General features: G+C 44.3%; 4 protein-coding genes and 1 pseudogene across 7 annotated transcripts; 2 read left to right on the top strand and 3 right to left on the bottom strand.

The window, feature by feature from the left end:
- Positions 1-21,708: 21,708 nt before the first annotated feature.
- Positions 21,709-25,247, top strand: LOC125511531 (putative F-box/FBD/LRR-repeat protein At4g03220). Of its 3 annotated transcripts, XM_048676922.2 has the most exons (5): positions 21,709-22,776; positions 22,851-23,045; positions 23,260-23,551; positions 24,485-24,550; positions 24,655-25,247. In XM_048676922.2, the coding sequence occupies exons 1-4, from the start codon at positions 21,724-21,726 to the stop codon at positions 24,520-24,522; spliced, it is 1,578 nt and encodes a 525-aa protein (XP_048532879.2). In that variant the 5' UTR covers positions 21,709-21,723; the 3' UTR covers positions 24,523-24,550; positions 24,655-25,247. The 3 variants fall into 3 exon arrangements, with proteins under 3 accessions (XP_048532879.2, XP_048532880.2, XP_048532878.2); XM_048676923.2 differs by having other exon boundaries at positions 21,709-22,689; positions 24,485-25,247; XM_048676921.2 differs by having other exon boundaries at positions 24,485-25,247.
- A 131-nt stretch (positions 25,248-25,378) lies between these two features.
- On the bottom strand, positions 25,379-26,597 carry LOC147973935 (uncharacterized). Its single transcript, XM_087522301.1, has one exon. The coding sequence runs from the start codon at positions 26,419-26,421 to the stop codon at positions 25,873-25,875; it is 549 nt and encodes a 182-aa protein (XP_087378427.1). The 5' UTR covers positions 26,422-26,597; the 3' UTR covers positions 25,379-25,872.
- A 1,140-nt stretch (positions 26,598-27,737) lies between these two features.
- LOC147973934 (uncharacterized) lies at positions 27,738-30,049 on the top strand. Its single transcript, XM_087522300.1, has 4 exons — positions 27,738-28,645; positions 28,791-28,985; positions 29,159-29,451; positions 29,740-30,049. The coding sequence occupies exons 1-4, from the start codon at positions 27,761-27,763 to the stop codon at positions 29,759-29,761; spliced, it is 1,395 nt and encodes a 464-aa protein (XP_087378426.1). The 5' UTR covers positions 27,738-27,760; the 3' UTR covers positions 29,762-30,049.
- A 118-nt stretch (positions 30,050-30,167) lies between these two features.
- On the bottom strand, positions 30,168-36,210 carry LOC125511529 (putative disease resistance protein RGA4; annotated as a pseudogene). The gene is made up of 4 exons (XR_015603072.1): positions 35,258-36,210; positions 35,027-35,159; positions 34,674-34,905; positions 30,168-33,725 (listed from the first exon to the last, which is right to left on the bottom strand). The product of XR_015603072.1 is annotated as a putative disease resistance protein RGA4 (transcript).
- A 454-nt stretch (positions 36,211-36,664) lies between these two features.
- Positions 36,665-40,027, bottom strand: LOC125511530 (Pentatricopeptide repeat (PPR) superfamily protein). Its single transcript, XM_048676919.2, has 2 exons — positions 39,612-40,027; positions 36,665-39,495 (listed from the first exon to the last, which is right to left on the bottom strand). Exon 2 carries the CDS (start codon positions 39,482-39,484, stop codon positions 37,163-37,165), a length of 2,322 nt encoding a protein of 773 aa, XP_048532876.2. The 5' UTR covers positions 39,485-39,495; positions 39,612-40,027; the 3' UTR covers positions 36,665-37,162.
- Positions 40,028-71,557: the final 31,530 nt, after the last annotated feature.

Raw genomic sequence — 71,557 nt, 5'->3', positions numbered from 1 at the left:
AATGCTCAAGTTCTTGAGAGCACGCGCAAGCAAAATCATCCCTTGCGTTGTCTTCAACAAGGTAGTCCATATCATCCATTCTAGTCCGGGTATGCCATCCCTTTGTACTCCGCCAAACGATTGTTGTGAATTGCCTTAGGATGGTATAAAGAGTTTCAATGATCTCTGAATCAAAAGTAATTCTTTTTGCCACTTAAGGGAATAGCTCTACGAGCCACCTCCTCTAAGGTGCCCCGTACGACATGAAGGGCAGCTTAACTCCTCGCTACTTGAAACGCATCCACCATCTTCTTAAGCATGGAAATGTTGCCTACCAAATTGAACCTTTGTTATCAGTTTCTCTCCATCCGTCCTGATGTGTGCATTGTGTCCCGGCTTAAGAGAGGTTCTATCGTCTCATTCCATGAGTTGATTGTGTATCGCTTGATCTTTGTGAAGATCGAATTCTGTCGAGTTTCCTCTCTTCCGTCATCATAGTTGCAAGAAGATTTCAAAGCAAAGACGTCAAGATCAATTGGAGAAATGAATCAACATCCTCGAGAAGGGCATCTGGATCGTGAAGATCATGTTAGATCTGTGTCCCCTCTGTCTTCTTACCTCATGTCTTGAATCTCGGGATGAGATTCTTGTTTAGTGGGGGTGAATTGTCACAGCCCTAGATTATTTGTGTGCAATAGTTGCATTTGCATCCATGCATCATGGCAATCTTTCCTTAAACCTGAAATGGGGATTAACAAACCCTAGCACTCCTTTGAAAACTAGGATCAACCAAAAGAATATTTTTCAATGAACCCAAAAATGCCTTAATTAATGTTTGATAATTTTGGCAAGGGTTTTGATCCAAGCCAAAAACAGTGAACATTTTTAGGGAATTATTTGGGCTTTCATTTAATCCACTAATGTATTTCAGTTGGCGCAAATAAATCCTATAAATATTGTTATTGCTCCAAAAATTCTGAAACTTCTTGTGGAGCTCTGGGTTAAACCATTTTGCATCCACAATTATTTCCAGAAGCTGCAAAAATAATTTGGTTAGCAAACCAAATTCAAAACATCTGCAGAAATTAGAAAACAGAAATAAGAGAGAAGGAGAGAAGTACCTGGGCCTTACCTGCTACTGTAGCTCGCCCAGTCGAGCCGGCCCAGTCCACCTCCTCAGCGCCAGTCGTCTTCAACCTCGTGCCAGAAGGCACGAGGGCGCGTGCTCGCTGCGCGCTGGCCACATGCCGCGCCACCTCCTGCTTCCCGCCGCTCCCCGACGCGCCTGTGAGCGCCACACACTCCCCCCGGGCCCCCTCCCTCTCTCTCGCGTCCATCCCCTCCTCTCCCTCGCTCTCTTCCGCGACGGCCGACGCGGCCATGGAAGCGCCCCTGTGAACCACCGCGCTCCCCGACCCCCTCTCGCCTTCCCGTGTTGCGTGGAAGCTCCGCCACCGTCACCCATGCCTCCTGGACGACCCGCAGGACGCCGGACGCACCGCACCACGACCAGGGCGTCGTCTTCAACCTCTTGGCCACCGAGATCGCCGACGACCGCACGCCGTCACCAACCCTTCCCCGAGCCTGCTGAGACGCGTACTGCAACCGCCGTGAGCTCCTTCCCCGAACCCCCCTCTTCTCCGTCTCATTTGCATGCCGTAGCACCATTCCCCATCGTCACCGAAGCTCGCCGCCATTGCGCTTCGTCGCCACCATGGCTAGAGCGAACGTAGCTCGAAGCAGAGCACACCGCTGTGCTCAGCGCGGCTCCAGGAGCCCGTAGCACCCACCAACTCCTCCTGTCGTGCTCCGCAGCCCCATTCCGATCCACGCCGTAGCTCCGGCCGCCGCCGAGGTTGACGCCGTGCCCAACTCCGGTCACCTAGCACCCACCCCTGCCACAGTTGGCTGCGCACGAGCCCCAGCTCCTCGTAGGTGGGCTCGCCCATCGATTTGGTCGTCGGAGCAGCCATCTCGATCATCGCCGCCGCGTCTGTGTGCTCGCCGGTGTTGAACTCCGGTGAGATGACATGGCCCGTCATTAGCCACTAATGACCCTGCTGATTAACCCCCCTGAGTCACTGACACCTGGGCCCCATGTTTTAGCTAACCGTAGTTTATTTCTCTATTTATCTTAAACTAACCACAGTGGCCCCACACGTCAGCGTTGACTTGCTGACGTGGCCGTTGACCAGGCCCACCTGTCAGCCACACAACACAGCCCTGGGTCACTGACCAGTGGACCCACTAGTCAGGTTTGACCTGGACTGCCTCTATTGACTTGCTGACGTCACAGTGACGCAATGCTGACATAGTTAATAATTTTCTGGATTTAATATAATTAGAAAATTCCAGGAAATGCCCAAAACTTCTAAAAATCATAGAAAATTATCTATAACTCCAAATAAGATAAATTATATATGAAAAATTATCAGAAAAATCCAAAGAATCTGTTTATGGCATTTTCATGCATGTTTGAACAAGTTAACCTCACTGAATAGGACAATTCATGATTATGGAATAAATGGTAATTAGTTTTGGAGTTGGAATTTGCTATAGGTTTGAATTCCACTTCAATGAATATGACTAACTGTTGCGCTAGGTCAATTCAGTACTTTAATATGACATATCATTCATATGAATGTGCATTGCATTGATTGTGGTTCCTTTTGTGTTTGTCGGTGGTTGTTTCCCTCTTAGTAGACGATGTTTCTGACGACGTGATCGATGACACCGATGAAGAGATATACTATCTTCAGAAGTGCCAGGCAAGCAAAACCCCCTTGTTCATTCCGATACAATCCCACTCTCTCACCCCTGCTATCTTTTACTGCATTAGGACAACAACGATTCAACTGTTACATGCTGCGGTAGCTGAACCCCTTTCCTCTGCATGACCTGTCATTGCCACAGTAAATAGATGAAACCCACTAGCATGAGTAGGAGTTGTTTGAGCCCTGATGTGCCTACTCATTCATGCTTGTTTGTCATGCCTGCTATTGCATAGAGTTGTGTCGGGTCTGATTCATCGGGAATGAATTGGAATGGTGTGTGAACATGTCCTACTGTGTGTGAGCTAAGTGTGTGAACACGATTTGGTAAAGGTAGCGGTGAGAGGCCATGTAGGAGTACATGGTGGGTTGTCTCATTGAAACTGTCCTCGGGAACTGAGTTCTGTGTCTGTGATCCATGAACAGCTACTACCACTCATTGGGATCCTTAATTGACCCCCTCGGCTTCTTAATCACCCTAGTACTCTGTCCAGGAGTTGCAACTAGTTTCTGGTGTTTGTAGGTTATGTGTTCGCGGACGTGCATAGCGCTGACCCTAGGGGTGGGATATGATGCAGTAGATACACCGTGGCACGGTGTACCGGGCGCCCGTTTGGTGTCCCGGGAACCCTATTCACATCGTTCGGGGCCGTATGTGGAAACCTCGGCCAGACTCCCTACGGATGGTACCTGGATAGGCGATAAACCTAGACTAGAGACTTTAGTGTTTAGGTAGGCGGTGGCCGACACCCTCGTTGGGCTTCCGCTTGAAGGTTGCCGAGTACATGTCGTGTAAACGACGGTAAGTGGTGGGAGCGTGTGTGAAGAACTACACCCCTGCAGGGTTATCATTATCTATTCGAATAGCCGGATTCCTTGGATATGGAAACTTGGACCCCTTGCATAGTTCATAGACAAGTGAAAGTGGATACTCTAAAACTCACAAGATAAGTGTGAGTGCTATGGATGGCCTTCTCGTAGGGAGACGGGAGCGGATCCATAGTGGTGTGTTGAATGGTGAATATGTGGACTCGTGTGCGCCACCTCAAAAGAGTTGCTTGCTGTCGTAGTTCAGGTTAGCCACTGAGTCAAAGCTGGCTTGCTTCAGTTAAACTCCACTACCCCTTTGTTGATACCGATGCATATCTAGTTAGTTCTGATGTAAGTCTTGCTGAGTACAATTGTACTCACGTTTGCTTAATTTATGTTTTGCAGAGAGACGTCAGTCTCGCTAGTAGTTCCGTGTGGGCTTCGATGTTTAGCTTGATACCTCAGCTACGATCTTGTGCCCTCGGCAGGATCTGGTAGATAGTCAGTCTTCATAGCCTTTTTCTTTGTAGATGTCTGTACTCAGACATGTTAAGCTTCCGCATGTGCTTTGATTTGTAAGCCATGATTGTTGGGTCATGAGACCCATGTTTGTAATTTCTCGCTCCTCGGAGCCTAATGAATAATACTTGAGTCGTAGAGTTATGTTGTGATGCCATGTTGTATTTACAAATATCGAGCATATTGTGTGTATGATTGAAATGCTTGGTATGTGTGGGATTCGACAATCTAGTTGTTTATCCTTGGCAGCCTCTCTTATGGGGAAATGTAGTCTAGTGCTTCCATGAGCCATAGTAGTCCGCTACAGCCCGGTTCACCGGAGTCCTGCTAGCCCAGCACTACTGCTCAGGACACTTGACTGGCCGGCATGTGTTTCACTTTGTTCCTGTGTCTGTCCCTTCGGGGAAATGTCACACGGTGACATCTGGAGTCCTGCCTAGCCTGCTACAGCCCGGGTTCCTGGAGTCCTGTTAGCCCAGTGCTACAGCCCGGATTCACACGCTGCTGACCGACATGCTCGATGTGATTCATGTATGCCTGTCCCCATAGGTTAGTGCCACTTTGGGTTCACGACTAGCCATGTCGGCCCGGGTTCTCTGTCATATGGATGCTAGCGGCACTATCATATACGTGAGCCGAAAGGCGCAAACGGTCCCGGGCCATGGTAAGGTGACACCCGTGGGAATACCGTGCGTGAGGCCGCAAAGTGATATGAGGTGTTACCGGCTAGATTGATGTGATTTGGAATCGGGGTCCTGACAGTAGAAGCCCTCCGTGATTGATGCCCCCTCTGGCGGAGCTCCGGAAAAGGCCCCAAGATGGGATCTCACTGGTACAGAAGGTTGCGGTGGTGGAATTAGGGTTTTGGCTCTGTATCTGGTAGCTTGGGGGTACGTAGGTATATATAGGAGGAAGAAGTACGTCGGTGGAGCAACGTGGGCCCCACGAGGGTGGAGGGCGCGCCTGGGGGGTAGGCGCGCCCCCCTACCTCGTGCCTTCCTGGTTGCTTTCTTGACGTAGGGTCCAAGTCCTGTGGATCACGTTCGTTCCAAAAATCACGTTCCTGAATGTTTCATTCCGTTTGGACTCCGTTTGATATTCTTGTTCTGCGAAACTCTAAAATTGGCAAAAAAATAGAAATTCTGGGGTGGGCCTCCGGTTAATAGGTTAGTCCCAAAAATAATATAAAAGTGTATAATAAAGCCCAATAATGTCCAAAACAGAATATAATGCGCATGGAACAATAAAAAATTATAGATACGTTGGAGACGTATCAAGCATCCCCAAGCTTAATTCCTGCTCGTCCTCGAGTAGGTAATGATAAAAACAGAATTTTTGATGTGGAATGCTACTTGGCATAATTTCGATGCAATTCTCTTAATTGTGGTATGAATATTCAGATCCGAAAGATTCAAGACAAAAGTTTAATATTGACATAAAAATAATAATACTTCAAGCATACTAACTAAGCAATTATGTCTTCTCGAAATAACATGGCCAAAGAAAGTTATCGCTACATAATCATATAGTCTGGCTATGCTCTATCTTAACCGCACAAAGTATTTAAATCATGCACAACCCCGATGACAAGCCAAGCAATTGTTTCATACTTTTGGTGTTCTTAAACTTTTTCAATCTTCACGCAATACATGAGCGTGAGCCATGGACATAGCACTATATGTGGAATAGAAGGGTGGTTGTGGAGAAGACAAAAAGGGAGAAGATAGCCTCACATCAACTAGGCATATCAACGGGCTATGGAGATGCCCATTAATAGATATCAATGTGAGTGAGTAGGGATTGCCATGCAACGGATGCACTAGAGCTATAAGTATATGAAAGCTCAACAAAAGGAACTAAGTGGGTGTGCATCCAACTTGCTTGCTCACGAAGACCTAGGGCATTTTGAGGAAGCCCATCATTGGAATATACAAGCCAAGTTCTATAATGAAAAATTCCCACTATTATATGAAAGTGATATCATAGGAGACCTCTATCATGAAGATCATGGTGCTACTTCGAAGCACGAGTGTGGTAAAAGGATAGTAGCATTGTCCCTTCTCTCTTCTTCTCTCATTTTTTTATTTGGGCCTTTTCTCCTTTTTTTGGCCTCTGTTTTATTTGGGCCTTCTCACTTGTGGGGGAATCATAGTCTCCATCATCCTTTCCTCACTTGGGACAATGCTCTAAAAATGATGATCATCACACTTTTATTTACTTACAACTCAACAATTACAACTCAATACTTAGAACAAAATATGACTCTATGTGAATGCCTCCGGCGGTGTACCGGTATATGCAATGAATCAAGAGTGACATGTATGAAAGAATTATGAACGGTGGCTTTGCCACAAATACAATGTCAACTACATGATCATGCAAAGCAATATGACAATGATGGAGCATGTCATAGTAAACGGAACGGTGGAAAGTTGCATGGCAATATATCTCGGAATGGCTATGGAAATGCCATGATAGGTAGGTACGGTGGCTGTTTTGAGGAAGGTATATGGTGGGTGTATGATACCGGCGAAAAGTGTGCAGTATTAGAGAGGCTAGCAATGGTGGAAGGGTGAGAGTGCGTATAATCCATGGACTCAACATTAGTCATAAAGAACTCACATACTTATTGCGAACATCCATTAGTTATTGAAACAAAGTATTACGCGCATGCTCCTAGGGGGATAGATTGGTAGGAAAATACCATCGCTCGTCCCCGACCGCCACTCATAAGGAAGACAATCAATAACAAATCATGCTCCGACTTCATCACATAACGGTTCACCATAAGTGCATGCTATGGGAATCACAAACTTCAACTCAAGTATTTCTCAAATTCACAACTACTCAACTAGCATGACTCTAATATCACCATCTCCATATCTCAAAACAATTATCAAGTATCAAACTTCTCATAGTATTCAACACACTCATAAGAAAGTTTTTCTTTTTTTACTAGTCTCGAATGCCTATCATAATTAAAGCAAATTACCACGCTGTTTTGTAGGACTCTCAAAATAATAAAAGTGAAGCATGAGAGAATAATAGTTTCTACTCCCTCCGTTCAGAAATACTTGTCGGGGGAATGAATGTATCTAGATGTATTTTAGTTTTAGATGCATCCACTTTTATCTATTTCTCCGACGAGTAATTCCGGACGGAGGGAGTATAAAACAAATTCACCACCGTGCTCTAAAAGATATAAGTGAAGCACTAGAGCAAAAACTATATAACTCAAAAGATATAAGTGAAGCACATAGAGTATTCTAATAATTTTCTAATCATGTGAGTCTCTCTCAAAAGGTGTGTAAAGCAAAGATTATTGTGGCAAACTAAAAAAATAAAGACTCAAATAATACAAGATGCTCCAAGCAAAACACATATCATGTGGTGAATAAAAATATAGCTCCAAGTAAAGTTACCGATGGAAGTAGACGAAATAGGGGATGCCTTTCGGGGCAACCCCAAGCTTTGGATTTTAGGTGTCCTTAGATTATCTTGGGGTTCCATGGGAATCCCCAAGATTAGGCTCTTGTCACTCCTTGTTCCATAATCCATCAAATCTTTTATCCAAAACTTGAAAACTTCACAACACAAAACTCAAAATAGAAAATCTCGTGAGCTCCGTTAGCGAAAGAAAACAAAACACCACTTCAAGGTACTGTAATGAACTCATTCTTTATTTATATTGGTGTTAAACCTACTGTATTACAACTTCTCTATGGTTTATATACTATTTTACTAGCCATAGATTCATCAAAATAAGCAAACAACACACGAAAAACAGAATCTGTGAAAAACATAACAGTCTGTAGTAATCTGTAACTAACGCAAGTTCTGGAACCACAAAAATTCTAAAATAAATTGCTGGATGTAAGGAATTTATATATTAATCATCTGCAAAAATAATTAACTAAATAGCACTTTCCAAATAAAAATAACAGCAATTCTCGTGAGCGCTAAAGTTTCTGTTTTTTACAGCAAGATCAAAAAGACTTTCCCCAAGTCTTCCCAACGGTTCTACTTGGCACAAACACTAATTAAACTCAAAAAACACAACCAAAACAGAGGCTAGATAAATTATTTATTACTAAACAGGAGCAAAAAGCAAGTAATAAAAATAAAATTGGGTTGCCTCCCAACATGCGCTATCGTTTAACGCCCCTAGCTAGGCATAAAAGCGAAGATAGATCTAGGTATTGCCATCTTTGGTAGGCAATCCATAAGTGGCTCTCATAATAGATTCATATGGTAATTTAATTTTATTTCTAGGTAAGTGTTCCATGCCTTTCCTTAACGGAAATTGGAATCTAATATTCACTTCCTTCATATCAATAATTGCACCAATCATTCTAAGGAAAGGTCTACCAAGAATAATAGGACATGAAGGATTGCAATCTATGCCAAGAACAATAAAATCTAGGGGCACATAATTCCTATCTGCAACAATAAGAACACCATTAATTCTTCCCATATGTTCCTTAATGGTGGAATCCGCAAGGTGCAAGTTTAAAGAACAATCATCAAAATCACGGAAACCTAGCAAATCACACAAAGTCTTTGGAATCGTGGAAACACTAGCACCCAAATCACAAAAAGCATAGCAGCCATGATCTTTAATTTTAATTTTAATAGTAGGTTCCCAGTCATCATAAATTTTTTCTAGGGATAGAAACTTCCAACTCAAGTTTTTCTTCATAAGATTGCATCAAAGCATCAACGATATGTTTAGTAAAAGCTTTATTTTGACTATAAGCATGTGCAGAATTTAGCACGAATTGCAACAAGGAAATACAATCTATCAAAGAGCAATTATCATAATTAAATTCCTTGAAATCCAAAATAGTGGGTTCATTGATATTTAAAGTTTTGACCTCTCCAATCCCACTTTTAACAATTTTAGCATCAAGATCTAAAGACTCCGAATTTTTTGAACGCCTTCTAGGTAAAGATGGATCATATTCAGTCCCATCAAGATTCATATTGAAAAACAAAGATTTAATAGGGGACACATCAATAAATTTTAGATCTTCATCTTTATTTTCCAAAAAAAATCCGGCTTAGCGGCCATCTTATTAACTCAGGTGGCCTGCTTATCCGAAACTTCAGCTATTGACTTCTCAAGATGAGCAATCTGAGATTTCAAACCATCAAATTCTTTAGAAATATCATCGAGCTATTTATTCATATAACCCATAAAGCCTTTTTGTTCCTTAAGATCGTTTCTAAAGAAAATACTATGCTCAAATTGTAAGACCATAAAACTCCTGACGTTGCTTTCGATCTCTTCTCACCTTTTAAGGTGAATATCACCAAGTCTAGGTAGAGCCATCATGACAGGCAAGCAATCCAACACACAAGCAAACAAGAAACGGGCAAAAAGAGGCAAATAGGGAAAGAGAAGGAGGACGGAGAGAGAGAGGGCAAATAAAATGACAAGGGTGAAGTGGGGGAGAGGAAAACGAGAGGCAAATGGCAAATAATGTAATGCGGGACATAAGGGTTTGTGATGGGTACTTGGTATGTTGACTTTTGCGCAGACTCCCCGGCAACGGCGCCAGAAATCGAGCACTGCGTTGGTTTTCCCTTGAAGAGGAAAGGGTGATGCAGCAAAGTAGCGTAAGTATTTCCCTCAGTTTTTGAGAACCAAGGTATCAATCCAGTAGGAGGCCATGCACGAGTCCTTCACACCTACACAAACAAATAAAATCCTCGCAACCAACGCAATAAAGGGGTTTTCAATCCCTTCACGGTCACTTACGAAAGTGAGATCTGATAGATATGATAAGATAATATTTTTCGTATTTTTATGATAAAGATGCAAAGTAAATAAAGCAAAAATAAAAATGGTGCAAGAAATAGCTTGTTGACGGAAGATTAATATGATAGAAAATAGACCCGGGGGCCATAGGTTTCACTAGTGGCTTCTCTCGAGAGCATAAGTATTACGGTGGGCAATTGAGCATAGTTATGAGAATATCTAGGTATGATCATGTATATAGGCATCATGTCCGAGACAAGTAGACCGACTCCTGCCTGCATCTACTACTATTACTCCACACATCGACCGCTATCCAGCATGCATCTAGAGTATTAAGTTCAAAAGAACAGAGTAACGCTTTAAGCAAGATGACATGATGTAGAGGGATAAACTCATGCAATATGATATAAACCCCATCTTGTTATCCTCGATGGCAACAATACAATACGTGCATTGCTGCCCCTATTGTCACTGGGAAAGGACACCGCAAGATTGAACCCAAAGCTAAGCACTTCTCCCATTGCAAGAAAGATCAATCTAGTAGGCCAAACCAAACTGATAATTCGAAGAGACTTGCAAAGATAACCAATCATACATAAAAGAATTCAGAGAAGATTCAAATATTGTTCATAGATAAACTTGATCATAAACCCACAATTCATCGGTCTCAACAAACACACCGCAAAAAAAGATTACATCGAATAGATCTCCACAAGAGAGGGGGAGAACATTGTATTGAGATCCAAAAAGAGAGAAGAAGCCATCTAGCTAATAACTATGGACCCGAAGGTCTGAGGTAAACTACTCACACATCATCGGAGAGGCTATGGTGTTGATGTAGAAGCCCTCCGTGATCGATGCCCCCTCCGGCAAAGCTCCGGAAAAGGCCCCAAGATGGGATCTCACGGGTACATAAGGTTGCGGTGGTGGAATTAGGGTTTTGGCTCTGTATCTGGTAGTTTGGGGGTACATAGGTATATATAGGAGGAAGAAGTATGTCGGTGGAGAAACGTGGGTCCCACGAGGGTGGAGGGCGCGCCTGGGGGGTAGGCGCACCCCCCTACCTCGTGCCTTCCTGGTTGCTTTCTTGACTAGGGTCCAAGTCCTCTGGATCACGTTTGTTCCAAAAATCACGTTCCCGAAGGTTTCATTCCGTTTGGACTCAATTTGATATTCTTTTTCTGCAAAACTCTGAAATGGGCAAAAAAACAGCAATTCTGGGCTAGGCCTCCGGTTAATAGGTTAGTCCCAAAAATAATATAAAAGTGTTTAATAAAGCCCAATAATGTCCAAAACGGAATATAATATAGCATGGAACAATCAAAAATTATAGATACGTTGGAGACGTATCATATACCTGAAAATTTTAAACCATTCATCGGAATGTAGCATATAATATACCGTTGGAAAGCAACTCGTGTAGTTGTTGAACTGCTCAATGTTTTCACTTTGAACTTCTATCATGTATTTTTGTTCGTAATTCCTCACCCGTATACCATTAGAAACCTGTTGAAAAGACTTAACTTTTTTATACTGTTAAACTTTTCTTTTCGAACAACATACAACAATTTATTTAAACCGTTTATTTTGGAATAAGAATGTTATATACCCCTGGAAAGTAGTTGAATATGAGGAACTTTTTTCATGCAGAACATTTTTATTCCAAATTTGTAATGGATTGAGAGATTTTTTTTAAAACACCAAAAACAACTTTGTGTGTGTGCTTTGAACATTAAAATACACTGTGAACCTCTCTCAACAGAAGTCTTGAAGTTTCCCATGCCAAGCACTTGAACTTCTAGCAAAAACTTTTTATACTTTACCATTTTATTCTTTTTTTTCTCATATGAAAACACAGAACATGCAGTATGTGGACTTCTGGTTGTTACTTGAACTGATCTCTAATTTTTTTTTGCCCCTAACTCCTGAAGCACTCATCGAATTTGAGAAAATGGTACCAATAGAAAATTATTGGAAAACGGTTTTTGACAAAATCATGATGGGTTAGAAGCATCTTTTTGAACATGCTAAAACTTGATTTGAACGATATACACAAAACATTCAAATTTTATTGTGTGACTAACATGTACGATATACCATTGGAAAGCTTATGTTTTGTAAACAATTTTTCATGTAGACAATTTTTTCAAATTGGTTGCCATTTATGAGTAGATTTTAAAATGTCAAGAATGTTATCAATTTTTTTAACATGTAAATCTAAGTTTTTTATAAACTTTGTATTTCTCCGTTATTTTAATTTGAACTTCTTAGTTCAATTTTTATAGAAGAAAAAAATATATTTTTCTAAGAAAGCATCGAACAACATTATTTGAATTGAATTAAATTCTTTCTTTTAGAAACGAGAAGAATCTGAGTTTTTTGTATACATGAGCTGCTCTGTTATTTAAATTTGAACTTCTTGGTTTTACTATTTAGTAAGGAGGAAAATTTGAGATTTCTCAAAACACCAAAATAGACGTTGGTTTTTTTGAACTTGTAAATTCTAGTGTTTAATATACTTTGAATTTCTGTGTTAATTTAATTTGAACTTCACATTTTTATTTTTAATTAAAATAATTGTTTTTATTTTTAAACAAACATCGAGTTTCACTATATTTTTAAATTTGTACTTCATGGTTTATTCTTTCATATTAAGGTATATCTGAGTATTTTAATAACGGTCAAATCCTAGTTTCAAATTAAACACTGAACCACTTCCTTATTTTCAGTTGAACTTCTAGTTTTTTTAGAAACGGGTAAAATCTATTTTAAACTTTTTTTAGTTGTTCCTTTTTATTTTGAACTTCTTCGTTTTATTCTTTAATAACAAGAATATCTTACCTTTTTATAATCTTCGGACTTCTCTGTTAGTTTAATTTGAACTTCTTTGCTTCATTCTTGGGGGAAAATATGTTTTTAAAATAAGCATCAAACAATTTTTTTAAATTGAACTTCATACTTTTATAAAAAGCTCCGCCCTCTAGCCCCCCAGCCTCTCGCCGCCATTAGCTGCCCCGCCTGGTCTTGGGCTCTTGGTGACCTGGCCAGCCGCCGCACTAGGTTAGGGTTGGCGCGCCCCTCGCATGGAGAGGACAGAGGAGTGGTCACCAAAAGCTATCAAATACAATTGTAAATATGTGGTGTTCCAAAAATTATGAAAATTTATATGTGGCTCATTAATATTGCTAGTAATTTATGCAAAAAGTTTCAACACAAACCAAATTCATTTGATAGCTAGAATAAATAGAAAACAATAACTAAAACCAAAAAGAAAAAAAGAAAAATGGTTACATGAACCTATCAGCCAGCAGTAAACCTTAGTCCCAGTCGGCTTACTGTTGGCTGACTGGATCCCCAATCGGCCATCTGGTAACCGACAGGCACCTATCGGCTTTGTCCTAGCCTACTGGACCCAGTCGGCTATCAGATGGCCGGCTGTGTATTATTTTTGAAAAATAATAATTTTGGTGTAATATTTCTGAAAATTAATAAAAAATGTATTATTTTAAAAAAAATTAGCCATTTGCTGGCTGCCTTGGTTGTTGGCCATCAGGCCACTAGCTACATAGGCCCATCATCTATACATATGTATAAAAAAATTGCTCAAAATTAAGGTATGGCAGGCGCCATACCCTACACATTGGAGAGCTCCGCCAGTGTTCTCACCCAAAACCTAAAAACTTCACTCACACAAAACTTAACAGAACTCGTGAGATAGTTTAGTATAATAAAATAAATCATTCACTTGGGTATTGTAAAGACAGGACATAATTGCTCTCACATAATGCCTACACTATCAAAAATAGAACAGTCTGTAAACGATGAATTATTATCCATACTTATGTAACTCACAACTAGTACAACTTGAAAAATTTGTAACCCAAAGTTGTGAATTTTTTTAAGAATTGATCATGTTCTAGCATGGATTCAATTCCTGGACGCAAAAGTTTATGTTTCTGCACAAAATCAAATCAACAAGCATCCACACTCATACGTCTCCGTCGTATCTATAATTTTTGATTGTTCCATGCCAAGATTCTACAACTTTTACATACTTTTGGAAACAATTTATATGATATTCTTGGACTAACATATTGATCCGGTGCCCAGTGCTAGTTCATGTTTGTTGCATGTTTTTTGTTTCGCAGAAAATCCATATCAAACGGAGTCCAAACAGGATAAAAACTTACGGAGACTTTTTTGGAATATATGTGAATTTTGGAAAGTGGAATCAATGCGAGACAATGCCTGAGGGGGCCACAAGGCAGGAGGCGCGCCCATAAGGCGGTTGGTGCCCTTCTTCTGGCGCAAGAAAGCTAATATCCAGATAGAAATCGTGTTAAAATTTCATCCCAATCGAAGTTACGGATCTCCAGGAATTTAAGAAACGGTGAAAGGCCAAAAACAGGGAGCACAGAAACAGAAGGAACCAGAGAGAGATCCAATCTCGGAGGGGCTCCCACCCCTCCGCCGCCATGGAGGCCAAGGACCAGAGGGGAAACCCTCCTCCCATCTAGGGGGGTGTAGGATCGAAAGTATGTCTAGAGGGGGGTGATTAGACTACTTGACCAAATAAAAACTTAACCTTTTCCCAATTTTAGTTCTTGGCAGATTTTAGCTAATTTAGGACAAGTCAAGCAATCATCACATAATTCAAGCAAGCATGCAAAGAGTATATAGGCAGCGGAAAGTAAAGCATGCAACTTGCAAGAATGTAAAGGGAAGGGTTTGGAGAATTCAAACGCAATTGGAGACACTGATGTTTTTCCCGTGGTTCGGATAGGTGGTGCTATCCTACATCCACGTTGATGGAGACTTCAACCCAAGAAGGGTAATGGTTGCGCGAGTCCACACAGGGCTCCACCCAAGGGTAACGGTTGCGCGAGTCCACACAGGGCTCCACCCACGAAGGGTCCACGAAGAAGCAACCACCCACAAAAGGGTCCACGAAGAAGCAACCTTGTCTATCCCACCATGGCCATCGCCCACACAGGACTTGCCTCACTAGCGGTAGATCTTCACAAAGTAGGCGATCTCCTTGCCCTTACAAACTCCTTGGTTCAACTCCACAATCTTGTCGGAGGCTCCCAAGTGACACCTAGCCAATCTAGGAGACACCACTCTCCAAGAAGTAACAAATGGTGTGTAGGTAATGAACTCCTTGCTCTTGTGCTTCAAATGATAGTCTCCCCAACACTCAACTCTCTCTCATAGGATTTGGATTTGGTGGAAAGAAGATTTGAGTGGAAAGCAACTTGGGAAGGCTAGAGATCAAGATTCATATGGTAGGAATGGAATGTCTTGGTCTCAACACATGAGTAGGTGGTTCTCTCTCAGAACATATGAGTTGGAATGGTGTGTGTGTTCTGATGGCTCTCTCCTCGAATGAGAAGGAGGTGGAGGGGTATATATAGCCTCCACACAAAATCCAACCGTTACACAGTTTTCCAATCTCGGTGGGACCGAATCAATAAACTCGGTCGGACCGAAAAAGTAAACCTAGTGACCGTTAGAGATTTTCGGTGGGACTGACATGCAACTCGGTAGGACCGATATGGTTAGGGTTTGTGCATAACATAATCTCGGTGAGACCGATTACACAAACTCGGTGAGACCGAATTTGGTAATTAGCGAACCAGAGAGTTGGTCAGGCAAACTCGGTGGGACCGATTTGCTCTTTCGGTGAGACCGAGTGGAACTCGGTGAGACCGAAAAGTTACAAAGGGGAAACACTGAGTTTACATTGCAATCTCGGTGGGACCGATTCGCTCTTTCGGTGAGACCAAAAAGTTACGAAAGGGAAACAGAGAGTTTGCAACCCCATCTCGGTGAGACCGAGATCCTTATCGGTAGAACCGAATTGCTAGGGTTTGGCAGTGGCTAATGACAAGTGAAACTCGGTGGCGCCGGATAGGAAGAATCGTTAGGACCGAGTTTGGCTTAGGGTTTAGGTCATATGTGGATATGGGAAAGTAGTTGAGGGTTTTGGAGCATATCACTAAGCACATGAAGCAAGAGGCTCATTAAGCAACACCTCATCCCTCCTTGATAGTATTGGCTTTTCCTAAAGACTCAATGTGATCTTGGATCACTAAAATATAAAATGAAGAGTCTTGAGATTTTGAGCTTGAGCCAATCCTTTGTCCTTAGCATTTTGAGGGTTCCACTTTCACATCCATGCCATTCCAATCATTGAGCTTTCCTGAAATAATCATCTTGGAATAGCATTAGCTCAATGAGCTATATGTTGTTATGAATTACCAAAACCACCTAGGGATAGTTGCACTTTCAGGGGGAGGCCAAGGAAGAAGAAGAAGGAGGGGGGATCTCTCCCTCTCTCTCCCGGTGGCGCCGGAACGCCGCCGGGGCCATCATCATGACGATGATCTACACCAACAACTTCACTGTCGTCATCACCAACTCTCTCCCCCTCTATGCAGTGGTGTAACACCTCTTCTCCCGCTGTAATCTCTACTTAAACATGGTGCTCAATGATACGTCTCCAGCGTATCTATATGTTTTTATTGTTCCATGCTGTTATATTATCATTCTTGGATGTTTTACAATCATTTTATAGTCATTTTATATCATTTTTTTGGTACTAACCTATTGACATAGTGCCAAGTGCTAGTTGCTGTTTTTCGCATGTTTTTTACATCGCAGGAAATCAATATCGAACGGAGTCCAAATGTAGCGAAACTTTTTGTGGACTTTTTTGGACCAAAAGACATCCAGTGGGCCGAAGAAGCACCTGGGTGGTGCTCTGAGGGGAGCACAACCCACTAGGGTGCGCCTGGAGGCCCAGGCGCGCCCTGGTAGGTTGTGCCCACCTCGGTTGCCTCCCAAACCGCCTCTTTACTCTATAAATACCCCAATATTCCAGAAACCCTAGGGGAGTCGACGAAAATCAATTCCAACCATCGTAAGTTCCAGAACCACCAGATCCAATCTAGACACCATCAACGGAGGGGTTTATCATGTCCATTGGTGCCTCTTCGATGATGCGTAAGTAGTTCTTTGTAGACCTACGGGTCCATAGTTAGTAGCTAGATGGCTTTCTCTCTCTCGTTTGATTCTCAATACAATGGTCTCTTGGAGATCCATATGATGTAACTCTTTTTGCAGTGTGTTTGTTGGGATCCGATGAACTTTGAGTTTATGATCAGATCTATCTTTTTATCCATGAAAGTTATTTGAGTCTTCTTTGATCTCTTATATGCATGATTGCTTATAGCCTCGTATTTCTTCTCCAATATTTGGGTTTTGTTTGGCCAACTTGATCTATTTATCTTGCAATGGGAAGAGGTGCTTTGTGATGGGTTCGATCTTATGGTGCTTGATCCCAGTGACAGAAGGGGAACCGACACGTATGTATCGTTGCTATTAAGGATAACAATATGGGGTCTATTTCTACATAAATAGATCTTGTCTACATCATGTCATCGTTCTTATTGCATTACTCCGTTTTTCCATGAACTTAAAATAATAGATGCATGATGGATAGCGGTCAATGTGTGAGAGATCATCTTGATAATTAGTGAGAGATCATCTTATAATGCTACCGTCAATCAAAGCAAGATAAGATGCATAAAAGATAAACATCACATGCAATCAATATAAGTGATATGATATGGCCATCATCATCTTGTGCTTATGATCTCCATCTTCGAAGCACCGTCGTGATCACCATCGTCACCGACGCGACACCTTGATCTCCATCGTAGCATCGTTGCCGTCTCGTCAATCTTATGCTTCCACGACTATCGCTACCGCTTAATGATAAAGTAAAGCATTACAGCGCGATTGCATTGCATACAATAAAGCGACAACCATATGGCTCCTGCCAGTTGCCGATAACTCGGTTACAAAACATGATCATCTCATACAATAAAATTTAGCATCATGTCTTGACCATATCACATCACAACATGCCCTGCAAAAATAAGTTAGACGTCCTCTACTTTGTTTGTTGCAAGTTTTACGTGGCTGCTACGGGCTTAAGCAAGAACCAATCTTACCTACGCATCAAAACCACAACGATAGTTTGTCAAGTTGGTGTTGTTTTAACCTTCGCAAGGACCGGGCATAGCCACACTCGGTTCAACTAAAGTTGGAGAAACTGTCACCCGCAAGCCACCTATGTGCAAAGCACGTCGGGAGAACCGGTCTCGCGTAAGCGTACGCGTAATGTCGGTCCGGGCCGCTTCGTCCAACAATACCGCCGAACCAAAGTATGACATGCTGGTAAGCAGTATGACTTATATCGCCCACAACTCACTTGTGTTCTACTCATGCATATAACATCAACATATAAAACCTAGGCTCGGATGCCACTGTTGGGGAACGTAGTAATTTCAAAAAAAATCCTACGCACACGCAAGATCATGGTGATGCATGGCAACGAGAGGAGGAGAGTGTGATCTACGTACCCTTGTAGATCGACAACGGAAGCGTTAACTTTGGTTGATGTAGTCGTACGTCTCCACGGCCCGACCGATCAAGCACCGAAACTACAGCACCTCCGAGTTTTAGCACACGTTCAGCTCGATGACGATCCCCGGACTCCGATCTAGCAAAGTGTCGGGGAAGAGTTCCGTCAGCACGATGGCGTGGTGATGATCTTGATGTACTATCGTCGCAGGGCTTCGCCTAAGCACCGCTACAATATTATCAAGGATTATGGTGGAAGGGGGCACCGCACACGGCTAAGAATATGATCACGTGGATCAACTTGTGTGTCTAGGGGTGCCCCCTGCCCCCGTATATAAAGGATCAAGGGGAGGAGGCCGGCCGGCCCCTATGGCACGCCAAGGAGGAGTCCTCCTCCTAGTAGGAGTAGGACTCCTACTAGGAGGGGGAAAAGGTGGGGAGGGAGAAGGAAAGGGGGGCGCCGCCCCCCCTCTCCTAGTCCAATTTGTACCAGGGGGAGGAGGCACGTGGCCCACCTTTGGCTGCCCCTCTCTCTCTCCACTAAGGCCCATATGGCCCATTACTTCTCCCAGGGGGGTCCGGTAACCCTCCAGCTCTCCGGTTTTCTCCGAAATCACCCGGAACACTTCCGGTGTCCGAATATAGCCGTCCAATATATCAATCTTTATGTCTCGACCATTTCGAGACTCCTCGTCATGTCCGTGATCACATCCGGGACTCCAAACTAACTTCGGTACATCAAAACTCATAAACTCATAATATAACTGTCATCGAAACCTTAAGCGTGCGGACCCTACGGGTTCGAGAACAATGTAGACATGACCGAGACACGTCTCCGGTCAATAACCAATAGCGGAACCTGGATGCTCATATTGGCTCCTACATATTCTACGAAGATCTTTATCGGTCAGACCGCATAACAACATACGTTGTTCCCTTTGTCATTGGTATGTTACTTGCTCGAGATTCGATCGTCGGTATCTCAATACCTAGTTCAATCTCGTTACCGGCAAGTATCTTTACTCGTTCTGTAATACATCATCTCGCAACTAACTCATTAGTTGCAATGCTTGCAAGGCTTATGTGATGTGCATTACCGAGAGGGCCCAGAGATACCTCTCCGACAATCGGAGTGACAAATCCTAATCTCGAAATACGCCAACCCAACATGTACCTTTGGAGACACCTGTAGAGTACCTTTATAATCACCCATTTACGTTGTGACGTTTGGTAGCACACAAAGTGTTCCTCCGGCAAACGGGAGTTGCATAATCTCATAGTCATAGGAACATGTATAAGTCATGAAGAAAGCAATAGCAACATACTAAACGATCGGGTGCTAAGCTAATGAAATGGGTCATGTCAATCAGATCATTCACCTAATGATGTGATCCCGTTAATCAAATAACAACTCTTTGTTCATGGTTAGGAAACATAACCATCTTTGATTAACGAGCTAGTCAACTAGAGGCATACTAGTGACACTCCGTTTGTCTATGTATTCACACATGTATTATGTTTCCGGTTAATACAATTCTAGCATGAATAATAAACATTTATCATGATATGAGGAAATAAGTAATAACTTTATTATTGCCTCTAGGGCATATTTCCTTCACAATCTTGCGGTGTCCTTTCCCAGTGACAGCAGGGGCAACAAGGCATGTATTGTATTGTTGCCATCGAGGATAAACATATGGGGTTTATATCATATTGCTTGAGTTTATCCCTCTACATCATGTCATCTTGCCTAATGCGTTACTCTGTTCTTATGAACTTAATACTCTAGATGCATGCTGGATAGCGGTCGATGTGTGGAGTAATAGTAGTAGATGCAGAATCGTTTCGGTCTACTTGTCGCGGACGTGAAGCCTATATACATGATCATGCCTAGATATTCTCATAATTATGCACTTTTCTATCAATTGCTTGATAGTAATTTTTTTACCCACCATAATACTTATGCTATTTTGAGAGAAGCCATTAGTGAAACCTATGGCCCCCGGGTCTATTTTCCATCATATAAGTTTTCAATCTATTTTACTTTGCAATCTTTACTTTCAATCTATATCTAAAAAATACCAAAAATATTTATCTTATTATTTCTATCAGATCTCACTTTTGCAAGTGGCCGTGAAGGTATTGACAACCCCTTTATCGCGTTCGTTGCAAGGTTCTTATTTGTTTGTGTAGGTGCGAGACGACTTGCGTGTAGTCTCCTACTGGATTGATACCTTGGCTTTCAAAAACTGAGGGAAATACTTACGCTACTTTGCTGCATCACCTTTTCCTCTTTAAGGGAAAACCAATGCAGTGCTCAAGAGGTAGCAAACATCATGAACAATATAGCAAATGCATTTAACCCTAACCCACTTCTGATGCATAGGAATTTTACAAGAAAACAATTCATTGAAGAACAAGGTAACTAGCATAGGAAGGCATAACAAGTGCAACTTCAAAAGTTTCAACACATAGAGAGGAAACTTAGTATTATTGAGATATCCATAAGCATATATTCCTCCATCATAATAATTTTCAGTAGCATCATGAATAAATTCAACAACATAACTATCACATAAAACATTCCTTTTATGATTCACAAGCATAGAATTTTTATTACTCTTCGCATAAGCAAATTTTTCTCATTCATAATAGTGAAAGTAGCATATATAACTTGAACACTACAAATCGATTCTACATTAAAATAATTTAGTGAAATGATATTCATGATTATGATAAGTTTCACGAGAATAATTATCACTACACTACTTATAGCGTAAGTGCTATCAACAGTCATCATAAGTACCAATTTTGTTCTCATCATAATCAATTGAAACCTCTTCCAAAATAGTAAAATCATCACTAATTAGAGTTATGACCTCTCAAATCTATTTTTATCATTATAATAAGATCCAACACCCTCATTTTCGCAAAAAAACTTGTCTGACAACCATGGCTTAATCCTCCCCATTCTTCCAAACCTCCTTTCCTATCTCTTCTCTTCCCCCAATTCTTCGTCTAATTTTAGATCTTCTTTTATTAATAATGTTTTTGGTACTCACAAATGCATGCAGGTTAGTATCAAATGTTAAGTGTGCAATTAACATCATATCAAATATCAAGGTCTGTACTAATAGTAGCATAACTAACATATACTCTTTCCGTCCGGGATTGTTTATCGCAAAAGTGAATATAAATGAATGTATTTAAAATTAAAATACGTCTAGATACATTCATTTCTCTGACAAGTTCTGAATGAAGGGAATAACTAATATCCTATCTGATACCGACATGTAATTAATTTTGTTTCTAATAGTACTATTAATGTTGTGTGCGTATTTATTAATACTTCCTTCATTCCGAATTATTTGTCGTAGATATAGATGTATCTAGATGTATTTTAGTTCTACATACATTTATTTTTACGACAAGTAATTTGGAACGGACTGAAGTATGAAGAAAGGACATTTTGGCCAGAGCAAAGGTCGGCTTTGGGGATTTTCCATGGAGAAGGGGGAAGTAGTACGCCGTACCAAGCTCGGTCCAGCCGCCGGCGGCGGCGGAGGACGAGGAGGAGGAGCACGCCGTCCCAAGATGGGTCCAGGCGGCGGAGGAGCCGACCTCATCAGCGCCCTCCCGGAGGATCTGCTTCTCCAGGTCCTCGGGTGCCTCCGATGCGCCCGCGCCGCCGCGCGCACCAGCATCCTCTCCCGCCGGTGGCGCGGCCTCTGGACCCGCCTCCCCGACCTCGTCTTCCGCGGCGTCGCGCTCCGCTCCCTCCAAGCGGCGCTCGCCTCGGTCCAAGCCGCGGCCGGCCCCGTGGGGGTGACCCTCCTCGACATGTGCGTTCCCGACGCGCTCCTACACTCCGTCCGCGAGTACGACATGCCCCCGCTGCTCCACGCCGCCGCGGCGCTCTCGCCGGTGGACCTCCGCCTCGCCGTGGGGGAGGGCACGCAGCGCCTGTACGTGCAGGTGGAGGTGCCCCGCCTCCCCCGCGCCATCTCGGTGGAGCTTCAAGGCCTGGATCTCGTGTTCGCCGACCCGCGCCGCAGCTGGCTGGGGTTCCCCGCGCTGGAGACGCTCTCCCTCACCGGCTGCCGCGCCAACCTCACGGACCTGGTCCTCCGCTGCCCGCGCCTGCGCGTCTTCAGACTCAGGGAGGACCACGGCGCCCACCACATGAACATCATCATCAGGTCCTCGTCGCTGCAGGAGCTCCATGTGGACACCAGGATCCCCTTCACCTACCGCATCGACATCAGGGCGCCCGCGCTCAAGCGATTGGCCATGTCCTTCAGCACCAGCGACAAGATCATTGTGCTGGTGTCCGTTTTGGCGCCAATGCTGGAGACGGTCTCATGGCGCTGCACCTATTCCACAGTGTCTGCCCGGCTTGGTCTTTGGGGCCTCTCAGAGGTGAGGTTACAGACGGAGGAGAACAATGGACATGGCGGGCAGCTTCCTCCTCACGTCAATGTCCTGTCGCTCTTCGTGGCTGCAGATGTATGTCACTCGAGATTCGCCAACTAAACTGAAAAATTATTTATTTATGATGTCCCGCCGAATTGGTTTTGTAGGATTCATATGAGTTTCCAGAGGAAGTCAGCCTTAGGACGGAGATAGAGAAACATATGGTTACCCATTTCTCTGTTTTGGAGCTACGTGTCGAAACGTGGGGGCATGTTTTTGGAGCATTTGCATTGCACATCCTTGAAATGGATCAGATTTCCACTGCTATACAAAGCCTTAAAGTCATCCTGCTGAGTTCAGAGGTAGGAAATTCATCCATGTGCTTGTATATTTATGGTGTATTCCCTCTGTAAACTAATAAAGATCATTTAGTGATTTAAACAATCTTATGCTGTATTAGTTTACAGACGGAGCAGTATATAGTACTTGCTCTCTCAATAAAAAGTTTCCAACCGTCAAGCATCTATCTATAATATGTATACATTGTACTAGTAATTTTCATGTTATTATTTTTAGGATGATGAAGCATGCCCACAAAATTGCCCTTGTGAGGAGCCCAGTAACTGGAGAAGCCAAACTATCTCCTTGACCAATCTTGAAAAAGTGGAAATCAAAGGCTTCCAAGGAGAAGGTCATGAGTTTGATTTCTTGAAACTGGTATTTAGATGCGTACCAATGCTGAAAACAATGTCTGTGAGGCTGTCAGATGAGGTCACAGCAAGTAACGACGATTGCTGCAAGAAAATACATGACGTCTTCAAGATGTATCCTTTTGTGGAATGCAATGTGATTGTGGATCTTAGTCCTGGTAAGTAGATTTGGAATGCAAGATTAGCATTCTTCTAAATTCATGCTTGGTGTATATATTCTGCTCTGAAACTCTTATTTACCTGTTTTATTTTGTTAGCGCCTTTCATGTTGTGCGAGTTCATACGATGCTTCCAAAGTGTCGTTGACATGCTGATTGTTCATTTCAGGCCAGCTTAGTTTTAGCTTGCTCTTGCTCTTTAATCTTTTTGTTTGCTGCAGAAATGTCCATTGTGATGGTCCTATGTTTTGGCAATGTGTTTGCCTTGGAGGAGTAGACCCTTAAATCTATATTCATCCATGCTATCAGATGATTTGTTGTTTGTCTAGGCCACTGAAAATTTTGGTTTTGACCCCAATAAATGTCTGAACATGCTATGTTAGTGATGTTTTTTCTTTAAGAGAATATTGCTTCTGAATTTGTGTCCATACAGTTTATTTCATGCAAAATGACAGGTGCTGAATGATGAAATTGGAGATAAGAAGTATTGTAACTTTCTAGTCTATGCATGCATCTTTTTGTTATTGGCAATATTCTTTATTCGTCGCACTCTGGTTTTGGACCACTAGGATTCAGTAGCCAATAAAGAATTTTCTGGATTGGCTGAAGTTATGTGTCTTAGTATTAGATTTCTATGTAGGCCTAGAGAGAAAATTTAGAAGTATTCTCAAACAGGCATATGAAAAGAGATTGACAGCTCTTCATTGTTTTAAGTTATTTTAAACTGCTTCAGATATTTATGTGATTAGTAAAAAAATAAGAAGTTATAGTTATATTTTGTTGAACAAGTTCTTGGTTGTTGTTTTCTCCATGCTGTCACTACTTTATGATTTTAGTTGCTATGGACAACAATCTCTATACATACAACGGCACTACGTTTCCATACCGAGGAGCTGACTGAAACTGGTGTTGATTCACCTTGTTCGCACGCAGAGTCAACAGACAGCAGCCATGGTGGTGCCTCGACATGATCCTCAGTTGCCACATTTGCCGAATCAGGTGGGTTGTCAAAGAGACCGTCTTCTACCGTGCTGGCTGACTCCACTAGCTACCTAGTTCCAGGATTTTGCTTGGTGGCTTGATATGTTATTTTGCTATTGCAGTGGAGCCACAGGCACGAAATGTTGCGCTCTTAGTTAATGCATTAGCGGTAGCCATTGCCTGATTGCGTAGCAATTACCAGATTTAGTGGACTCAACTTATGTCAGCCTGCCCAAGTGATGTTCTGTAAGCCTATTATGGCTTGTATGCTTTTCTTGGCCAGCATGTTCCTGATTAGCAAACTCGGTATGGCACTACATGGTCGTTTAAGGCATCACTGCTTAAAATGTTGGAAGGAAAAATGAAGTTGCATACTACACTAAAACATCTGGCGCACAACTGCGTTGTCAAGTGTTGCGGAAATGGGTAGCACCTACAGTGGCCAGAGCTTTTCATGATGCCGTCGCCTCATTGTGGCCTCAACTGGGTGTGATGAAGCCTGTTGGAGTTGAGTTTGTGCTTTGGTTCATTTGATGCTCTGTACCATCCTAATCAAACTAGCCTCAGATTCAAACTGCAGCAATCTGGAATAGTTTCTGTGCATTCCGGATGGGTTGATCCCATGGTTGTCTGAATTTTATGTAGTATGAAAAGGTTTGTGACATTCCCATATGAAAAAGATTTGCTGTTCTTGCTAAGGAAATTGTGTCCTTGAGATCTTTGGTTCGGTTACAACAGTGAACCAGCTTTACAAATAACCATTCGTTGTTGTAAAGCTGGTTTCCTGCCACTGAATATGAGTTACAAACAGTGAGCCAGCTTTACAGATGATTCAAGAATAAATTACAGTAGCAAGCAATGTTGTAGCCATAGCTTGTCAAATTTTCTCAGATACACCAATGCATGGTTCCAAACACGGTCTCAATCAAACAAAATTATACGTACATGAAGATAACACATGCATTCAGATACAATCTGAGATATTTGGTCCAGTTACATTATGCCAACACTATCATTTCATTTGAATATCTGGCTCTAGAGATAAATCCATACATCTCCAGCGTTGCTCATTCTATCATACTGTCCATTGAGAGCTTCAAAATTCGGGACAAAATAGACAAAGATAAAAACTGAATGTCGTTTGGACACGTGGGCAACAACACATACCATGTTCTTGGAAGCTCAAGACATGTACTATCACTTGAGAATACAAATGGTACGATATATAACAGACGACACACATTATATTAAGTCCAAGGGGAGCATCTAATAGTCCAAACTGTCTGTCAGTAAATGATCATGCCTCATTGTGTGTCTTCAGAAGCCACATAATTGGGCATCTAATCTACTAGAGGCATTGCCCATTGGTAGACATCCAGCGGGTCTTCCCCATGGCCGTGAAGCTGAAGGCGCTGTCGTTGCACCCACAGCAAAGAAGAGATCTCCTGCATGTTCTCTGTCAACCACAGCTGTTGCAAGCTTGCCAGTGCCTCGACACGCCTCAATGTCCGGCAATCATTTATGCGTAGCTCCCTCAGTCGAGGAAGGTTCGAGAGCCTCTCCAGGACTTGACATCCCGAGATCAAGAAGCTCTCCACGAAAGGGAGGTCCTCCACTGCCTTCAAGCAACTTGCTCCAATAATAAAGAGCTCTTTCAGGTTGGTGGCCTCCGGTCCAAGCTGTCGTGGGAGAGCTCTTAGCTTGGGGCAGCCAAGAAGCTCCAACCTCTTCAGGCATGGCAGCAGCTGCATCGGGGGAGACGTCGCAGTCACTCCCCCTTCTGTAGCTGCTGCCATTGCATCTTCTTCTTCAACAAAGGACCACTCGCTCCAGTTGGGCATGTCTTTGATGACGAGGTATTCGAGCTTGGGGAAGGCAACTGCCTCCATGGATTCTATGGGATTAGCCTCCCCGCATCCAACAAATTCGGGTCCGATCTTGGTAATTGCGGTTGCTCCAACAATTTTCAGATATCTCAGGCTGGCTAGCTGCCAAATTGCTGGAAGATGCGCACAGTATTTGCAGTCGATAAGGTTCAAATATGTTGTTGAAGACAAATGGATAATGGTACCAAGCCAGGTGGGATACCTTCGACCAAAGAATTTAACAATAATAAGCTTTTCCAAGTTGAGTGGAGGGACTAGCTGCTCAAAAATCTTCTCAATATTGCTGATATCATCTGAATTTGGTTCTTCTTTACGTTGACTGCACCAAAGATTCAAAATTTGAGATACTTTTTGTCCCTGCCAAATTGGATTAGTTGCAGGATGACCACTGCAGGGACCCGGTTGCTTTCTTTCAAAAAATACAGGGACCCGATTGCTTTTATACCACGGTAGTTAACAGTCAAACAATCAGAGCTCTTACACGCGGGCCCGATGTGTCAGAATTGCGATCAATTATAGAACACCCCGGTCACTTAGGTTTTTTGAAACAGTCGACGCTGATTCTGGTAGTTATCAGCCACAAACAAAAATTTGATAGTTTTTTTAAACCCTAACACGAAAAGTGGTAGTTTTATGCTATTCACTCGCCTTGTGAGTGACCAGTAGAGGAGTCCAAATTCATTTGGGCACCCGGAAGGACTTGGCGTCGATAGGAGAACAACGTTGTTGTGACACTTGGACAGTATGATGTGTGGATTGTGCCCAAAGAAATGTTTGCTATACTATGCGTCTTAACTGCTGTTTGTTGAGCCAGATGCATATAACCAGTGAGCGTTGTGCTTCAAAGGAGCTTTTCGTACAGACTTATCTCTTTCTATACCTTCACTACTAAGTCATGGTTCTTTATGGCACTCAATTTGTGGTTAAATAGTTATATAGAAGGATCGTGACATCCCCAGCCCATCAAGATTACTTGGTTCTGATATTTGTATTTTCTGAATTTATAGTAGGCTTTTCGGCAATATTTGTTCAACGGTAGGAGAAATTCCCTTCAACTACAAGGACGTATGTAGTTTGGTATCTCAGAGGCACTCATCGGGGTGAGTGTATGAGTGGGTTGTAGTCGTGTTTAATAAAAAAAGAATCACGGATCCTTGGTGATTAAGTTTCTGACATGCTAGATATTTGTAGCTGGTGCATTTACTTCCCGCCTACCTGAAAGCTACATGGCTTGATCCGAAGACACGGTTTTAAAGCTCACAAAGCGTAAGTGTACGATGTGGGGATTGATTTTCCAAGGAGATGGATGTGGGAGCACCCGACCTCATCACCGCCCTCCCGGATGGTATGCTTGTCGAGATCCTCGTCCGCCTCCGCTGCCCCCGCGCCGCCGCGCGCACCGGCGGCCTCTCCCGCTCGTGGCGCGGCCTCTGGACCCGCCTCCCCATCCACGTCTTCCGCGGGGTCGCGCTCGGCTTCCGTCCAAGCGGCGCTCGCTTCGATCAAAGCCGAGGGCGGCCCCGGCGCGAGCGTGACGCTCCTCGACATCTCCGTTCCGGAGGCGTCCCTCTCCGAATCGGAGTTGAGAGAGCGCGTCCCCAAGCTCCTGGACGCCGCTGCGGAGCTCTCGCCGGTGGAGTTCCGCCTCGCCGTCTGGGAAAACACGCCGTTCAAGTACGTCAAAGTGGTCGTGCCCCGCTTCCCACGCGCCACCTCGGTGGAGCTGCAAGGGCTGGATCTCGCCTTCGCCGACCAGCCATGCAGCTGGCTGGGGTTCCCCGCGCTGGAGAGGCTCTCCCTCACGAGCTGCCGCGCCGTCCTCACCAACCTGCTGCGCCGCTGTCCGCGGCTGCGCGTGTTGAGGCTCAGGGATGATCTTCTTGTCTGTCAACACTTAAACATCATCATCAAATCCTCGTCGCTGCAGGAGCTGGATGTGGAGAACAGGGTCCCCTTCCTGCACCGCATCCACATCCACGCACCTGCGCTCAAGCGATTGGCCATGTCCTTTGCCAGCAGCAACAACATCATTGTGTCGGTGTCCGTTTCGGCACCAGTGCTGGAGAAGGTCTCATGGCACTGCAGGTATTCCACCGTGTCCACCGGGCTTGGTGTGTCTGTCGGCCTTGGCCCTTGGGGCCTCTTGTCTGTGAGATTACAGACGGCAGAGACCAATGGACAGGTTCATCCTCACGTCCATGTCCTGTCGCTGTTCGCTGCCGCCCATGTATGTCGCTCAATTTCTCAGATTCGCCAACTATAAGCTACTACGTACTCCCCCTGTAAAGAAATATAAGAGCGTTGTGATCTAGACGCTCTTATTTTCTTTACAGAGGGAGTAGCTGATATAACCGCCAAATTGTTTCTTGTAGACTTCATATAGATTTTCAGAGGGGCTCAACCTTACGACGGAGATAGAGAGACATATGGTTACCCTTTTCTCTGTGCTGGAGCTACACGTCCAAACGTTGGGGCATGTTTTTGGAGCATTTGCATTGCATATATTTGACATCGAACGGATCCGCACTAATACAGAAAGCCTTAAGGTCATCCTGATGAGATCAGAGGTAGGAGTAGTTAATTTATCCATGTGCTTGTATATATAATCCATTTGCTTGTATATATATAGTACTTGCTCTCTCAACAAAAAACTTGCCAACTATGAAGCATCTCTCTACTTATGATGTACTAGTATATATACACACATTAATTCTAGTAATTTTCATGTTGTTATTTTTAGGATAATGAAGCATGCCCAGAAAATTGCGCTTGTGAGCTGCCCAATAATAACTGGAGAAGCCAAACTATCTCCGGGACCATGACCAAACTTGAAAAGGTGGAAATCAAAGGATTCCAAGGAGAAGACCATGAGTTTGATTTCTTGAAGCTGATATTTAGCTGCGCACCAAATCTGAAAACAATGTCTGTGAGGCTGTCAGATGATATCGCGGAAAGCAACGATTGCTGCCAGAAAATACATGATGTCTTCAAGGCGTATTTCATGGAATGCAATGTGGATGTTCGTTCGCCTTGGTAAGCTGCCTTTGAAGATTGTCATCCTTCTGAATTCTGTTGAGCATGTTCTGCGTTGTTTTCCTCTATGCTGTCACTATGCTACTCCCTCCGTCCCAAAATAAGTGTCGTCGATTTGGTACAACAAAGTTAGTACAACTTCATACTAAATCTGCGACACTTATTTCGGGACATAGGGAGTATGATTTTATTTGCTGTGGACAGACATCTCTGTGGATACAATGACATCACATTTCCATACCGAGGTGCTGACTGAAATTGGTGTTGCTTTACCTCCTTCGCGTGCAGGGTCAATATGCAGCTGCCATAGTGGTGCGCCGACATGATGATCTTCATTGTCATGTTTACCAGTTCAGGGGCTCATCGAAGAGATCGTTCTATCCCGTGTCGACCGACTCCACTAGCTAGCTGGTTTCAGGATTTTGCTTGGTTGCTTCATGTTATTTTGCTAATAATGCAGTGTGGAATTGTTCATGGTGTCCAGTTCGTCAACTGAGTGCGACGAGTTGATCACATGGTTGTTGTCTGAATTTCATGTACTATGAAAAGGTTTGTGACATTCCCATATGAAAAGGTTCTCATCTTCTTGCTCAGGAAATTGTGTCCTGAGATCTTTGGTTTATTTACAACAAGGAACAGTTATTTGTAAAACTGGTTCTCCGACACTGAATATTACATGAGTTATGAACAGTGAGCCGGCTTTCCACATGATTCAAGAATAAAATTGTAGCAAGCAATGTTGTAGGCATAGCTTGTCAATTTTCCCAGATGCACCAATATTATGCACGGTCTCAATCAAACAAAATTATATACGAAGGTGACCCATGCATTCAGATACAATCTGAGATATTTGGTTCAGTTACATCATACCAACACCGCCATTTGAAAATTCAACTCTAGAGATAAACCCATACATATCCAGCTTCAAAATTCGGGACAAAACAGACAAGAGAAAAACTGAATGTCGCTTGCACACAGAAACTGGCTACCACCAGCTTACACTTGAACACACACCGTATTCTTGGAAGCTCAAGACATCTACCATCACTTGAGAACACAAATGGCACGATAAAACAGAGCACGCACATTACCGAGTCGAAGCAGAGCATCTAATAATCCAAACTGTCTGTGCCTTGAGATGCCACCACAAATTGGGCATCTAATCTACTGAAGCCATTGGTAGACATCCAACGGGTCTTCCCCATGGCCGTGAAGCTGACGGCACTGTTGTTGCAGCCCTGGCACCCATAGTAAAGAAGAGATCTCCAGCGTATTCTCTGTCAACCACAGCTGCTGCAAGCTTGCCAGCCCGTCAACATGCCACAATTCTGGGAAATCATTTATACGTAGCTCCCTCAGTCGAGGAAGGTTCGAGACCCTCTCCAGGACTTGACATCCCGAGATCAAGACACTCTCCACGAAAGGGAGGTCCTCCACTGCCTTCAAGAAGCTTGCGCCAATAATAAAAAGCTCTTTCAGGTTCGTGGGAGAGCTCTCAGCTTGGGGCAGCCAAGAAGCTCCAACCTCTTCAGGCATGGCAACAGCTGCATCGGGGGAGACGTCGCAGTCACTCCCCCTTCCGTAGCTGCTGCCATTGCATCTTCTTCTTCTTCAACAAAGGACCACTCGCTCCAGTTGGGCATATCTTTGATGACGAGGTATTCAAGCTTGGGGAAGGCAACTGCCTCCATGGATTCTATGGGATTAGCCTCCCCGCATCCAACAAATTCGGGTCCGATCTTGGTAATTGCGGTTGCTCCAACAATTTTCAGATATCTCAGGCTGGCTAGCTGCCAAATTGCTGGAAGATGCGCACAGTATTTGCAGTCGATAAGGTTCAAATATGTTGTTGAAGACAAATGGATAATGGTACCAAGCCAGGTGGGATACCTTCGACCAAAGAATTTAACAATAATAAGCTTTTCCAAGTTGAGTGGAGGGACTAGCTGCTCAAAAATCTTCTCAATATTGCTGATATCATCTGAATTTGGTTCTTCTTTACGTTGACTGCACCAAAGATTCAAAAATTTGAGATACTTTTGCCTCCTAACAATGAAGAATTTGCCGTACTAGGAGCTGCTCTTTCCAATTTGATCATGTGAAGCTGCCTTAGCTGCCAAAGATGCCCTAACTCTTCCAACTTCCATCCATCTTGTGTATTAGCGTCATCACTTGTACCACCAATAGGAAATCCTTCCAGATCATTGAGGAATTCTAGTTTACCTATCCCTTTTGGCACCTGATTTATCGGTGTACCACCTAGACCAAGGTGCCTTAAATTGCACAATTGTGTGATCGAAGAAGGAAGGCTGTGCAGAGCTTTGCGCCTTTGCAAGTTCAGTATCTGAAGGTTTGTCAAAGAACCGATTGACTCTGGAAGACAAGATATGGCTGTCTCATCTAGATCAAGAAGTCGTAGATGGATCAAACCACCAACACAATCTGGAATGCTTTTTATAGATGAACCAGTCAGATCTAAAACTCTGATGCATGGTAGCCTCTTGAAAATTGTATTTTCAACACTCAATTTCTTAGTAGAATGAATTAACAGTGTCCTTGCTCTAATCTTCTCTTTGTCCACATTGGGGAGCATTAAAGAATCTTTGTCAGTGACAACTGAAACACGCCGTAGCTTGGACAGAGTTGTAACCTGTAATGATTGTGGGTCACCACAATAATTTTCGTCTCTTGAAAAGTGTTGAGCAAGTTGCCTCAAGAGATCATGCATTTTGCACATGCTACGGTCAAAACGCAAAGGGTCTAGTTACAGTAGATTCCTATACATCAACTCATAGTAATATTCTTCAGCTGTATCTTCCAGAAGTTGTTCTTTATGCTCCTCAACAAAGCCTTCAGCAATCCAAAGCCTGATAAGATCATCACGGTACATGTACTGATCTTCTGGATATAAGGTCAAATAGGGGAAGCATTGCTTCAAATGCCGTGGCAGATCATCGTAACTCAAATACAGAGCACCTCTGAGCTCGATTGGAAGATTGCACATAGACCATGCACTTCTCTCCATAATCTTTCTCCACTCATTCTGAGTTCTCTCTTTAGTTGCTAGAACACTAGCAGTAACTTTGATTGCAAGGGGAAGTCCGCCACATTTACACACAATTTCCAAGCCTATATGCCGAAGGTTTTGCACATCATTTTCTTGATTAATGTTCATACTCTTCCAGAGCAGTTCCCATCCTACATCTAATGCCATCAACTCAACTCGATGCACATCCTCCACCCCAATTACATGTGCAACTGTATCATGTCGAGTGGTTACTAGAATTACTCCGGTTGCAGCAGCATGTAATGGAACTCTCAGCAGATTGGTCCACACCTGAGGCTGCCAAACATCATCTAGCACAAGAAAGAAACTTTTTCCTCGAATGGCCTCTGCAAGCTTGCTGCTGAGCTCTCCCACACTTTCACCTTGCTCTTGATGTACACCAAAATTTCGAACCACTTCTTTCAATAGAGCGACTTCAGAGTACTCCTGAGAAACACAGATCCATGCTCGGTTGCTAAATGCTCCTTTTATTTTTTGGTCATTATATATTTTCTGAGCCAGAGTTGTCTTCCCAACCCCTCCTGTTCCAGTAATACCAACCTTGTACGCCTTCCTTTTCTTTTGTGGAAGCACCAGTTCAACCAACCTTGTGCAAGCATGTAAAGTTTCCTTTCCCACAAGATTAGGCTCCACAAGGTGGCAAGTTCTCATCTGCTTCACCAGTGGAGCTTCCGCTTTATGCTGCATAGTGCATACTCTGGAGCTTTAAAAATCTTGCCCCCAACTCTGAAATCTTCTCAGGTTCTCCATTGAAATCTCTGATTTTTATGGCAACATCATGACGTTTCTTACAATTGGGAATGCATGTGAAAAATGAAATTCCACCACATTTGGTTACCTTCGTTGATGAAGAATTATGTTCAGCTAGTAACTTGCCTCCTTCAAATCTCACCAAGTCGATAATGTCATCAGCATAATACATAGCATCTTTCAGCTCACCAAGCCAATTGTTGACTGCTGACTCTTCTGTCCTCCTTTCTTCAGCATCATTGAGAAAGCATTGTATTTGAGTCATTGTTCGCTGCAGGTCTCTAAGACCTTTATTTACCCCTAGAATAAGAACCGCCTCTTCTTTAATTATTTCTTGCAATCTTTTGGCACATGATCCAACAAGAGATCCCAGTATGGCTGCCATCAGACAAACTTGATGAGTTTAATCCACCAATTTACAAATGAATTTCTCTGGAAGTGTTGGCAAATTTGCAGGCTGGCAACAAATACACAACATGTGTTAATACGGTTCAAAAGGTAGACAATGTTCACTAAATTCATTCCTCAAAAAGAAAGTTAACTAAATTCATATCCTTGTAACTGAAAGTCAGAGACAATGACATTGGTTTGCTGTTTAAATCCTGAATAAAATAGTCTACAGGAGGCTGAGCTACGGAACTTCAATAATGGCTCTAGTGCGCTTTGCACAGCATGCATGTCAGTACAAGTTCTGAACAATGGGACCAGCCAATCACTTAGGCTTTTGTACTGTATAGTATAGTAGCGTAAGTAGGAACGTTATTAATGCATGCATAATGCAAATAGACAGAGTAATTTGATCATAAATCAATATACTCAACTCCACAGGAAAGGTGCAAGGAAAAAAAAATCTGCATCCATGTTTGATAAATTCAACAGTAGCGTGTACCCGCTTTTGCTATTTTAGCTTTTACTATTGAAGTATCAACCCTTGACTTAGCATTGTGTCCTTCTGTTCTATATCATTTCTTTTAGTCCATAAGTTACTATGATTCCTTCCGTATGTTTTACTAAACCTCAAGTAATATTCAATTAGTTCAACCATCATGAGATTTCTAGCAGTTCAATCTTTATCTGGTTATCCATCTTAAAGACAAATAACTCTAATTAATTTTTTTACCTGTTCATTAACCAGTTAACTTGCCGATTAATCCTTACTCGTAGGGTCACCGAGTAGGCAATAAACTGATAAATCATCCAATTAATTGATTAAATGGCTAATTAACTTGCCAATTAGCCTATTAATCCCCTACTCGCCAGCCAACCGAGCAGCTACCAGTTAGCGATTTCCTCAACAATGATTTTTTCTCACGGTAGCATAGGAGTCACAATAACACATTTCATTTCATTGTAGTAATACCATGGAAAGAAAGATGGAAGATCTGGAATACAGTACAAATATTACCTTTGAAACCAACCTTAAAGCAAGAAATAAATAGTTGGTAACACCAGCCGATAAACACGGAAGCAGATTGCTCCAGTGGTCAACCAATCACCACTTTAAGATCTCGATCAACCCATGACTACTTAAGATCTCGATGGCCGAACCCAAGGAAGATGGAAGGTAATTGGTTGACTAGACTGACATATAGAAGAGATAGCAGAGGATTGTCAGCAAATAACCAAAGGAAGCCGCACTGCAACACATATAGAAGGGGAAAAAGAGAAGGTGAAGTATGCTTCCCTTGAAAGAAAACTGCTTCAATGAATACAACAAAAAGTAACACTAAATAGAGCTATCTGAACTAGAGAAAATACCTGAATAAGTTAAATTGATTAGACTGCTGCAGCAGAACAGGATGTGTTCGAATGAATTGTTCCCTCCCAACAGGATATCTTTGCTAAGCAGTCCAACAAAAATAAGAACAGGCTCACCAATCATGAAACGAGTCTGCGCGATCAGCAGGTGCAAGTAAGGTATGAGTTCAGAAAGGTTAAGATAAGAAGAAGGATGAAATGTCTACTCTATTGATTAAAGGATATGCTTACTAGATATCAAGAGAATGGATGCAGAAATGAGCAGAATGTTGAGAACTGAATGGACGCAGTGAAATGGTTGAAAACTGAAGAGTATTTTCCTACTGAAGCATCGGCTTCTTCCCCGCGAAAGATAAGAAGAACCATTTTCTTATATCACACTAACAGTGAGGGGAGCTTGCATAAACTATGTCCACTAGATAGCACAGTCCAAAAAGTCTGTTCTGTAGTATTATTTTTACTATAGGATGGCATTGGCTCTGATGCAACCATTCATTAATAAGCAAGCCTGCAGCTTGCTTACTGGCCGTGATGGATGATGATGCACAGAACCAGCAAGCAGGTAAGACTCTGATCTGTTTACCTCGTCAAGATTCAATCAGCAAATGTGAAACCTGGTGCATGTGTCAGCTTGAGATTTGTCTCTGAGAAATAGGCAAGTTGCACAATTAAAAAAATCCTGGGAATACATTAATTGATGCAATTTAATATGCAAATGAGGACAAAAACAGGCCATCAACTAATAAACCAGCAATGATCAGGCATGATTAAGAAAGCTGGTTTTGTTCAGATGTCGTGATTGCTTGTATACAGTTAATCAAAAGACTGACTCATATGATTTGTACATGCCCTACACATTAGTCAGAACTAAAGGCAGGCGAGACACATGATGGTTAGTGACTTACTGACGGGTACGAAATATTTGCTACAATAAGTGAGCTAGGTTTTTTCCTTACGAAGAAAGGGTGAGATCTGTTAAATCAAAGTAGGGTTACAATCATCATCAATGAGACGCAAACAAGTACATAAGCTGACAGAAGAACATAGTTTGTCAATATTCTTAGATACAATGCATGGTTCAAAACACGATCTCAATCAAACCAAATTATACTCCCTCCGCCCAGAAATAACTGTCGCTCAACGGATGTATCTAGCACTGAAATACGTCTAGATACATCCGTTTAAGCGACAGTTATTTCTGGACGGAGGTATACCTACATATACAGTCTGAGATATTTGGTTCAGTCGCATCATATGAACAGTACTATTTGAAAAAGATGACTAGATATATTTGGTCACAAAATTTGCATACAAAAAAGACAAGTAGTATTATCAACAACTGTTAGTATCATAGAATAATTACGAACAAAAAAGACAAGTAGTATTATCTAGATGCATAGCCAGAAAAGGTAAATTTGCCTATTACATAAGCACAAATTGTAGCAAATTTGGTTATATCACTGGTAACAAAATATCCTTTTCCCACGGAGGAAAAAATATCTTAACTGAAACCTTAACACTAGTGCACAGACCATGTTAACTTACAAAACAAGACAAATCCGTTGCTGACATCTTTTTTCCATAGAAGCATCAATGCAGTTCCAAATAGGTCAAGGCTTATCAATATTATTCAAGTAATACCAAGTAAACCATGTATATTTTCTTGTTATATCATTGCACGCTCACATCATCCTTCCATCCAACGACCTGTTTCAACTTGAACACTGGACAGCATTGCATACAGATTTTCCGCTGCTGTTCTATGTTCATGTACATCTTGTCTCAGATTGTACATACACGTATGGCTAGGTCCACTAGAACAAATGGCTATTGCAGAACTTCAACTCAAAAACAACATACCAAAACTGGACGACATTGGCCACCGGGGTTTCTGATCTGGAGGAAGCATGATCTGGCAAGCGATTTATTCCTGTAGCACGGCAGCTGGCACAGCTACAAACCAGAATCATCATCCTCAGAGCAGGTCTATCTTCATGGGAAAGTCTAGCCTGATAATGAGATGGGGAGGGAACTGGGGAAGGATCAAAGATAGAGGCATCCATACATTGGTTTCCAACCATGCTAGTCCCAAAAACACTATGCCACACGTGCTTCAATGCTTCCAAAATCTCACTTTCATGTCAACCCAATCCATCTCTTGAAATGTAGTGCTGCTTCTCTCCTTATCAGTTGAGCTTCTGTTTGCACCTTAGGAGCCTTACCTTTGTACAATGTTCTATGATATTTAAGCCACAGGGACTTGTACTTGTATTTATCTATAAACATCTCGCACTTTTCCATCAATTCTATAACTTCCATTGCTCGAAGGAAGAAACCACCTCTCACAAAGCAATACAACAGAGAGTCCAACAGTTCCTGATCAAATTTCATCGAGTTGGAGTTGGCCAGAACTTTCATTTCGCCCCACAAATCTGTCACCTCCACATACTTGCCACCAACAGCAGCATAAGCAGTTACTAAACAATGGAAAGTTTGTGCATTTGGCGTGTGGCCTAAAACACGCATCTTGCTCAGTGCTTTGTGAGCATCGTGCATTAATCTCTTCTTACAGAAAAAATGTATAACATTGTTCCAGTCATGAAGGGCATGATTAACTGTATGGCCACTTTTGACTTCTTCCACTAGCTTAGCCGTCAAAGCAGCTTCATTGCTATCACAGCTTTGTACTAGCATCTCAAACTCCCTGTTAACAGATTTTTGAATGTTTGAGCTCTTCATCTCTTTAAAAAGATGGAGAGCGCCTGTGGTGTTATTGTGATGTGCCCTGGATTGTATCAAATCTTCGTAGCAGCTTGAATCAAGCTGGATTCCTGCCTGTTGAGCATCCTTCAAAAGTGCAGTTATATCATCTTCATGATTCTCCTCTTTGCAGTAAGCTTTTAGGAGTGACGAATAAATGGAAGAACCAACTCTAACTCCAGAAAATCTCATCTCGTCAAGAAGGTCATGTGCTTGCTCTAATAACCCAAGAGAAATGCATGCATTTATCACTTGTACAACAAAGGAGCTCTCAACAGACACAGGTGAATCCTCTTTGCTTGCCTTCACAAGAAACGATGCCAATGCACTGATCTTATCTGCTTCCAAGAAAGCTTTGACTAGTTTGGCATACATTGTTTCAGTTGGATGGAGGACACCATGTTCAGATTTTACCAGTCCAACCTGTTCCTGCAGCTTATCTGATAATAGCTTGTGTAATTCTCTCGCCTCTAATTCAAACCTTGCAAAGCTCTTATCTTTGAAGAATGAAGAGTAATTTTGCATTTGGCGATCAGTAGACAGAGGTTTATCTGGGGAACCTGAATTTTCAGGGCCCGTTTTCTCATAAGGAAGATACAATTTGTTAGATTCGACTGCTTCAAGAACTGCTTTAGCTGCTTCTAGTGACCGCTTTGCGTTGTTACCCTTTTTAAGCATATCCAGTACCATATCCACAGCAGAATCCAAATCCCCGAATTTCAAATGGCAGGAGAGCAGGCAATCATAGTACTGCCTGAACTCTGATTCACTGAGACCACAGGCCTCATCTACATGCCTCTTCAACTTCTGAATCTCATCTTTGTGTCCATTCTTTTCATATATGCGAGCCATGACAACCAACAAGCTGGCTTCAGGTTTCACCCCTATCCTAGGCATTAATTCGAGAAGCTGCTCCGCCTTTTTAGTAGTACCAAACAGGAGGGATGCAGTCAGAACAATGCTGAAGGTAAATGAATTGGGCTTCATTGCTAGCAGTGGACGGTTGCTCTTCTTCCGCGGATCAACTCTATTGTTCTGGAAAAGGTATCCGATCTCCATTACCATGTCGGCAGCAAGAAATGAGCCGGTTGCAGTCTGACACATGTGTGCTATAATTGCAGACCATGCTGCAACGGGTGGGTATGCTTCAATCTTCACCAGCTTCCTCACAACATTTACAGCAAGATAAGGAAGAGCGCACCGTGCAAGAATAAGGGACAGGTAAATCAGGGCCTCCTTCTCCAGCAGTTCATGCCTCTCTTGAAATGCGCGATCAACCACATTGTATGACTGGTTAAGCCTGTGAGTGTCACAGGTCGCCGCGAAGCCAGTGATGAGCTTGCTCAGAACAGACTTTCTCGGGAGCCCGTCCATGTGAAGGTGCTTCTCGTAGGCCCTCCACGCATCATCGAACCTCTGCTGGTCGGTCCCAGTTTCTATCTCCGATGCTAGCAGAGACGAGTCCCGGGCTTGGACGAGAACCGTTTCGGTAGCGGTGGAGAAGCAAGCGCCACGAGTAACGACATGCGATTTCCGGTTCGAGAATCCGGTATCTTTGCCACCGGTGCACTTGATAGCATCATGATACTTGTGGTCCAAGCTGTGAGAGGCAATACAGGGTGGCGGACAGGCGAGGAGCGCAAATACGGCACGGCCTGAACGCGGCCTTGCAGTACAGATTCTTGCAAGGCGGAGCATCTGCGTGTTGCCTGCCATGGATGGATAAATCAAATCAACGCGGTCTTGTACTACAGATTCAGCAAACGGCGGCGGTAACACTGAAGATTGTATTGGGGGAAATCAGCTCCCAAGATTGGGGATGTACCTCGGTTTGGCTACACGAAGAGTGGAAGCCGACACAGGCCGCAGCTGAGCGCCGCCTAATAATCCCCTCCCCGGCGGCATCCCTGGCCTCTGCTTCCTCCGCTCTCCATCCTCGGCGCCTGCCGAGCCGAGAGAGCAGTCGCGACAGAGATGGGGGCGGGCGACGGGCGACGGCGGCAATGGAGGCGCGGCGGCGTGTGGCGGGAGGGGGAGCACCGCAGCGGGTGGGAGTGGCGGCGGCGGGGAAGGGGGGCGAGCTCCGGGTAGGAGAGCGCCGGCGGCGGCGGGAGCGGCAGGCCTTGTTGGATTTGTTGGGCCTTGGGGCGAAACAAGTCCACGTAACCAGCCCAGGTCGTAAAAAAAATGCCCAGGTTCTGTACGTTGACCTGGCACGGTTGACAGTACCACGTCCGCCCAATTCCTCCCTTCCCCCTAAGAGCAACTCCAACTCCAGCGCTCAAGATGGACCGTCTCCTCCTCTGATGTCGTGGACAGGAGGCGCGCTCAATTACTCACGGTATTGGTCGGTCCACGTGTAGGCCTCCTCCGGCCAAGTGGGTGGAGGCAGAGAGCGCTTCCGCGTCGGCTCCGGCTCCGGCTTGGGCTCGACGGGCGACGGCGGTGGCAGAGGCGGGACGAAGAGCGGTGTGTGGACGGTGTCCCCCGCTGCCGACAAGGCAAGGGCTTACTCCAGACCATCCCAGTGCGCGTCCTCCTCGAGCCGGCTAGCCTCCTACGCATGCTGCAGGGCCTCCTTAAGGGCGGCTTGGTACTCCGCCTCCATTTCCTCCGGCTCTACCCGCGAGGGCGACAGTTGAAACGGTGGCGAGATGGCGTCGACGCCGACCCATCGTTGCTCCTCGTGTTCGAGGGCAAACCAAGCCTCCCAGTTGAGAGAGTCGGCGGCGTACTCGGGCATCCGTCGCTGCTCTGGCGTGAGCTGCGCCCAGCGCCTACGCACCCCCTCGTCGTGCGCCCGCTGGGATTCGCAGAACCGCCGGCATCGGGATCCGCTGCGGATCCAGGTGCCAGCGGTGCGGCAACGTGACGTCGGGGTAGGGCAGCGACTGCCTGTACTCCCAGTGCTACTGCGCTTGGTGCACCGGGATGTGCAAACGCCGGCGACATGGGCGGAAACACGCCGGCGGCGGAGGAGGAGCACGGGAGGATGAGGTGCCGAGGGTGCCATTGCCCTTGCCCTTCCCGCTGCTTCTGCCGAAGAGGCCCATTGCTTTGCTAGGGTTTTGGTGGCGTCGCCGGCGAGGAAGCACAAGGGGGTGGTGGGAGGGCAGATGTGGATGGAAGTGGATGAGGTCGGCCCCCGCCACACGTGTGGTTAAAAAATGACGCGTCCACTTGCTGACTAGTGGGCCCGCTGTCGGTGGCCGTCATAAATTAAACGACGAGCGGTAGTTGGGGCCTACAAGTGGGGCCGCGGCGGACACCCAGAAGACGCGCGGCGCGTCCGCTTCGCCTCCGCGCCGATGCATTTCAGACGCAGTTTTGGACCGAAAATAAGTCGACTGGCGTCCGCATTTGGGTTTAGGCCAACACGCAAACAGATGCAGGCAAACAAAATGGATCATCTCATTGAAACTACTCTAACATTTGTCTGCCATCGTCCTACATACAGCGTCGCTCATATCCTCGCGCCCGTCTGAGCGTTGTGTAGTCAAAATGTCAAATGGATGTATTTATATAAAAAAAATTAGCGTGATTTCTGCCTGTTGTATGTTGTTTTTGTAAAAATAAAATAAATCGTCATTGCGCTGTGCCACCTCGACCCCAGCACGATGGTCCCGCGCAAACGACACGGTGATGAGCTATTAGTCGCCCTTGATCTATGTCTATACTACTTCTATATCTATATCTATATTACTATTAAAAAGGCAAACATAATTTTGTCTAAAGCCACACAACAAACTGTACACAGAATAACCCAGACCCTCTGATCAAATCAAATTAAACACATCCAATTGACCATATTACATCAATAATCTGCCATCTCAATCAACGTTTGAGATCAAATGTTCTGCCTGGCAGACATCGCCGCGCGCTCCGCGTCCATAGATCCCCGCGGCGTCGCCCGCAACTCCCTAATTACCGGATCGATTCCACCTGATAAGGAAGAACGAATCAGCAGCAAACCTCGTGTCGCTGCTCCTTCCCCTCCACCCGTGCGCTTCCCCCCATCCACCCCACCCTCGGTCGCCGCCTGCGCTCCTGCAAGCTGTCGCCGGCCTCCGTTCAGCCGTACCCAACGCCCTCCTCCTCCGTTCTCCCTCCCTCTCCTCGCTGATCTCTCTCCCTCTCTTCGTTCCCGTGCAGGACGCCATGGCCATGGATGAAAGCTCCGCCGGACCTTCCATCATGACTGCCAGCCTTCCTCCCGACCAGATCACCGACGCGGCTGCTGTGGTCCGGGCTGGCCGCCATCCTATTTTGCGGGTTCGTGGCCACGTTTTCCTACTAGACCACGACCGCCACTTCCTGCTAGATTAGCGGACAGGGAGAAGAAGGAAGAAGTTGCAGTAATCATAAGTGTGGTGAACCAGGCAGGGGACACAGGATGATGAGTATGAATCATGAGATAAACTTCAACTGAAAAAACAGGATTCTGAGGTTAGCCCCTTTTCTTCGTTAATGTATGATCCTTTCTTCTTTGCCTCCAGATTTTTTTCTGGTAGGTTATGTACTCTAGAACACCTATGCTAGGCTATGTATTTTGTTCTGTGGCAAAACATGGATTAAGCTCTGCGGCAAGTTGTGTTCACAATTTTTAATCTAACTGCCTTCTTACATAAGAGCAAATCTTCCCAACAAACGGCAGAACAAAGGCCCATCTTTCAAATGTCTGAAGATTGGTTATCCCATAACCAGACACAGAGGGAGAAATTCAGCTCCATAACCTCCATATAAATACCATCACCCTGGTTCCGTCCTTCCCACTTCTGTTACATGTATACTTTTCTGTTTTGGCATGTCCTACAAAAGCTGCACTTTTTTTGCCCTTCTCAGTAAATTGTTAGAAACCTAGACTCATGGGCAAAGGAATTATTTGATTCAGTGCCTTGTCAGATCAAAAATAGAATCTAAGTAGCACATGTCCTATTTTGCAGGTGATATATACTCTCAAAGGCATGAAGACGGGTATGTCATAATACTCCAGGTGAGATATATGCAGGTGTTATGGATTGTGGTTTCAAGGAAAACAATTATGGAACTCAATATGCAGCCGCTAAGTTTCTGAAGCTTGATCGACATCTTTTATCAATTGTTAATTAGTACTAGGATTCTTATGCATGTCTACTGCTGTTTACGAAACTAAAGACATGATGGTTCCGTTTGGGACGTAAAAGAAAAGTAGCACCAGTGTGTAAACCCAATGCTTAGGTGATTAACTGCAGATCAAATAATTTTTATCCCCTGTTTGCGCAATATGGAAGTACACATGGTTATTGGTTAGGGACCTTCTTGGCATATGTAGATTTTCTGCGTTCTGAATTTTTAGCCCTTGTGATTCTTGTAGGTTATGCTTTATTCAGGCGTATAACTTGTACTTCCATTGTTCTACATTTTACTTAAATCGCATATTTGACACTTTGTACAATCTGCAGTTAATTACTAAATCCCCAGAGTTGTAGAGGAGTTCTACATTATTTCATTAGTGCATTTAGAGCATGTCAAATGGAAGTACAAGTTATTTAGGGGTAAAATCAACTTCCCTCTGAAGTCTGCTGCTGGTCAGGCTCTTTTATATGGTGGTCTGACCTGGTCACACTCTTTCGACAGTCAATACATATTTTCTCTTGGGTAATTTGCTTCACCTAAGCTTCAGTACCATTTTCTATCATGTGCATGGCCCCTTGAGTTCATATCTTCTATTGGCGTCTGAAAACTATCATTTTTGGTCAGCTGATATCACTCTATTCATGCTATCAAATTTTCTTTCTCACTATATGGTAGTCCTTGACCTGTTTGTGGCATCGGAGAAGGGACTTTTCCTCTTTTTTGCACTTTTATCTTGTTTTTTTAATATATTATTTTTAGTTGTATATTATAGAAGGATTGGGCATGGAGATCTACGATGGAAGCATTTGTGTATATACTGTACCTCTATATATCTTTCCAAATTCCATCTTGCCTTACCATACATTTTTAAAAGAACAATTGTTTTCTGAGTCATTGGTGTACTTATGTTGTGCTGTCTGACCATGTGAGTATATAACAATTTGTTGGACAAAAGTATTCTTGTGGTTTGTGCCAAGGTTGGGCACCATCTTATCTTAAAATATAAAATGATAACATTGCCAAACATTTTTATTTTGAAGGGCCAACAAGAAAGGATTTCTTCCGCCAACATAACAAAGAACCCATTGGGTGGATGCAACACCCGAATGCCTTTTTGACTAAGTCATTTTAATTAACTAATTACAGTGGCGGAGCTAGATGGGGATAGCTCGAGAGGCAAAGGGCAAAAACATAAATTCTTGAGCGGTCCAAAGACTAAAATATGTTGAATTAAGCACCTGAAGAGATTTTTTATTCACAAATTTTCTCAAGGTTGGGGGTTTAATGTAAGTTTCTCTGCTATTAAAACTGCAACTTTCCATCCTGATTATGTCCATGATTAAGTTTTGGGTGTGGGCACCGGTAGGAGATCAAGCACTCCGTCCTCTGTCACATGCTGGCAAACGAGGTCGAGTCTGCGCGGAGCACTGGTCTCCTCCCTGCTGCCAGCGAAGCCCTCCCGTCTCCTCTGCACCAGTCTACTCCTTCATGTCTCTCTCCCTCTCAATCTCCTCTTTCTGTTGTTTGTTTTCTCTATCTCACATAGGAAAGCTCTTGATCCACCAAAACACTGAATCATGTACATATATTTGCTACCCTAGGGAAGAAGGATGTAAAACTGAACTACAAACATCTGTAGTGTAGAGCATCCAGGATAAAGGGTTGTGGATGTCCCATTGCTGCACGAACTGAACCACGGATGTTTAGCAACTAATTTCTTTTTTTTTGTGGCATCAACACGAGGATGGGTTTCATAATTGAGAACATCATGTGTTCATAATATATATTTTGTGGTAGCAACTGAACCAAGGATGCTCATGGCAAGTTTAATCACAATATAAATCATTTGGTTTGGAAACACACCTGCTAAAAAAATAGATTGATCTTTTCTTAAAATCTTCAACCTTCTATGTAAACCAGTTCTCCTTTGTATCATATCCGAGTTCCATCTAGATTATATCTGATTTTAGTGATATATAAATCAAAATTGATTTATTCACTCTTTGGTAAGCACTTACACATTTGATTGTTCTGGCGTTCTGTTTTATGTGGTTTGATTTATCAACCTAATTCGGTCTTTCTTTTGCAGATTATTTACAAAAGAAAATGGTTTAGGCGGAAGAGTTGAAGGCCTGAAGCCAAATGTTCCTAATCAAGAAGATGACCCGCACAACTCCCGTGAAACAAGGCCAATGCTATGTGCCAAGATTAAGGATTGCAAATATGTTTACTTTGGTCCAATATCGTATAGCAGTGTAATGCTTCATGCAGGCACTTTTTATCATTCATTTTTATTATTCAAATCTCTATATGGTTGTCATAGATGCTGCTATTACACGGGTTTATTACTATTTTTCATGTGTTGTTGAAAATAGAACTCACTCATATATTTGTCTACGGAGGGAGTAGTATACAGTAAGCTTCATTTCACCGAGGAGATCTTCCGTTACATAGAGGTTAATTTATTTAAATATGAACTCAGAATTCAGTACCCACACGAATTTTATAGATGCTTTGATCGAGATGTGCGTTGCATGCGCATACTTACTAGTCTGCAGAAAGCACCGGCTGATTGCCCGGCAGTGAGCCCCTCCACAATGAAGCACAGCGCCGCGTGGTTCGTGAAGCACCCCGCGCTCTGGTGTCATGGGATCTGATGTTGATGCTAATGTAGCGGCCTTCCATCTAGACACACACATTGATTACGAGGGCGTCGTTGGTCTCAAAAGGCTACCTAGTGAGGACGTAGCAGCCGTACATGCACGGCTCGCTGTAGAAGTTAGGGAACAAGTAGGGGTGACGTGGTCATTGGTGTTATAGCTACTAGAAAAGAGAGAAACACCATGGAGATATCTAGGGTCGTGCCATATGTTCAAGATAACGGAGAAACACAATAGTATCAGTGCAAAGGAATTGAAAGCTCCAACGCATGCATCTACACAGACTTCGTGTATACTTTATATTGGCTCTGTTGGTATTCAAATTCACTTAGCTGAATCATGGAAGAAAGACATCAAGCCAAACTTCAGAACACCACCGTGTAGTTGTAACCTGGCTGGAGAAATTCCAACTGGGGTTTCACTTTGCTAAGAGTCGTAGTTAAGTTGGGTTAGATGTACGTGATCAGCGTAGCCATATTATTTTATTAGGAAAACATTATTTAGTATGGTTAGGAGAGAGATTCCTATACGTATAACAGAGATTAGTTGATATAGAGTTCGTGTCGTTTTAGTTTCTCTCGTTGGTCGGTTTGGCCGTGTGACGCCTATATAAAAGGCTGGTTATGGCCGATGTATCAGGTTAGATTTTTGTTTTAGTCGTGAGTTTAATAAAACTACAGAAAATGTCCCATGTTGGGGGACATCAAATATTTTTGTTGCTGATTCGAAGGGATTTTGTTGCTGTTGCGTGTGGAGTCGATCTAACCTACTCGACATAAGTTTCTGATCTTACGATCTTGCATCTTTACTCGACCGAAATTTCTTGTTCCTGCTGCTAGTACCGTGAAAGATCAGGCCGTCGACGACTCGCCATCTAGTCTAGTCTACATCAAGGGGAGGTCGATACATGCCAGGGCAGAGCTCCATGAGCATGGCCATGGGCCACCACGTGTGGTCTGGTGCCGTCGATGGCCACCGTGAGCAGCTCATGACCGTCCGGCGAGACCTTGGTCATGCTCTCGGCGCCCTCAAGGAGAACCCCCGGCGAACACTCTGAAGAGCAGCGACACAACTAGCACTGTGTCGGCTGCGAGCCCGACATGAATTCGATGCGGGGTACATTCGCCGTAGCTAAGAACATGCACGCCAGCTGCATGAACGACATGATGTGGCTGAAGGCAAGGAAGGGGAACATCACGACGTGCATGTCGGTGTCACCGTCCCACGCGAGGTTGGGCATTGTGTCTTTCCAACGCGCTGGATCGATGCTTTGGTGTCAGCTGGATGTGAACTTGAGCAGCTTGGCGCTGTCAACAATGCCGCCTACATAATCCACTCTAAGATTGTTTTAAGAGCCGATTCACATGGTTTGAGAAAGATGAGGGGGTTAGATACCTGGTTTTAGATCTCAAGAAGTTAAGCCGTTGGTTTGTAAAAAACCAAGTGGTTACATGGGCTTTTCCCATTTCAGTTATTTATTTTTAGACACATTACAACCTAGCACTGTTCCAGCCCTCTAAGGCCATCAGTGTTTTCGGTCGTCGGATCGATAGTCATATCAATTTTGGGCCGTTGGATCAACCTCTGAGCGTAACAGTTTCCGCGAATGGGAATGGGCCGCCGCTCCCGTAACAAAATTGGCATTCTCTGGTTAACTGGCCAACCTCGGTCTTTTAGGGAAGGCGAAGCAGGCGACGCTGCACGATTTTTCCTCTCGTGAGTCGCGACCTCTCTGGCGGCGTCTGCCCTAGGTCCGGCCGCCGCCGGGATGATATTCCCGTATCCGAGGCGTGACGACATCTCCCTTCAGTCAACTTTCTCTTGATCTGGTACCTTGGGTACCAGGCAAGCCCTATCCACCCGAGATTGTCCTTCGCCTCATTCCCTTCCCTTCCCTTCCCTTCCTTGTTGCTCTCTCAGCCCTCGGAAACCTAACGATACTGGCGGCGACATACCTGGGGCTCTGCCATGACATCAGAGGCGATGACAACATCGACAACGACGGAGGAATCTGGCACCACGCCTTGAAGAAAATATGCCCTAGAGGCAATAATAAAGTTATTATTTATTTCCTTATATCATGATAAATGTTTATTATTCATGCTAAAATTATATTAACCGAAAACATAATACTTGTTTGAATACATAGACAAACAGAGTGTCACTAGTATGCCTCTACTTGACTAGCTCGTTGAATCAATGATGGTTATGTTTCCTAACCATAGACATGAGTTGTCATTTGATTAACGGGATCACATCATTAGAGAATGATGTGATTGACTTGACCCATCCGTTAGCTTAACACAATGATCGTTTAGTTTGTTGCTATTGCTTTCTTCATGACTTATACATGTTCCTATGACTATGAGATTATGCAACTCCCGTTTACCGGAGGAACACTTTGTGTGTCACTAAACGTCACAACGTAACTGGGTGATTATAAAGGTGCTCTACAGGTGTCTCCGAAGGTACTTGTTGGGTTGGCGTATTTCGAGATTAGGATTTGTCACTCCGATTGTAGGAGAGGTATCTCTTGGCCCACTCGGTAATGCACATCACTATAAGCCTTGCAAGCATTGCAACTAATGAGTTAGTTGCGGGATGATGTATTACGGAACGAGTAAAGAGACTTGCTGGTAACGAGATTAAACTAGGTATTGAGATACCGACGATCGAATCGAGGGCAAGTAACATACCGATGACAAAGGGAACAACGTATGTTGTTATGCGGTCTGACCGATAAAGATCTTCGTAGAATATGTAGGAGCCAATATGGGCATCCAGGTCCCGCTATTGGTTATTGACCAGAGAGGTGTCTCAGTCATGTCTACATAGTTCTCGAACCCGTAAGGTCCGCACGCTTAACGTTCGTTGACAATATAGTACTATATGAGTTATGTATGTTGGTGACCGAATGTTGTTCGGAGTCTGGAATGAGATCACGGACATGACAAGGAACTCCGGAATGGTCCGGAGATAAAGTTTGATATATGGGATAATAGTGTTTGGTCACTGGAAGGGTTCCGGAATTCACCGAAAGGGGTTTCAAATGTTTCCCGAAATGTTTGGGTACGAGAACACTTTATTTGGGCCAAAGGGGAAAGCCCACAAGGTTTTTGAAAAGCGCAAAAGGAAGTTTTGCGGAGTCCAGGGGCCAGACGCCAGGGTCCCTGGCGTCTGGGTCCAGACGCGTCTGGCCCTGGTGTCCGAGAAGGACTCTTGCCTTTCGGGTGAAACCGACTTTGTGGAGGCTTTTACTCCAAGTTTCGACCCCAAGGCTCAACATATAAATAGAGGGGTAGGGCTAGCACCCAAGACATCAAGAAACACCAAGCCGTGTGCTGGCAACCCCGTCCCCTCTAGTTATTTATCCTCCGTCATAGTTTTCGTAGTGCTTAGGCGAAGCCCTGCGGAGATTGTTCTTCACCAACACCGTCACCACGCCGTCGTACTGCCGGAACTCATCTACTACTTCGCACCTCTTGCTGGATCGAGAAGGCGAGGACGTCACCGAGCCGAACGTGTGCAGAACTCGGAGGTGCCGTGCTTTCGGTACTTGGATCAGTCGGATCATGAAGACGTACGACTACATCAACCGCGTTGATATAACGCTTCCACGAACGGTCTACGAGGGTACGTAGACAACACTCTCCCCTCTCGTTGCTATGCATCACCATGATCATGCGTGTGCGTAGGAATTTTTTTGAAATTACTACGTTCCCCAACAGTGGCATCCGAGCCAGGTTTTATGCGTAGATGTCATATGCACGAGTAGAACACAAATGAGTTGTGGGCGATATAAGTCATACTGCTTACTAGCATGTCATACTTTTGTTCGGCGGTATTGTTGGATGAAGCGGCCCGGACCGACATTATGCGTACGCTTACGCGAGACTGGTTCTACTGACGTGCTTTGAACACAGGTGGCTGGTGGGTGTCAGTTTCTCCAACTTTAGTTGAACCGAGTATGGCTACGCCCGGTCCTTGCGAAGGTTAAAACAGCACCAACTTGACGAACTATCGTTGTGGTTTTGATGCGTAGGTAAGAACGGTTCTTGCTAAGCCCAGTAGCAGCCATGTAAAACTTGCAACAACAAAGTAGAGGACGTCTAAGTTGTTTTTGCAGGGCATGATGTGATGTGATATGGTCAAGACATGATGCTAAATTTTAGTGTATGAGATGATCATGTTTTGTAACCGAGTTATCGGCAACTGGCAGGAGCCATATGGTTGTCGCTTTATTGTATGCAATGCAATCGCCCTGTAATGCTTTACTTTATCACTAAGCGGTAGCGATAGTCGTAGAAGCATAAGATTGGCGAGACGACAACGATGCTACGATGGAGATCAAGGTGTCGCGCCGGTGACGATGGTGATCATGACGGTGCTTCGGAGATGGAGATCACAAGCACGAGATGATGATGACCATATCATATCACTTATATTGATTGCATGTGATATTTATCTTTTATCCATCTTATCTTGCTTTGATTGACGGCAGCATTATAAGATGATCTCTCACTAAATTTCAAGATAAAAGTGTTCTCCCTGAGTATGCACCGTTGCCAAAGTTCGTCGTTCCCAGACACCACGTGATGATCGGGTGTGATAAGCTCTATGTCCATCTACAACGGGTGCAAGCCAGTTTTGCACACGCAGAATACTCAGGTTAAACTTGACGAGCCTAGCATATGCAGATATGGCCTCGGAACACTGAGATCGAAAGGTCGAGCGTGAATCATATAGTAGATATGATCAACACAGTGATGTTCACCATTGAAAGCTACTCCATTTCACGTGATGATCGGTTATGGTTTAGTTGATATGGATCACATGATCACTTAGAGGATTAGAGGGATGTCTATCTAAGTGGGAGTTCTTAAGTAATATGATTAATTGAACTTAAATTTATCATGGACTTAGTACATGATAGTATCTTGCTTGTCTATGTTGATTGTAGATAGATGGCCCGTGCTGTTGTTCCGTTGAATTTTAATGCGTTCCTTGAGAAAGCAAAGTTGAAAGATGATGGTAACAATTACATGGACTGGGTCCGTAACTTGAGGATTATCCTCATTGTTGCACAAAAGAATTACGTCCTGGAAGCACCGCTGGGTGCCAGGCCCGCTGCAGATGCTGATGACAACGTTAAGAACGTTTGTCAGAGTAAAGCTGATGACTACTCGATAGTTCAGTGTGCCATGCTTTACGGCTTAGAACTAGGATTTCAACGACGTTTTGAACGTCATGGAGCATATGAGATGTTCCAGGAGTTCAAGTAATATTTCAAGCAAATGCACGGATTGAGAGATATGAAGTCTCAAATAAGTTCTGTAGCTGCAAGATGGAGGAGAATAGTTCTATCAGTGAACATATACTCAAAATGTCTGGGTATCATAATCACTTGACTCAACTGGGAGTTAATCTTCCTGTTGATAGTGTCATTGACAGAGTTCTTCAATCACTGCCACCAAGCTACAAGAGCTTCGTGATGAACTATAACATGCAAGGGATGGATAAGACGATTCCCAAGCTCTTCGCAATGCTAAAGGCTACAGAGGTAGAAATCAAGAAGGAGCATCAAGTGTTGATGGTCAATAAGACCACCAGTTTCAAGAAAAAGGGCAAAGGGAAGAAGAAGGGGAACTTGAAGAAGAACAACAAACAAGTTGCTGCTCAAGAGAAGAAACCCAAGTCTGGACATAAGCCTGAGACTGAGTGCTTCTACTGCAAGCAGACTGGTCACAGGAAGCGGAACTGCCCCAAGTATTTGGCGGATAAGAAGGATGGCAAGGTGAACAAGGGTATATGTGATATACATGTTATTAATGTGTACCTTACCAGAGCTCGCAGTAGCACCTGGGTATTTGATACTGGTTCTGTTGCTAATATTTGCAACTCGAAACAGGGACTACGGATTAAGCGAACACTGGCCAAGGACGAGATGACGATGCGCGTGGGAAACGGTTCCAAAGTCGATGTGATCCCCGTCGGCACACTACCTCTACATCTACCTTCGGGATTAGTATTAGACCTAAATAATTGTTATTTGGTGCCAGCGTTGAGCATGAACATTATATCTGGATTTGTTTGATGTGAGACGGTTATTCATTTAAATCAGAGAATAATGGTTTTTCTATTTATATGAGTAATATCTTTTATGGTCATGCACCCTTGAAGAGTGGTCTATTTTTGATGAATCTCGATAGTAGTGATACACATATTCATAATGTTGAAGCCAAAAGATGCAGAGTTGATAATGATAGTGCAACTTATTTGTGGCACTGCCATTTAGGTCATATCGGTGTAAAGCGCATGAAGAAACTCCATTCGGATGGACTTTTGGAACCACTTGATTATGAATCACTTGGTACTTGTGTTGGGGATATTACTACTGGGCATAAACCGGCCTACCTGGGCCGGATTAACTCCATCAGTAGTTCAAAGGTGTTAAAGCCCAAAGAGGCAGATAAAGGCCCAGGGCCCGTAGTCGGTTTACAACATGTAGACGTACATCAGCTTTGTGCATATACTTGTAATATAAGTTAGGAACAAGGAGAGACCAACCCGGATACGAGTATGAACCGGTGTTGGGACTCTCTGAACCGGCAGGCGTCACCCATGTATATAAGGGGACGACCCGGCGGCGGTTCAGGGACAACAGACAACAATTCGAGACATAGGCGAAGCTTATTTGCTCCCTAGTCATCGAAACACCCATCAATTCCATCACAACTAGAGGTAGGCTTTTACCTTCATTGAAGGGGCCGAACTAGTATAAACTCTCTTGCGTTCTTGTGTCCGCTTTAACCCCTTCAAGCTAACCCGTAGCGATGGCTCCACAACTAAGTCCTTTCAATAGGACATCTGCCGTGACAAAACCACGACAGTTGGCGCCCACCGTGGGGCTATCGCACGATGGTTTCCGGTTCTTGGAGGGCCGCTTTGAAGGACTCGAGGGCTACGCTGTAGGCCGGATGACTAAGAGTCGTCGCGGCAAACTCTACATCGACGACGCAGGCTGGGGCCCCGAGGCCGGCTCAATTGAGTACGGGTACCGGGTCCCCTTTGGTAGCATTCATGTTTTCATTGGCAAGATCGGTGAACCGGGCCCTGAGCCGGACATCTGCACCGACCTCGTCGAGACGGCTTAGCGTACGCGATCCGCCCGGGTTAAACCGGCCATGAAGCGTGCCTTCATGGGAATGATCCATGGAGGGAGTTATGAGGATGGATCGGAGCTTCGCGGGGCGACTGCCAGTCGTTCCGGTGACGAATCTTCGACCGGAGAAACCGAATCTCTTTATCAGCTACAAGATGGCCGGATTGGGAGCTGTTCCGATGGCGACAGTATTCCGGACCCCTCTGATCCGCCCAACCGGGTTGGAATATTCATGGCCGGAACACAAGCAGCGCTTCATTCTTCGACAGCTGCGGCAACGATTTCCGGTTCAGCAGCAGCAACGGCCGCCGGGGCAGGAGGCTCTGTGCGCCCGCCGGCTCAGGTTCTATCAGAGCTATTTGATGCGTTGGCTGTGCTTATGGCGGAAGTTAATCCGCCAGATCAGGACGTTCACAATACGGAGATTGCAAAGGTAAAGGAACAGATCACCCAGGCCAAGGTGGATCTGGCGGCTGAGGACACCAGGATGGCCGCAGAGCGGGCTGCTTTAGACGCACAGGCCTACAGGCTTATGTTAGACCAGAGCGCATCACATGAAGTCATGAGAAGGAAGCATCGATCCCGCTTACCTCCGGTTTTCGAGGCCAGAGACCTTTTCAACACTCCAGGGCCAAGAGCCGGCAATCCGCTGGAGGGGAACCGGGCAGAAGCCCCTGGGACCGGTGCACCGGTTCAGCCTCGTCAGATCGACCCGCCTCGTCAAAACACCGTTATACCTCGGGATGCTTTAACACCTCCGGGTCACTACTCCAACCCAATGGACAATCTTGTTGCCGCTGCTGCACGACTGGAGGCCATTCTAGTTGAAGGTGACTCGCCGCAAGCAGTAGAGACGCGACGGGTCAAGGAACTTCTGAGGACAGCTTTGGCCCAACAGGAGGCGTACTCGTACAGCCGCGACCGAATCCACTCGACCCCCCGTCCGAGCCGGAGCTATAGCAGACATATGGATGAACTAGCAGTATCGAGTAATGAACGACGTGGAGCACCCCATGGTAACAACCCGATGGGTGGTGCTGATGACGCTCAGGAAGTGGTGAACCGGGCCCGAGTGCGTAGGGAGGCCGAGTTAGCCGCACAACATCAGGCTCGGCAGCTCACGCCGGTTCGTCCAACCATTTCGATCGAACCTGGTGTTACTTCTAGTTCTTTGGGGGTGCCTTGCCTCATCCCCGCTTTACGCAACGTGCGTTTGCCCAAGGATTTCAAAGGCCCACGCAAGGTACCAAATTATATGGCGGATCAACCACCAGAGACATGGGTAGAGAGCTATGAGATGGCCATGGAGATGCTTGATGTGGATGACACAGCGTGTGCGAAATACTTCACCATGATGCTTGAAGGAACGGCCCGTACTTGGCTAAAAAGCTTGCCTGCTAATTCTATCATCTCGTGGGCCCAATTATGAGCCCGGTTTATCAACAATTTCAAGGATACCTGTAAACAGCCTATGTCGATAGTGGACTTAGCTGCATGCGTCCAGGAGGAAGGAGAGTCAACGACTCATTGGGTGTGCCGGGTTTCACAAGTGTTGCACTCCTCAGACCGCATCAACGCTGACACCGCAGTATTAAACCTAGAAGGCAACTGCCGGTTTGGGCCCCTGAAGTTGAAATTGGGACGGATGAAGCGTCATTGCACCGACATGGGAACCCTCATGGCCACTTTGGTAAAATATGCTGATTCTGATAGTACCAAGGATCCTGAGTCTGATGATGACAAGACAGGGAAGGGGAAGAAGAACAGCAGCTCCAAAGGTCAGCAACATCACTGGGTAGGCAATGGCGGAGGAGGCAAGCGTAAAGCGGATGGCAACTTGGATTTTGTGGCTAATACCAACGTACAGGACAATGGCCAGCGGCGCAAGGGCAGGCCGAAAAATCATAGTGGAGCGCCCAACCCCAACCCAAACCGCCTGAACTATTTGCTAAACCAGCCCTGTCCAAAACATGGGACGAAGGAGGAGCCAACAAACCACCTTTGGAAGGATTGTTTTATTATGCAGGAGTTCAAGAATTCTAATAATTTCCGGTATGACCACGGATCTGGCGGCGACTCAGGATCCGGGCCGGGTTACGGTGGAGGAAGTTCCGGTTCAGGATTTAATGGTAATCCGGGCGGGCATAATGGTCAAAATAGTCAGAACAACCAAGGTGGTCACAACCAACAGCAGCAATAGTCAGGTTACCAAAGCAACCCAAAGCAGTTGAGTAGTGGGCAGTACCATGTCTTTACCACTAGCTTGGACAAGCGAGACTGGAAGGTTCAGAGGCGGGCAGTCAACTCTGTTGAACCGGCCACACCCCGTTATCTACGTTGGTCTGAACAACCAATCATATGGAGCAGAAAGGATCACCCACTCCAGGTCGATAATCCGGGTCAGTTGGCTCTGGTGGTGGCGCCTCAGGTGGGAGGTTATAAGTTCACCAAAGTGCTCATGGATGGAGGGAGCAACATTAACATCCTATACTATGAGACCTTCTGTCGTATGGGACTTACAGATAAGAATCTCAAACCGTCCAATACAGTATTCCACGGTGTAGTGCCTGGCAGATCAGCATATCCTGTTGGTAAGATAGCTCTTGAAGTGGCCTTTGGGGATGATCATGATTCCAGATCGGAGACATTAACGTTTGAAGTGGTGAAAATCCAAAGTCCATATCATGCCCTGTTTGGGCGTCCGGCATACGCCAAGTTTATGGCTCGGCCCTGTTATGTGTATTTGCAGCTCAAGATGCCGGGTCACAAGGGGACAATAACGGTTCACGGAAGCCGCAAAATCGCTTTGGAATGCGAGGAAGGAGATGCGGCTTATGCAGAGTCGGTTTGTGCCACCGAGGAGTTGAAGTACTATAAAGACAATGTTGATCCGGCAGACATGACTCCGTTGAAGAAGCCAACTACGGAGCATGATCCGGCCCTGAAGTTCAAATCGGCAGCAGAAACTAAGCTTGTTGACTTCGTGCCTGGCGATTCGTCCAAGCAGTTCAGCATTAGTGCCAACTTGGATCCGCAATAGGAAAGTGTGCTCATCGAGTTCATCCGTGAGAATCGGGACATTTTTGCATGGAAGCCCTCTGACATGCCAGGTGTACCGAGGCAACTCACTGAGCACACACTTAATGTGGATCCTAAATACAAACCGGTGAAACAGTTCCTCCGCCGGTTTAACGAAGAAATACGCAAGGCGATTGGGGAAGAGGTAGCCAGGCTCTTAGCAACTGGTTTTATTGTTGAAGTTTTTCACCCTGAGTGGCTTGCCAATCCGGTGCTAGTCCTTAAGAAAAATGACACCTGGCATATGTGTGTGGACTACACAGATCTTAATAAAGCTTGTCCAGCAGATCCTTTTGCCCTCCCCCGTATTGATCAAATCATTGATGCTACGGCGGGTTATGAGCGTTTAAGTTTTTTGGATGCATATTTTGGTTATCATCAGATCAAAATGGCAGTTAAGGACCAGGAGAAGACGGCATTCATAACTCCCTTTGGATCCTTCTGCTATGTGTCTATGCCCTTTGGGCTCAAAAGTGCCCAGGCAACTTATCAACGGTGTGTACAAAATTGTCTTCACAAGCAGATTGGCCGTAATGTACATGCTTACGTGGATGATATCGTGGTTAAATCCAGGGAGAAGGAGACTCTGGTTGACGATTTGAAGGAAACCTTTGATAACCTAAGGATGTACAAGATGATGCTTAATCCGGACAAGTGTGTCTTTGGTGTACCGGCGGGCAAGTTATTGGGCTTTCTGGTGTCCAACAGGGGAATTGAGGCTAATCCGGAGAAGATCACAGCCATCACCTCCCTGGCTAAACCGAAGTGTATCAATGATGTTCAACGCCTGGCAGGCCGGATTGCCGCGTTAAGCCGGTTTATCAGCCGCCTGGGTGAGAAGGCGATCCCTTTGTATCAGATGTTGAAGAAGACGGATTAATTCGTCTGGACTTCTGCTGCTGATGAAGAATTTGAGGAATTAAAGCGGCAATTGGGCAATCCGCCTGTGCTCGCCGCTCCCATTGACAAGGAGCCGTTACTGCTATATGTTGCTGCTAATGCTCGTGCGATCAGCGTGGCTATTGTGGTGGAACGAAAGGAGGCAGATAAGGAGCATCTGGTTCAACATCCGGTCTATTATATCAGTGAGGTGCTCATTGAGTCCAAGCAAAGGTATCCGCATTGGCAGAAGCTGGTGTACGGAGTTTTTATGGCAAGCCGGAAGCTTAAGCAATACTTCCAAGGGCACCCAATTACGGTGGTCAGTTCTGCTCCTTTGGGAGATATCATCCAAAACCGGGAAGCAACTGGCCGGATTACAAAGTGGGCTATAGAGCCGGGGCCGTACGGTTTGAAATATGTGCCTCGGACAGCGATTAAGTCTCAAGCACTTGTTGATTTCATCAATGATTGGACGGAAATGCAAGCACCTGAAGAAAAGCCGGATCATACGTATTGGACCATCCATTTTGACGGATCCAGGCAGTTGGAAGGCTCGGGGGCTGGAGTCGTATTAACTTCCCCATGAGGTGATAAGTTTTGTTATGTTCTCCGTTTAATGTTCCCTTGTACTAACAATGCAGCTGAGTATGAAGCCTTGCTCCATGGTCTTCAGATGGCTAAGGAGATGAGTCTAAGTCGAGTTAAGTGCTTCGGTGATTCGGACCTTGTGGCTCAGCAAGTGTCTGGCACTTGGGACTCCAAGGACCCACTCATGGCAGCATATCGTCGTGAGGTGGATATTGTTGCAGGTTATTTCAGAGGCTATCAGGTGGACCACGTAGACCGGCGGAAAAATGAAGCGGCGGACGCTTTAAGCCGGCTGGGCTCTCAGCGCAAACCGGTCCCACCCAATGTTTTTCTGGATGTGCTGCACAACCCATCGGTGAAGATCCCTGGTGAAGAGGATTTGGCCATTCCTGATCCGGAGGCTCAATTGGTGGCAGTTCTTCATGTTATTCCGGATTGGACGCTTCCTTATCTGGCGTACAAGAACCGGGGCGAGTTGCCAGAAGATGAGATTCTGGCCCGGCAGATAATTCGGTGATCCAAGTCCATGGCTGTCATCAACGGTGAGTTGCATCATTGCAGTGTATCAGGAGCTTTTCAACGTTGCGTGTCTCCTGAAGAAGGCCGTGAAATTTTGCGGGAGATCTACGAAGGAGATTATGGTCACCACGCCAGTTCAAAGTCTCTGGTGGCTAAAGTGTTTCGCCATGGTTTCTATTGGTTAACTGCTCATGCTAATGCGAAGGATCTGGTCAGACGATGTGATGGTTGCCAAAAGTTTTCAAGACGCGCTCATGTACCGGCTCAAGAATTGAGGATGATTCCAATTACTTGGCCATTTGCGACTTGGGGGCTGGATATGGTTGGGCCTTTCAAAAGGTCCAAAGATAAGAAGACCCACCTCCTGGTGGCGGTGGACAAGTTTACAAAGTGGGTGGAGGCAGAACCTGTTAGCAAGTATGATGCGGCCACGGCGGTTCAGTTCATCAAAAAGGTGATTTTCCGGTTTGGCTTTCCGCACAGTATTATCACAGATAATGGTACCAATTTATCCAAAGGTGTTATGAAGGAGTTCTGCGAACGGGAGCACATCCGGCTCGACGTTTCATCAGTGGCACATCCACAGTCCAATGGTCAAGCAGAAAGAGCTAATCAAGAGATCTTGAGAGGCATCAAGCCCCGGCTCATGGTTCCTTTGCAGAGAACGTCGGGTTGTTGGGTAGAAGAATTACCATCTGTGTTATGGAGCATCAATACAACACCCAACAGATCAATAGGATACACACCGTTCTTCATGGTTTATGGAGCGGAGGCGGTTCTCCCCAGCGATATCCGTCATGACTCACCTCGTGTCACGGCTTATGTTGAAGCGGACAACGAGACAGCACGGCAAGATGCTTTGGACCGGTTGGATGAAGAGCGTGACATCGCAGCCGCCCGGTCGGCGATTTACCAGCAGGATCTTTGTCGTTATCACAGTCACCGAGTCAGAACCAGAGCCTTCCAGGAAGGAGATTTGGTGCTTCGGCTCATCCAAGATCTGACCAATATGCATAAGCTATCCCCACCTTGGGAGGGGCCTTTCGTGGTCAGCAAGAATCTGCACAACGGGTCGTACTATCTGATCGATATTCGAGAGCATAAGGACTCACGTGCATCAGGGGAAGAGACTAACAGGCCATGGAATATAGCTCATCTTCGGCCTTACTATACCTGAGCCATTGGCTATACTTATGTACATACAATGTATATATTATGATTAAGTATAATAAACCGGAACCTCAGCTAAAGCGGGGTATCTGTTCTTTTACATCATGTGAGGTTACACGGAGTTGCTCTAAAACGGCCTCCGGTTTACCCCTTGAGTTCGCTTTGCTAAAAGCATCGTGTTATATCACTTGGAGGATTGGTCGTGTCCGAACCAATACCATGCCTCTTGATAGGCGAAAGCCACTAGATCACTTGGGGACTTGGTCATGTCTGAACCAGTCATGCGTCTTGATCGGCCTAAGGCCACAGAATCACTTGGGGGCTTGGTCGAACCCGAACCATGACCACGCCATTTGGTTGGCATAAATGCCACAAGAATCACTTGGGGACCTGGCTAACTAGAACCATAGTTACACCTAACGGGAGCTTGGTCGTGTTTAGCCATGGTTACGCCATTTGATCAGCTTAAATAAATCTTTTTTGGCAAACGTTTTTGTCGTTGCTTTTGCTTCATACTTTTCTTTAAAGGGTTTTTTTGCTTTTTATTGTGTTCTTTAAACCGACAAAGTTTTTTAACCAATCAATTAACGGAACACAGTTCACGTCAATCCGGAGACTATTAGTCCGGTTTGATCCTTGTTGTTAACATCCTCTTATGGAGTAACACGGTGTTTATCATAACCCGGCATGGTTTACATGGTAAACCAGCGTCATATATATACACAGGAGCTGTTATCTCCTCCAACAGTATGGGTTTGCAAAACTCCGCTTCAAGATTGGCCAAGCCAACTTCACGCTCAATGACGGTAGGTATTATGTATCTCGAAATTTGGTCATACTTAAAATTTTGTTCTGATTTCATATATGCAGACATCATATTCCGCCTGACGGTACAACCGCGGTGGCACTTGACGAATTTTTCATTTCAGAAAGTATTTTGGAAAGTTCATTGCCATAGGAAGAACAAATTATGCACGAAGGCATATCAACATCAAAGGTATCGGCTAGCCTATTACAAGGCAACATGGTGCCCATAATAATATAATTGTTTTTCGCGAAGAAGAGGAAGTTTTAAACCGGCGTCCGGTTCAAGCTTGGTCACCAGCCTGGCCTGATGGTTGTAGGTCGTCCTGCGCCGCTTCAGCCTCCGTATCCCTACCCAGTGGCTGGAAATCCACAGTTGTCCAGTCGATTCCCATTAATGCTTGAAAAATAGCTTCATCGTGGATCAGCAAGGACGGGTCAATATCGGGAGCGTAAGTATGCTTACGGATTGGAGGAATCAGATTTTATGATTCATGGATTGGCGCAGCTATTCGCTTGTTCTGACTGTCATATTGCGCTTGATAACGAGACAAGTCTGCTTCCTCAGCCAACTGACAAGCTAGTGGACGCACCTCCCGGTTTATCGCTCGCAGATCCGCTTCAACGAATTCTAATCCGTCTTCCTTCAAGATGGGATAGCCCTGAGCCGCTTCAACAGGATCAAAATCCGGCACCCAGGCTTTTGCCCGGATTAAAGCATTGATTTCGCCGGTTCGAGCAGCAGATTTCTTTAGCTCTTCAATCCGGGCAGGAAGCACTGACAGTTTCATCAGAGTATCTTGAATCAAAGTAGGCGCCGGTTTGTTATGAGAGGCGGTACAGATGATCCGCTGGGCACCAGTATACAATTGTTCAACCAATGTATAGGCGGCTTTTAGCTTCTTTCGTACATCTGACCCCAAGTGACCAATGCGTGTCTCTGAAATACCATAAAGGGTTAATAAACCGGCGACTTTGTCAGAAGGTAGAGCCAATTCAGTAGGAAAACTGGCTTACCAAAGATAGCAGCAGTCATGGCATGCACGTGTCGCTTTATGCTGGTCAGTTCATCTGCCACTGGTTTTAGTGCAGCCTCAACATCCTCTGCTCGTTTGATCAAAGCAGATTTCTCAGTGGCCCAGTCCGCCCGTTTCTTTTTGAAGTTTTCCTTAAGTTGTTCCATGGCGCTTAAAGCACTGGCCAATTCCTCTTTTGCTTTGGAGGTTTCAGCTTGTTGGGTTTTCAGGGCTTCTTGAAGATCGATGACTTGGTTCTCTTTCGTCTTTAGCTCCGCCTGCATGCATACAAATATATGCTTCAGCAAATTGGTAGAAGGATTCAAGTGCCAACCACATAACAAGTTATGTTCTTAACACTTGGGGGCTAATGCATATTCGATCTTCATCTTTCAATGGTTTACAAAGTCCCAAGTTCAATAAAAGTATTCAACTTGGCACTTGGGGGCTAATGCATATTCGATCTTCATCTTTCAATTGTTTACAAAGTCCCAAGCTCAATACAAGTATTCAACTTGGCACTTGGGGGCTAATGGCTATTTGATCATATGTATTCTGATGCGGCAGTTTCATTTACTTAAAGTACCGGTTTAACTACGCTAAGTTGAACCGGCCCTTGGGGACTACATCAACAAATTTCAAATCATCAAGATTCATAGTATTAAGTCCCGGTTTGAAAGAATATTTCAAATCGGCCCTTAGGGGCTAGGAGAGTCAACAAGAATGAAAGCATACAAGCAAGAAGGAGCATATGGAAGTTACCTCATATTTATCCTTCATCATATTAACCAGACCGACTTCATAGTCACGGCTGGTATACAGCCGGTTCAGATAGCCAGAATGGATATCTCGGGCGTTCAGAGCAGCGTAAGCCGTCAGATCAGCATTCCACTTGCCTTTGCCAAAAGCAGCTAATTCCTCCTTGGCAGAATGTTTGGATAAAGCGACAGGGTTGCTTGGCTCAGTATGGCCAGTGCCAGTAATGACAACTTCATCATCATTCGTACCGCCGGTTTGCACTGGAGCTGTTGGCTTGTCAGTAGATTTTGCGAGACCGGTGGAGCTTTCAACCCGGAGGGAACCTGTGGGCTGATGGATAGGACCTGAGGTATCAGTAGGTCTTTCCTCAGCAGTAAGATCATCATCTGGCTGCGGTGGATCATTGGGAATATCCTCAGGAATAGCCGCTTCAAGATTGGGTGTTGTGCCTGGTTCAAGAATGACATCTTCTTCGGCCGCTTTATCCAGGTGGGCCTTCTTGCTCGGCCTAGGTTTGGCCCTGAGAAAAATAACAAAATTAAATACAGCATATGTTCTAAGGCAATATACTGCAAACATCACAATAAATATAGCTTACCCAAGCACCGTTTTGAGCAGTGGGAGCTGAGTAGCCGACGACTCGCCAGAAGATGAGTGGGAAATAGCCTGATAATCGGAGTCAGACGGATTAAGAGGTTGACGAAAGCAGCCCGCTTTAGGACAAGTACTGACAAGTGAATTAGAGACCTCGGAATGACGTTTCTGAACCGGACTGTTCGGTAAACCGGCAGAGGTAACTACCTGGCCGCTGTGCCGGGTGGTGCGGCGAGCTTTGTGTTGTTGAGTCTTCATAAGAAGTTTAGGATCCAAATAAGCAAGAGGATGAGAAAATTTAACTTTCCGGTTTGCCTGACGGATTTTTTGTGAAGGCAAAGTTTCTGAATCGGAAGAGAGAATAATTACCTCTGCAACATCCGCATGGCTGGCTTCGGCATCATCCTGACAAATATCATCATCAATAAGATGCATGAAAAATAAACCAAGTGAGTCAAGCTCTACCTCAAAGTCCGGATTATCCACCTCGTCATCAGGGGACGGATTAGAAGATGCAGTGGTTCTTTTCCGGTGGGTAGTCTTCTTCACAGCTTTAGTTTTTTGCCGGGTTTCCCTTTCCGGTTTATCTGTTTTCTCTGGTTTCTCCTGTGACAGCTTTTTGCTCCAAAACAGGTCATCACCCTGATTATGCAGATACTGATATTAGAATCAATGGCCAGACATATCGATAACAGATTCAGCAAAGAGAAAAATCAAAGTCTTACAACTGGTGGTTTGTTGGTGGCGCAGAAGGGAAGCAGGCCGGTTCTAGCGCAGATGTGCTCCGGTTCATTCAGTATCTTACGCACAGCCTCCGTGATTTCTTCACCGGACAGCTGGAGTCTTGAATGTCGCAGTGGGTCATCCACACTATCAGTATATTCGCACATCAAACCGGAGCGCTGACTAAGGGGCAGTATGCTCCATGATATCCAACAGCGAGCAAGGTCAACCCCTGTTAAACCATTGGCCATAAAGGCTCTGATCTTTGACAGCTGGGGAGCATATTTGCTTCTCTCCTGGGCAGTCAATCGTTGAGGAAAAGGATGGGTATTGCTGAGCCGCTCCAGACAAAAACCAGGCAAGGGATTCTCACTAGCAGGGGAGGTATCTTTGCAGTAGAACCATGTCTGATTCCACTCCTTGGGGTGACTGTGCAGCTTGGCGTGAGGGTATGTGACCTCTTTACTTTTTTGAATCGCCATGCCACCCAACTCCGTATTAGAGCCATTAGTAAACTCAGTACGGCGGTTTAGATGGAAAAGATCTCTGAATAATTCCACCGTGGGCTCCTCTTGAAAGAACACCTCACAGAGCACTTGGAAGTGGCACATATTTGTAACAGAGTTGGGGCCAGTGTCTTGCGGATGGAGTTGGAAATCAGCTAGAACATCCCGGTAAAATTTAGAACCGGGCGGTTTAAAACCCCGGGCTAAGTGGTCTACGAAGACAACAACCTCTCCTTCTCGAGGTGTGGGGGGGCATTCTTTCCCAGGAGCCCTCCAATGGATGGTGTCTTTGCTGCCCAAGGCGCCAATCAGGACTAAATCCTCCAGTTGATCCTCTGTGACGCGAGAAGGGACCCAGTTGCACTCATACACTTGCTTGGCCATGATGAAATCTACAAGGTTAAACCGGAAGCAGATCTATCTAAACCGAAGTTTTATGAAGCAACAACATATGGCGGTTCAACAAGGGGACTAATGGCATATACCGGTTTGGAAAATTTTCTATCAGGTTAAACCGCCTGATCTAAACATTGAAGCAATTGAGATTGCGGATGGTTAAGTCTGCAGAAACAGGTTTCACAAGGTCTTGTTACTGCGTTGGATCTGAAGCAAGTTCAGAAAATAAGAAAAATAGTCGAAGATCAAAGCAGAACAATATTGAATCAATGGGCAGAAGTATATGTGAGATCTACGGTTTTGGGCAGGAAACTAACGGCGGGTACTAAAAGTTACCGCTACACAAAGCAAGGGTTCGCATGTGCATCCAGGAGATAGTACATGAGTATGAACAAGTGATGAACACCGCAAGAACACGAAGCCCTAGATCAGATCTATGTTGAGAAGAATAGAAGACCTACCAGAGCTAAGGAAAACGCGGAAGGTCGCCGCGGCTTTCTGGCGCGTTCAAGTTGATGCAGCGGCCAAGGGTGATGCAGAAGACGACGGCGGCGGCGGAGCTCTAAGACTGGCGACGCGAGGAAGACGAAGAGGAAGGGCACGAAGGGAAGGAAAGAAATGACCCTTCAGGCCTATTTATAAGGCAAAGGACATGTGTCAGGCGCGGGAATCAAGGGACGGCAGATTTTGGAAGTAGGGCGGTCACCTCGGTCATTGCGAATATATTAAACAAGAAGATAGCATGGATGTTTTCTTTATGACAGATGATGTCACGCCGGTTTACAGCAAACAGAGAAGATGATGTCACGGCGGTTCAAAAACTACAAGAAGATGTTGAAGACGAAGATTTTTGCTAAGGATTGACATGAACCTGTTCAAATCAATCTGGGGCCTAATGTTGGGGATATTACTACTGGGCATAAACCGGCCTACCTGGGCCGGATTAACTCCATCAGTAGTTCAAAGGTGTTAAAGCCTAAAGAGGCAGATAAAGGCCCAGGGCCCGTAGTCGGTTTACAACCTATAGCCGTACATCAGCTTTGTGCATATACTTGTAATATAAGTTAGGAACAAGGAGAGACGAACCCGGATACGAGTATGAACCGGTGTTGGGACTCTCTGAACTGGCAGGCGTCACCCATGTATATAAGGGGACGACCCAGCGGCGGTTTAGGGACAACAGACAATAATTCGAGACATAGGCGAAGCTTATTTGCTCCCTAGTCATCGAAACACCCATCAATTCCATCACAACTAGAGGTAGGCTTTTACCTTCATTGAAGGGGCCGAACTAGTATAAACTCTCTTGCGTTCTTGTGTCCGCTTTAACCCCTTCAAGCTAACCCGTAGCGATGGCTCCACAACTAAGTCCTTTCAATAGGACATCTGCCGTGACAAAACCACGACAACTTGCGAACCGTGCCTCATGGGCAAGATGACTAAAACGCCGTTCTCCAGAACTATGGAGAGAGCAACAAATTTGTTGGAAATAATACATACAAATGTATGTGGTCCAATGTATATTGAAGCTCGTGGCGGATATCGTTATTTTCTCACCTTCACAGATGATTTGAGCAGATATGGGTATATCTACTTAATGAAACATAAGTTTGAAACATTTGAAAAGTTCAAAGAATTTCAGAGTGAAGTTGAAAATCATCGTAACAAGAAAATAAAGTTTCTACGATCAGATCGTGGAGGAGAATATTTGAGTTACGAGTTTGGTCTACATTTGAAACAATGCAGAATAGTTTCGCAACTCACGCCACCCGGAACACCATAGTGTAATGGTGTGTCTGAACATCGTAATCGTACTTTACTAGATATGGTGCGATCTATGATGTCTCTTACTGATTTACCACTATCGTTTTGGGGTTATGCTTTAGAGACGAGTGCATTCACGTTAAATAGGGCACCATCGAAATCTGTTGAGACGACGCCTTATGAACTATGGTTTGGCAAGAAACCAAAGTTGTCGTTTCTTAAAGTTTGGGGCTGCGATGCTTATATGAAAAAGCTTCAACCTGATAAGCTCGAACCCAAATCGGAGAAATGTGTCTTCATAGGATACCGAAAGGAGACTGTTGGGTACACCTTCTATCACAGATCCGAAGGCAAGACATTCATTGCTAAGAATGGATCCTTTCTAGAGAAGGAGTTTCTCTCGAAAGAAGTGAGTGGGAGGAAAGTAGAACTTGATGAGGTAACTGTGCCTGCTCCCTTATTGGAAAGTAGTTCATCACAGAAACCGATTCTTGTGACACCTACACCAATTAGTGAGGTAGTTAATTATGATGATCATGAAACTTCAGATCAAGTTATTACTAAACCTCATAGATCAACCAGAGTAAGATCCGCACCAGAGTGGTACGGTAATCCTGTTCTGGAAGTCATGTTACTAGACCATGATGAACCTACGAATTATGAAGAAGCGATGGTGAGCTCAGATTCCGCAAAATGGCTTGAAGACATGAAATCCGAGATGGGATCCATGTATGAGAACAAAGTGTGGACTTTGGTTGACTTGCCGATGATCGGCAACCCATTGAGAATAAATGGATCTTCAAGAAGAAGACCGACGCTGACGGTAATGTTACTGTCTATAAAGCTTGACTTTTTGCGAAAGGTTTTCGACAAGTTCAAGGGATTGACTACGATGAGACCTTCTCACGTGTAGCGATGCTTAAGTCTGTCCGAATCATGTTAGCAATTGCCGCATTTTATGATTATGAAATTTGGCAAATGGATGTAAAAACTGCATTCCTGAATGGATTTCTGGAAGAAGAGTTGTATATGATGCAACCAGAAGGTTTTGTCGATCCAAAGGGAGCTAACAAAGTATGCAACCTCCAGCGATCCATTTATGGACTGGTGCAAGCCTCTCGGAGTTGGAATAAATGCTTTGATAGTGTGATCAAAGCATTTGGTTTTATACAGACTTTTGGAGAAGCCTGTATTTACAAGAAAGTGAGTGGGAGCTCTGTAGCATTTCTGATATTATATGTGGATGACATATTGTTGATTGGAAATGATATAGAATTTCTAGATAGCATAAAGGGATACTTGAATAAGAGTTTTTCAATGAAAGACCTCGGTGAAGCTGCTTATATATTGGGCATCAAGATCTATAGAGATAGATCAAGACGCTTAATTGGACTTTCACAAAGCACATACCTTGACAACATTTTGAAGAAGTTCAAAATGGATCAAGCAAAGAAAGGGTTCTTGCCTATGTTACAAGGTGTGAAGTTGAGTAAGACTCAATGCCCGACCACTGTAGAAGATAGAGAGAAGATGAAAGATGTTCCCTATGCTTCAGCCATAGGCTCTATCATGTATGCAATGCTGTGTACCAGACCTGATGTGTGCCTTGCTATAGGTCTAGCAGGGAGGTACCAAAGTAATCCAGGAGTGGATCACTGGACAGCGGTCAAGAACATCCTGAAATACCTGAAAAGGACTAAGGATATGTTTCTCGTTTATGGAGGTGACAAAGAGCTAGTCGTAAATGGTTACATCGATGCAAGCTTTGACACTGATCCGGACAATTCTAAATCGCAAACCGGATATGTGTTTACATTGAACGGTGGAGCTGTCAGTTGGTGCAGTTCTAAATGAAGCGTCGTGGCGGGATCTACATGAGAAGCGGAGTACATAGCTGATTCGGAAGCAGCGAATGAAGGAGTCTGGATGAAGGAGTTCATATCCGATCTAGGTGTCATACCTAGTGCATCAGGTCCAATGAAAATCTTTTGTGACAATACTGGTGCAATTTCCTTGGCGAAGGAATCCAGATTTCACAAGAGAACCAAGCACATCAAGAGACGCTTCAATTTCATCCGGGATATAGTCCAGGTGAGAGACATAGAAATTTGCAAGATACATACAGATCTGAATGTTGCAGACCCGTTGACTAAGCCTCTTCCACGAGCAAAACATGATCAACACCAAGGCTCCATGGGTGTTAGAATCATTACTTTGTAATCTAGATTATTGACTCTAGTGCAAGTGGGAGACTGAAGGAAATATGCCCTAGAGGCAATAATAAAGTTATTATTTATTTCCTTATATCATGATAAATGTTTATTATTCATGCTAGAATTGTATTAACCGGAAACATAATACTTGTGTGAATACATAGACAAACAAAGTGTCACTAGTATGCCTCTACTTGACTAGCTCATTGAATCAATGATGGTTATGTTTCCTAACCATAGACATGAGTTGTCATTGATTAACGGGATCACATCATTAGAGAATGATGTGATTGACTTGACCCATCCGTTAGCTTAGCACGATGATCGTTTAGTTTGTTGCTATTGCTTTCTTCATGACTTATACATGTTCCTATGACTATGAGATTATGCAACTCCTGTTTATCAGAGGAACACTTTGTGTGCCACCAAACATCACAACGTAACTGGGTGATTATAAAGGTGCTCTACAGGTGTCTCCGAAGGTACTTGTTGGGTTGGCGTATTTCGAGATTAGGATTTGTCACTCCGATTGTAGGAGAGGTATCTCTGGGCCCACTCGGTAATGTGATAACCCACAAGTATAGGGGATCGCAACATCTTTCGAGGGTAGAGTATTCAACCCAAATTTATTGATTCGACACAAGGGGAGCCAAAGAATATTCTCAAGTATTAGTAGCTGAGTTGTCAATTCAACCACACCTGGAAACTTAGTATCTGCGGCAAAGTGTTTAGTAGCAAAGTAATATGATAGTGGTGGCAGCGGCAACAAAAGTAAAGACAGCAAAAGTAATGTTTTTGGTATTTTGTAGTGATTGTAACAGTAGCAGCGGGAAAGTAAGTAAGCGAAAACCAGTATATGGAAAACTTGTAGGCACCGAATCAGTGATGGATAATTATGCCGGACGAGGTTCATCATGTAACAGTCATAACATAGGGTGACACAGAACTAGCTCCAATTCATCAATGTAATGTAGGCATGTATTCCGTATATAGTCATACGTGCTTATGGAAAAGAACTTGCATGACATCTTTTGTCCTACCCTCCCGTGGCAGCGGGGTCCTATTGGAAACTAAGGGATATTAAGGCCTCCTTTTAATAGAGAACCGGAACAAAGCATTAGCACATAGTGAATACATGAACTCCTCAAACTATGGTCATCACCGGGAGTGGTCCCGATTATTGTCACTTTGGGGTTGCCGGATCATAACACATAGTAGGTGACTATAGACTTGCAAGATAGGATCAAGAACTCACATATATTCATGAAAACATAATAGGTTCAGATCTGAAATCATGGCACTCGGGCCCTAGTGACAAGCATTAAGCATAGCAAAGTCATAGCAACATCAATCTCAGAACATAATGGATACTAGGGATCAAACCCTAACAAAACTAACTCGATTACATGATAAATCTCATCCAACCCATCACCGTCCAGCAAGCCTATGATGGAATTACTCACGCACGGCGGTGAGCATCATGAAATTGGTGATGGAGGATGGTTGATGATGACGACGACGACGAATCCCCCTCTCCGGAGCCCCGAACGGACTCCAGATCATCCCTCCCGAGAGGTTTTAGGGCTTGGCGGCGGCTCCGTATCGTAAAACGTGATGATTTCTTCTCTCTGATTTTTTTCTCATCGAAACTCAATATATGGAGGTGGAGTTGGAGTCGGAGACGCAACAGGGGGCCCACGAGGTAGGGGCCGCGCCCTAGGGGGGGGGGGCGCCCCCACCCTCGTGAGAAGGGTGTGGGCCCCCTGGTCTTCATCTTTGGCGAGGATTTTTTATTGTTTTTTCTAAGATGTTCCGTGGAGTTTCAGGTCATTCCGAGAATATTTGTTTTCTGCACATAAAACAACACCATGGTAATTCTACTGAAAATAGTGTCAGTCCGGGTTAGTTCCATTCAAATCATACAAGTTAGAGTCCAAAACAAGGGCAAAAGTGTTTGGAAAAGTAGATACGACGGAGACGTATCAACTCCCCCAAGTTTAAACCCTTGCTTGTCCTCAAGCAATTCAGTTGACAAACTGAAAGAAAGAAAGAAAAAATTTTACAAACTCTGTTTGCTCTTGTTGTTGTAACTATGTCAAGCCAGCATTCAAGTTTTCAGCATAGATCATAACTAACCACATTTGCAATAATTCTCAGGTCTCACAATTACTCATATCAATAGCATAATCAACTAGCAAGTCATAATAATAAATCTCGGATGACAACACTTTCTCAAAACAATCATAATATGATATAACAAGATGGTATCTCGCTAGCCCTTTCCGAGACCGCAAAACATAAATGCAGCGCACCTTTAAAGATCAAGGACTGACTAGACATTGTAATTCATGGTAAAAGAGATCCAATCATAGTCATACCCAATAAATTAACAATGATGAATGCAAATGACGGCTGTGCTCTCCAGCTAGTGCTTTTTAATAAGAGGGTGATGACTCAACATAAAAGTAAATGGATAGGCCCTTCGCAGAGGGAAGCAGGGATTTGTAGAGGTGCCAGAGCTCAGTTTTGAAATAGAGATAAATTTTATTTTGAGCGGTATACTTTCATTGTCAACGTAAAAACTAAGAGATGTCGATATCTTCCATGCTAAACACATTATAAGCGGTTCCCAAATAGAATGGTAAAGTTTATACTCCCCCTCCACCAACAAGCATCAATCCATGGCTTGCTCGAAACAATGAGTGCCTCCAACATACATCAGGTCCCAGGGGGAGTTTTGTTTGCAATTAATTTTGATTTAGTTTGCATAAAGCATGGGACTGGGCATCCCGGTGACCAGCCATTTTCTCGTGAGTGAGGAGCGGAGTCCACTCCTCTTGACAATAACCCGCCTAACACGGAAGATAAGGACAGCCTTTGTTGATACATGAGCTATTCGAGCATACAAAACAGAATGTTTATTTGAAGGTTTAGAGTTTGGCACATACAAATTTACTTGGAACGGCAGGTAGATACCGCATATAGGAAGGTATGGTGTACTCATCTGAAATAACTTTGGGGTTTAAGGGATTGGATGCACAAGCAGTATTCCCGCTTAGTACAAGTGAAGGCTAGCAAAAGACTGGGAAGCGACCAACTAGAGAGCGGCAACAGCCATGTACATGCATTAAAATTAATAAACATTGGATGCAAGCATGAGTAGGATATAATCCACCATGAACATAAATATCGTGAAGGCTATGTTGATTTTGTTTCAACTACATGCGTGAACATGTGCCAAGTCAAGTCACTTAAATCATTCAAAAGAGGATACCACCCCATCATACCACATCATAATCATCTCAATAGCATGTTGGCATACAAGGTAAATCATTATAACTCATAGCTAATCAAGCATGTCACAAGCAACTATAATCTCTAATTGTCATTGCAAACATATTTATTCATTATAAGCTGAATCAAGAACGACGGGCTCATCATATTTACAAAAACAAAAGAGGTCAAGTTCATACCAGCTTTTCTCATCTCAGTCAGTCCATCATATATCATCATAATTGCCTTTCACTTGCATGACCGAACGGTGTGAATAATAATAAGAGTGTACGCGCATTGGACTAAGCTGGAATCTGCGAGCATACAATAAACAGGTGAAGACAAGGCAATATGGGCTCTTGGTTAAATCAACAATGATGCATATAAGAGCCACTTCAACAATTTAATTATGGCCTTCTCCTACTGACCCCCAAAGAAAAGAAAAGAAATAAAACTATTTACACGGGAAAGCTCCCAACAAGCAAAAGAAGAACGGGAAATATTTTTGGGTTTTCTTTTTAATTATTACTACTATAGCAGAAAAATAAA

This window comes from Triticum urartu, chromosome 5A (genome assembly GCF_056163025.1).
Source record: "Triticum urartu cultivar PI428250 chromosome 5A, HENAU_Tu73, whole genome shotgun sequence".
Lineage (NCBI taxonomy): Eukaryota > Viridiplantae > Streptophyta > Magnoliopsida > Poales > Poaceae > Triticum > Triticum urartu.
This window is presented reverse-complemented; position numbering and strand designations above follow the sequence as displayed.

Excerpts from the sequence above, each read along its gene's own strand:
- LOC147973934 (XM_087522300.1), top strand. The coding sequence starts at position 27,761 with ATGGTATGCTTGTCGAGATCCTCGTCCGCCTCCGCTGCCCCCGCGCCG. Across the intron at positions 28,986-29,158 it reads TCATCCTGATGAGATCAGAG|GATAATGAAGCATGCCCAGA; the intron begins GTAGGAGTAGTT and ends TGTTATTTTTAG. Across the intron at positions 29,452-29,739 it reads GTGGATGTTCGTTCGCCTTG|GGTCAATATGCAGCTGCCAT; the intron begins GTAAGCTGCCTT and ends CTTCGCGTGCAG.
- LOC125511531 (XM_048676922.2), top strand. The coding sequence starts at position 21,724 with ATGAAGAAAGGACATTTTGGCCAGAGCAAAGGTCGGCTTTGGGGATTT. Across the intron at positions 22,777-22,850 it reads CGCTCTTCGTGGCTGCAGAT|GATTCATATGAGTTTCCAGA; the intron begins GTATGTCACTCG and ends TTGGTTTTGTAG. Across the intron at positions 23,552-24,484 it reads GATTGTGGATCTTAGTCCTG|AGTCAACAGACAGCAGCCAT; the intron begins GTAAGTAGATTT and ends GTTCGCACGCAG.
- LOC125511530 (XM_048676919.2), bottom strand. The coding sequence starts at position 39,484 with ATGCTCCGCCTTGCAAGAATCTGTACTGCAAGGCCGCGTTCAGGCCGT.
- LOC147973935 (XM_087522301.1), bottom strand. The coding sequence starts at position 26,421 with ATGGAGGCAGTTGCCTTCCCCAAGCTCGAATACCTCGTCATCAAAGAC.